The sequence below is a fragment of the Dermacentor andersoni genome, chromosome 10, assembly GCF_023375885.2.
Source record: "Dermacentor andersoni chromosome 10, qqDerAnde1_hic_scaffold, whole genome shotgun sequence".
Lineage (NCBI taxonomy): Eukaryota > Metazoa > Arthropoda > Arachnida > Ixodida > Ixodidae > Dermacentor > Dermacentor andersoni.
In genome coordinates, this window is record NC_092823.1 from 58,369,047 (window position 1) to 58,441,135 (window position 72,089).

A 72,089-nucleotide genomic window follows, 5' to 3' on the forward strand; every position below is an offset into this window, starting at 1 on the left:
TTGCGCGCATCGCCATGCGTACCTGTAGTTTAGCCTAAAAACTCATTTAGGGGCTTGTATTGAAATTTCGCTGGACGATAATTTCGGTGTATGTGCCTCAATTGCAACAATTCTTCTTACTAATTCCGTCATGCGCTTAAAATATATAAAACAAATATGGTTTTCTGAAAACAAAACTGTTGCAGGGCCCCTCCAAACCCAATAATGTCATGATTGATTCGGCTGATAAGAATGCCACAATTATTAGTTGATGCACTCAGATAATACATTACATGCCAATTACGCAGGCCTACAATTTAGAGAGCATGTAGCCTGCAGATTGCCCTTCATTCTTATATTTAACTTAGACAAGAAGTACATGTAAGAGAAATCAATGTGGCATGGTTCTTTTTAGATTTTCTACTGTGCACTGTTAAAAAAAATACAAACACCATTTGGTGCTGCCACTGCGATTGCAATCACTTGCAGCGATCTGCATAACTTCACCGCAATCCGTCAACGCAAGTCAACGGGAAACATTCTATTCAAATATTTTTTTTTTTTCGAATGAACAGCTGAAATAAAATCTCTTAAGGACTAGACACATCAATACGCCCCAAAATATTAACTTTTTGTCTATATATGCAAAACATATCAAGTATAAACATAATCAACGAAAAGAAACAAAATTTTTTACAGAAATTCTTTCAGCAATAAGGGGAAAACCCCAGCCTGAAAACTGGAAGTAGGCTTCAACCCAAGCCACCTAAAGCTATCATTTGAATTTTTGCGCAAGCAGGCAACTCTCATCATATGCGAACCGTAGGTGCAAATCTCACTGACTTTACATCACATCTCCGTCACAACAGCAGCCGGAGATCTTGCGTCGGTGTATCTCCTCTGACAGCGCTTTCAAAAACAAGCGAGTCGCATGCGAAACTTTTTCATTCCGTATCTATGCTCCAAACCAGTAAATAGTGCTTGCTGCCTATGAGTCAGTGTTAGCCGAGCACATTCAGCCAGAAACTTCATACTCAATACTGAATCTTGGGAAGAAATATATATTTTTTTTCTGGTGGGTTGCTTCTAGTGTGTTGCTTGTATTAAACACTTGTCAATGAAGGGGTAAGAAGCTTTAGTAAGGAACGCGGAGAGGGTACTCAATTCTAATGACACAAGCATTTAGGGCACGTCGTCGTAATGACCTGGCTGCATTATACGGGTGTTAATAAACGGAACACTCCTGTAAAGGAGGGAGGAACTTTGCAGTAAATTTTCTAAATGCTTATGCTATCGAGCACCCTTTATACGTTGCGTGCAGTTTCTTTATATTTATCCGATCATCACAAATTTTTAACACCCTTGCAATTCCACCGCATTGGCGCATGTCGTGCAAGTTTCAGAGATTGCCAATTAGCAATACCCAGACAATGCGGACATGCAGAGATGAACGGAGCATGCTGAACATTGCAGAAAGCTTAGCCAATTTTTATATTTTATATATACGTAGACGCTTGCTTGTTCAAGTGATACGGTCCGCAGAGACTTAAAACAGGCGTCATCTTTTCAAATCCTTTGTTTAGTCCTCTTGTTTAGTTTTGTGATCCTACTCTCGCGGCTCAAACATATGCGCTGTTTGAAATGGCGTTTGTGACAGCGCAACCGAGTTACAGGGTGTGTTCGTCGCCGACTGTCCACTTTTGTAGATTTTCAGGACGCCCTTGCTGTCGTGCGAGAGCTTGCGGACATCTGAACGGTTTGATAGACAGCTTTCCTCTTCGAATTCGCGTCTCCTCCTGTTGCTTTGGTGGGCGAGGAGGGATGCTGGCGCCTTCCACAACGATGCTCCCGCCGCTACACTGAGCAAACACCTAACCAACACCTATTTCATTATATCTATTTTCCAGCTCCACATGTCATCGTTAACACATTTTTCTGTCTACTTAATTAAGCAATAGAACAACACACTACCTAAATGTCATTGCTAGCAATATATAACTGCCTTATAGCCGGTCTTTCCCATATTGATGAGAACAAATTTAAAGGGTACGGCAGTTCGCTTACATAAATATAACTGCCAATGATTTTTAAACAAGTTTGTTTCTCAAGAAAGGCACCAAATATATGATTTCTGACGAACTCTCTCCTGTTGCAGGCGTGGGTGTCGCGTCAAATGAACATGGTGCTGCACCAGAACCGCTGCCTACTTTTTCCGACGCCGTCGAGTCTCCTATCAGCCCAGCTTCTCAAGTAACGCAGCGGTCGTATGAGGACAGCACCGGTCTTCCAGCAGCTAACGCGGCTGCTATGGCGGCTGTCCACCCGTCAAGCCTATTGGCGGCTCTAGAACAACTTTGGTACGTAGATCCTAGCGCAATATAATTTATCTTTAGATAACTTTTCAGGGCATAGGAATAGCTGACGTTAAAGCAAGCTTAAATTCCGACAACGTCTTACAAAACCTTTAGATGTGGAAAAATTCCTATTGTGTCATTCAGAAGCATTTCTAAGATACTAAAGATGGCTTTGGTGGTAAAACTGTAGAGTTGTGAATGACTAACAATAAATCGATGGTGATCTTGCATGTGTTGTTTTGTGCGGGACTGGTTGCACACTCTGATCCGGAAATCTTCACGACGTCCTATTGGCAAGAGTGCTTGCTCTTTGACACGGGATAGCTCTTGCTTGTCTTTTTTATTTATTACATGCGGAATGAGCAATACCTTTTAGTCATGCAAAAACCTATTGATAATGTTAGTCAATAATAGCACCTAGACATGAAAAGACCAGAGGTAGTGTTTGTTATTCCGTTGTACCGGAATAACACTGTCAATGGAAATTCATTAATCACAGAGAAACCAATACGACAAAAAAGATAAGTGTACAAAAAAACATATATTAATACTCCACTGGCCCACTGAACAGGCCTATTGCATTTTCCCAACGTTGCGTTGATGCTCTTAATCATCAGAACAGCTGTGTTTCTAGCAAAGGTCTGCGCATGGTAAATGGTAATTGTAGCATAATTTAAAACCACCCTGTTATCTTTGCTTCACTTGCTAAGTTGTTCACTTCAATCCAACGTTCAGTTTATTTCCATAAGAATAGAGGAAGTCTAGAACGAAAATTTTTCATTTCACATTAAGGCCGCCTGTGCAAGCCATACGCCAAGTAGACAAAGTACACAGTCATGTAGAATTTTCTGAACTGGAAGTATTCAGAGACAGAGCCCTTATACTGTACAACTTGCACTTTCAGGCGGTTATTCAGCCTCATCACCAACAGACATGGACAGCCGCTGGCTGCGTCGGAAGCACTGGGGCTAGCAGAAGGAGAGCGTCTCTTCACTGCAGGGTCATCGCAGTCGTTCACACCCCTCGGAAGGTTGAATGAAAGTAGTGAAGTACCACTTGGTGCGATGGGAGCACTTACCCTATGTGGTGTACCCTGTCAGCGTTCCGCACTGCGTCAGCCTACGTCAGATCCGCCTGCCAACACAGTTCTGAATGAGACGCATGTAAGTATGCACTATGAAAATTTCAATTCGCAAACAATAGATATAGTGGAGAGGTGCTGTTAACGTAAAGGATCTGTTTCTGTTGCAGCGTATGAAATTGGCATAGGATTTTATCGCGCACAATTTGATGAAAGGCACCGCAATGACGACTGCATAAATCTAATACCTTGAGTGACCTTCTTAAGATCTTCACTCACTTAAGCATAAATAATGTCGTAAAACTAGTGACACTGTCAACATTAAGTGTTAAGCTCAGTGTGCTGTGTGTGCGCGTGTGCTGTGTGTGCGCGTGTTGTGTGTGTGTGTTGTGTGTTGTGTGTGTTGTGTGTTGTGTGTGTTGTGTGTTGTGTGTGTGTGTGTGTTGTGTGTGTTGTGTGTAAACTTTTATTGTAATGAGGTGCGGAGGCTCGACTTCTTAAGCCAAGGCAGGCCGCTCCCACGTTGGCAATGCCAGCCCAAGCCTTTCAGCGACAGCATGGGCCCTCTGGACTGCCCTTAGTTGGTCTTGAAACAATGGGCTTGGAATCCTTTTCTCCCCCTGTGTCCATTCTTCAACGAGGTTGGGTAGAAGCGCGGGACACCCCGCCAGCATATGTCTCATTCCAATGATGCCATTACAATCATTGTAGTTCATCTTAATCTCCCTCTCTAGATATATTTTATTAATGCTATACGGTGTAGGATATGTACTCGCTTGCAATAAGCGCAGTGAGACTGCCTGAGCCCTGTTCAGTTTTGAATGTGACAATGGGAATTGTCTGCGTCCTAAATAGTAATCTCTGGTAACGCCATTGTATGTTATTAAATGATGTCTAGATTCCCTGTCTTGATGGTGAACGGCTCGGTTGTGACTGTCACGGTTAGCAAGTCCTCGTGCCTAGTCGTGAGCAACCTCGTTAACGTTTACCCGAGTCTCGTCCACTTTCCCCATATGCGCAGGAAACCATCGGATATCAGTTCTCATAATCCCAATGTTTTCAAAAAGTTTAGCTGCAACTCTAGCTACGTAGCCTTAATCAAAATACTTTACAGCGAATTTAGAATCACTGTAAATGCAGGCCCACTTATTACTCCTGATGGCTAGAGCAATTGCCGCATCTGCCGCCACCATGGGGTCCTTGGTAATTATAGTGAGAGCGTCTTGTACCTTCCCTTGATAATTTGATACAATGGCCGTATATGCTTCTTTACAGAATGTATACCCTCAATTTTCTCCAGATTTCTTGCAACCTTGGACATTGCTAAATTGAACATCTTGAAGGGGCAGCGCAATAAGACGATGACAGAAGGCAGGAACACACAGGATAGTGCTGAACTCACAACTAACTTTATTCGAAGGTATACACACACTTATGTACACAACCCATAGCCACGTGCTCTCCCATCTATGGCGTCATTATCAGTGCGCAGGCAAAAATCACACAAAACCATTTAGTCTAATGCTACGCTTTGAGGCGGCTTAAAAATTCAAATTCACTGTCATGCAAATTTACCGATGGCATGCTTACACAACGCGACCCTTTTTTCCTGATATAGAACGCCTCAGTAATCTCCCTCGTGGTCTGATTTTTATGCGGGGAAAGTATTGTGGTGTTTTTATATATTGGAGTGCACCCATGCTCAGAGCAATGCCGCGCGACATCCGAGTAGGCATTACCCGTTAGTGAGCGCCTATGCTCAGACAGTATAATATTCAGGCAACGACCTGTTTGACCGATGTATACGTGAACGCAGGAAAATAGAAGCTCGTAAACAACTGCTATTCTACAGTGCACAAACGGGGAAGTATGCTTAACAGTACAGCCTTTCCCGGCATGAGTGGAGGTAGCCTGGGCCAATTTCCTATCGATCTTACCACAAATTTGGTCAACTTGTTAGGGGCAGAAAAAACAAACCTTTATATCAAATCTGCCTGCTACATTCCTGAGATTGTGTGATAGTTTATGCACATATGGAATTACAACCAGTCTTTTTTTCTTGTCGACAGGCTCTTGATTGTTCATTCTTGTGGGTGCTCCTAATTTTGCACGCTTAACAAGGTTCTGTACTGTCATGCGGATAGCATCCTCTCGGAAACCTGCCGCTCTTAAACGCTCTAGTTGTTTTAATAAACTCTCAGACGCCTTGTGAAAACACGATTTCGAAAGTGCGGAAAATAGAACCGAAAACGCAGTGCCATTTTTTACCACCTTGGAATGGGCGGAGGGAAAATTTAAAAGTGGTTTTTCTTACCTTGGGCAATACATTCAGCACACATGCGTATCAGTTATTTTGAACCTCGTATCAAAAATTGTATCTCGTTCTTATCTGGCACTTCATGTGTAAAAACTAACCCTGAGCCACATTTGTGGAATACTTGAAGTACATTATGAACCATTTCTTGGAAATTAGTACTGTTTGGCCTCAATCAGATGCGCCAGCCTGCTGTCCGTAGCTTCAATACTTTCCTCTGTGCTGATTTCTTTAGTGGCCTCTTTCACGTCCTCTCTGAGCTGGATGACCCATGTCTGAAGGGGCTCCTGCTCGGCATCTAGAGGCCCCACTTTTCTTCTGTTCGCCCTGATCTTTCTGAACTGATCCCAATCAGTGAATTTGAAGACTTTGGCTTCCTGTCTCGGTATGCGTATGGTTATGTGTATCGTGTAATGATGGCTGCCGAGATCCAAGTTTGAATTTTCCCAATTGGCTCCTCTTGAATTGTTTACAAAAGCAAGATCTGGTGTGGAGTCCCTGCTTGTGGACGTGCCACAACAGGTGGGATACGCCGGATCAGTAATCAAGCATAACCCCAGATCAATGGCAAGACTCCATAGCTCCTCTCCTTTCTTTGTGTTCCAAGTGTATCCCCATGTGTGATAGGGAGCATTAAAGTCCCCTCCAATAATGAGCGGGGAGTTTTTGGCAACCGAAAGCACCTTGTTGAAGAGCGCTCTAAACCTCCGTCTCATGTCGTTAGGACTGCTATAAATATTCAAGCAGAAAATGCTTTGCGTCTTACCTCTGTTTTTTTAAAGTATTATCTCAACTAGAATGAATTCAAACCAGGAATATCTAAGGTGAATATCATGCTCAATGTATGGCAACTTTTTGTCAATGAGGGTCGCCAACCCCCTCCCCATTTTTTTGTCTGTACATATAACTTTGGACCGAGTAAGCATAATTTCGTCCGCTAAGGTTTCCTGCAGCATAATTACCTTTGGCCTGACCTCAGATGACCTGATCACTTGTCGCAGTGCAGCTTTTTTGTGTTGGAACCCACGACAATTCCACTGCCACACGCTAAATCCATGATTACTGTCCATTCTTATTAGCTGAGGCTGCCTTTGTATTACCCGCTATTTTCCTGTTTGTGATGGCCCCCGACAATCCAGGAATGGACTTTATTTTATCCGCCTCCGATGGCAGATACTCATCGTCGTCATCCCCTTGCGCCTCCATTTTCATAAGTCTTTTTTTCCGCCGTTAGCCTCTATTTCCACAATTTGTCCACATTAAAGTTGGTCGTTTCCACTGTCTCTCTTATCGCTTTAATTGCCTCTTTTATTTCGCTGAGGGCTGAGAAGACTGAATCACCCTCGAAACTCACCGCTCTCTTTTTGGGGCAGGGGAGCTGGATTCTCCTGGATCATTGCTTTTGCTTACAGGTCTATCTATCTCTACTCTAGCAGGGCTCTACTGCTCTTTTTTTACGATGCTCTACTACTTGCCTGGTAAATTCTTCATTAGCTTTTCTTAAAGATGTTACTTTAAATAATTGCTCTATTCTGGCATCTTTGTCATCACGCACAGCCGCCGAGGCGCCCCCAGCAACCCTCACCATACTTTTGACTTAGTCAGCCCAGGTGGTTCCTGGCGTCGTCTTCTCGCCAGGTATTGAGTCCCATTGCACGAAGCGCACCTGCGCGTCCCTTGACTTGGAGCGCCTTCTCTCCCGGGATAGTGAACGATGGCTGGATCTGGTGCGACTCCTCGAGCGTGAGTGCTCCCTATCCTCGGAGCGATGGTTGACGGCCAGCTATTGCGCCTCCGTCTGCGCTCTTGTGGACGACCGAGTCCTGTTGCGCTCTCTTCGACGAAGTCGTACGACGTAAGGGACCTGAAATCTTTGCTTACAAAACTTGTCGCCGGCAGGGTGAATGCCTTCACAAAATTTACACCTAGGTACACACACATGTTCGTCTCCTGGGTTGCGAGTTCCACATCCCCTGCACTGAACAAAGTCAAGTGTTGGACACACATCAGAGCGGTGCCCGACCCTACCGCAGGTGAAGCAGACGTCGAATTGCTTCCTGTAAAGGTAGCGTCTCACTAGTGTGGATCCATACCTGACAAAATTGGGCACTCTGAGTCCACCGAAAAGTACAATGTCCGATCCCGACGTCCTGATGCGCTTACCAGCCAGCGCAAGCGGGTTCAAGTCATGCACGACATTACTTGTTATCATAGCTTTGGAGTCTCTGATGTCCACTCTTCGGATGACGCCTTTGAATGTGGCATGTGGTGCCGCTTCATGTGCATTAACCTCGTATTTCGCTTCCATAATTTTGAAAGGCTTGATTCTAACGTAATTCGCAGGGTGTTCAGGCTTAGGTGTGCTGACTACGATGATATTTTGAGTGAAGTTTGGGCAGACGTCTTCACGGGCCTCCTCTTACGTTAGGCCGGACGCCTCGATGACTGCCGAACCAATCGTGGTGGTGCTCACCTTGTTCAAATTGAGCCCTCCTCGAGGCCGTATAATGATCTTTGTGTGCTCCTCAGGCAGTTGAGGCATCCTCGAAGCTTTGATAACCCGATTCTTAACCATTCCAACCGACGGTGGTTTTCTTGATGTCATGCTCTAGCTGATCATGTGGCAGCCACTACGTGCCAGCCGAAGTCGTCTTGAGCATTGTTTCCTTCCTTTTCAGCGAAATCTTCATCTTCCATGTTTGTATCCGCCATACCTGCGGGCAGGTGGGCTTACTAGGCCCAATAGAGGCCCTACTCCTTACTAAGCTTAGCTCCGCTAAGCTCAAGTTGGCGTCTAGGAGCAGAAAAGGTTCCGTATAATTGTGAAAAAACAAGCCCCACCTGGAATGTTGCTGTCAGTCGAGTCGCCGTCGCTTCGCAGATCAGTCGTCTAGATGTTTTACTTTAACGTCCCACCAAGACTTGTACACCAAGTTTGTGATTTTATTACCCTGTCTATTGTTCTCCTTATCTCGTTCAACTTTCCGCGAGACATCTGCAGAATAAAAGAAAGTGAAACAACAGATTTATAGCGGCATCGTGCAGGAGTTGCAGCATTGTGTATGTGGACATAATTTACCTCGTCCAATGGTTGTAGCTGCTGGAATCTTGCCACAAGGTGGAGAGAAGTAATTAAGGAAGGGAAAATCAGACATCCACCCGTTCGTAGCAATTGCTAAAAAAGGAAACTCATACGGGTTCCTCGAAAGAAAAGCCTCACAGTTGAAGAAAATTCGTCCTGGTCCGGGACTCGAACCCGGGACCACCGCCTTTCCGGGGCAGCCGCTCTACCATCTGAGCTAACCAGGCGGCGAGCAGATGGCAGGGCGAAGTCGAATTTGTCGACAACACGAAGCAAAGGCAAGAGTTTGAGGTAATAGTTCTGCGGAAACCCGCTAGGTGGAGAGAAGTAATTAAGGAAGGAAAAATCACACATCCACCCGTTCGGAGCAATTGCTACAAAGGAAACCCATACGGGTTCCTCGAAAGAAAAAACCTCACAGTTGAAGAAAAAATTGTCCTGATCCGGGACTCGAACCCCGGACCACCACCTTTGCGGGGCAGCCGCTCTACCATCTGAGCTAACCAGAGGGCTAGCAGATGGCAAAGCGAAGTCGAATTCGTCAACAACACGAAGCAAAAGCAAGAGTCTGACGTAATAGTTCTGCGGAAACGCGCAAGGTGGAGAGAAGTAATTAAGGAACTGAAAATCAGACACCCACCCGTTCGTAGCAATTGCTACAAAGAAAAGCCATACGGGTTCCTCGAAAGAAAAGCCTCAGTGTTGAAGAAAAATTCGTCCTGGTCCCAGACTCTAAACTGCTTGAGTCTTGCGGTGCTGCTCGCCTGACTTAGCTCACTTAAATCGCAATAGGTGCAACAAGGCATGTCGATGACAAGAGGGCTAAGAGCACTGCAGGGCCTATTACTGTTTGTTGATGGCAGTAGTCCCAACCTCCGAAGCTTGTTTCCCCCTAACTATGTAAAAGGTAACCTGATTTCCTTACCTTTTTGCGAGATATGGTAGTTCAGTTTTGCAACATGCTTTATGTTAAATAATTTTGTCATGCAAGCAGACGGCAAATACCTTGGTAAAATTCATTTCAATATTAGATATCAAATATTGAAATAAAATGTTACTTCACTATAGCTGAAATGATGTTGCATTGCAGGTTGTCAGTCCCCATGCTCACAGTAGAGTACGTCCGCATGCTTGTACTTTGCTCTACATACAAAAGAACGATTGCGCGGAACGTTTTCCTGTGCACGGTCGAGCATACCCACCATTACGTGCTTACGGTCGTTTACAGTAAATGTCATCTAGCGTAAGAAAATTGCGTGACCATTTTCTTTACCTTGCCTGCATGCTAAAGTTCGCCCTAGCGCGTCACAACTGCTATTTCTGTCGAGGTTGCTGTGTCCTTAGCCACTTGGTGTTAAAGTTTAGTATACGCATGTCTAAATTCCCAGCGCAGCGACCGGCTGTTCGTGCTTGGTGCTGCGTTTTTGTTTGCTGACGCCGCAATATTCCTTTGTTTTTTGGGGGGTTGGGGGTTGAAGCGTAAGTTTCATTTTTTGCTGTTACACGTCAATATTTGCTTCACAGTTCACAGAAATCAACAGCACAACGGCAACAGCAATAGTTCATTAACGATCAAAAGGCACCCTTATTATCAAACGATCAAAATGCCCTCATTACACTGCACCTCGACCATTAGTCATACTTAGCATGTTCACGTGAGGATTACTTGTTCTCACAGGAATGCAAACACGCCTTCGTGGTAGCAGTTACACGTATTGGTCGTCGCGGCATCGAGGCATCGGTTTCTCTTTACGGCAAAATTTCCTTTTATTTACGAGAAATTGCCCCTTTACCTTAAGAGTGCTACATATCTCTATATTTAAGGAAATCTCCCTGTGTTGGTAGCCCTGGTTGCTGGACAATATAGCTCCCACATAAAGTGAGAATGACGCCGCTGGATAGGAATTAGCGCAGCGACTACTTCTTTCAGAGAACTGCCACCGTCCCTGCACGGTGACATTTTTTGCGTTGGTAATAAAATCCTCACAGAATTCATCAGAAGCAAAATTTTCGAGAGATCACTTACGTTGCGAGTGTATAACCTGTTCCACCGAAGCTGTTTAGGGCTACTTCAACCAGGATCGTAACCGTGTGCTGAAACGAAGGTGTCATCATCGCGTGATCTTCCACAGCTGGCCCTTTGGTGCCCTTCGGCGCTACACGCAAACGCTCACGTGCCACTGCTGCCGCGTTCGTCATAGTCATTATTCATATACTAATTATTTGCGAAAGACGAAGATATAAGAAATGTTACTGCAGAATATAGCGAATCTGTTAATGGATAGGTTCCCAAGGGTCGTGTTGGTTTGGAGACACAAAGTTTCCCATACGTGGGCCGATACCGAAGATACTGAAATGCCGGGGTGACCCGTGGCGAAGGTGAAGCAGACGTGGGCCGATCCCGAAGATAGTGCGATGTGGGGCTGACCCGCGGCGCAGATGAAGTTCGCCATTTAGGGACCCACAAAAACAACTTCGCTGGCCATGTCTTCACAGAGTGGAAGGCCACTCAGTTTTTTACTTTGAACTCATTTCTTCACATGATGTCGCATTCATTATTCGTACCGGATATGTTTTATTTTAGCTCCAGTGTCCGCTAGGTACTGTTGCAGACAGATGCTGCGATACGTAGGGCTCCTCGTGAAATAAAGATGCTGCTGTCTGTAAATAGCGATATAATAATTTTTATATAGTGGTGAGGTGCTTAAATGAAGCCTCTGATGATCGTCGGGCAGTCAATATTGCTAGATGCAAGAAAAGGAGTGGTTATACCATGCAAGCTTAAAAAATGTACGTTTCCCAAAGCCTGTGTAAATACGCCAAGCTATGCTCGAGCCTCATTTACACTAGGCGAACACGCGACAAATTTCGGTCTCCCAACTGTCGGCAACAGCGTTTCTTCCTTCGTGTCGGCACCTGTGCCACACTTTACCCACACCAACAATCTGCCGATGGTCGGCTGAGAGCTCAGCGTCGATACATTGTGGTAGAAACGCCGACAGCACGGAAACAACGGTGTCGCCGACCGTCGGCAATATGAGATCGTTGTTACGTTGGCCTACTGTGAATGAGCCTTTCGCGGCTGGCTTCAGGCGTGGAAAGTATGCAAGTGTGCTTTTACCATTTACGTGTTCTTTAAAGAACCTGCATAGGTCCGCATTGTTTTGACTCAATACATCGTCTCTCAGCCAAACTTTGACTGCAGGGTGATGAAGAATTCACCAGTAGGTGGCTTCTAACCTAAAGCTCTATATCTGTTTCTGCAGAATAACGCAAACTAATATCGTAGGCTGTGCTTTTTCCTATTGTAAATGCTTGAAGCAACGTCGTGCCTGACACACTTTGTTCACGAATTTCCTTTTGTTGCTCCAGAATAGCGTATACGTTTCCTCTCCAGGGCGCACACAGTTCACGGGAGGGAAACAGAAGCGGCGCCTCCGAAGCACAGAAAGACGGTGCGCTTTCTCCGCAGCAGGCGACAGAGGACAACGCTCGGGACGCCACTGCGAACGCACGAAGGCGCGTCGCAGGCCCGAGTTTGGAACGCTTGGTTGGCGCACATACACGAAGGATGACGCTCGGCCAGCAAAACCAAGCAAGCATACGAGTGCGCGTGCTTCCAGACCTCGAAGTCTTGGAACAAGGGCCCTGCCGCCTTACGCTAATGCTTGCCAATGACGAAGCCGGAGCGGCGGAAGGAACACGTAAGCAGCTGAAAGAACGACCAATATCATTAACAATGCGCCAGAAATCTAGCAATATTCGACAACTTTACAAAGTTCCATTGCCATAAATGAGGCTATGTGCGTGCCTCTATCTTTCGCATATGCTTCACGCACCTCCTGGAGCCAGTAGACTAAGCTACATTGCGCAGGATTTTTGTCCAAATCTACGTTCCTAGTTCTATAATAGTGGCAGGTCATAGATATCTATGCCAACATATTTTGAGGACTTTTCCTACACGTTATCGTTCGCTATCTGCATAACGCCTATGTCACCATATTAAAAAACAGGCAAACATTTAAAAATGATCAGTGTATATAACACATCAGTAAATTTGGAGTGTTCGCGTATTGTCATCAAACGAACCAAACGAATGACAGAATTCTATAAAATACCTCTACCTACAGCACAGTGTCATATTTTGGTAACCCCCCCCCCCCCCCTCCCCTGAGCCTGCAGGGTAAACGAAGTACTGCGCGAGAGGTATGCCGGTTTCGTTTGGGTTCAGTTAATTCTCGGAAAACAGTAGGGACGGCCACGCGCTGTGTATTCCCTCCAGTGACTGGCAGCCTTCGGCGAGCGGCGGCGAGAACTCTGCCGTGAAATCGCTCGCCATGGGCTCGCCTCTCCAGCCGTTAGTCGCCCGAGCCCAGTAAATCTGACAGCATCAAAAAGAAAGTGACTGTGAGCCTGGTCTGCTCTTCCCGCCAAGAATTAACCTATTTTGGCTTGAGAACGCAACGGTAATATTACTACGTTCTGCAAATACATTTTGATGAGCTTGACGTATGTATGCGTTAATTGCCCATCCTTTCTACTCGTTATGCGGGCACCCTGACGTGTCTCATTTTCGGTGAATCCACTTTAGCACTCATTCCCCTACCTATTCAGTGATATGGTTTCGACAACCAGCGTAGCAGACGTGTCACATGTTGCCTGAATTGTATGTTGACTACATGTTTGCACGATTTTGCACGATTGTCAGTCTTGCGAAGTTTATGCTAAAAAAATGATATATGTTGCTTGTGAGCGGAAGGTATCTAAAACCAAGAAGTTTGATGGCAAATTAAAGCAAACTTCAAATATAAACCCGCATGGCACCGCCACTTCGCCCTTCAAATGTGATTTACAGCCGACTCGGACTCTTATTGTATGACATATAACACAGACATAGGATATCATCGAAAGCTCAATATTGCCGCATAGATCGCAGTAGCAGTTGAAGTTAATAGGAAGGGCTTTACTCAGGCAGCATGACTGCTAGTTTTTTCCTATTATTGAAACCAAGAGCATAAAGTTAACACATTTTGGAACTGTCCGATACTCTGCGCACAAAAATTTTAGCATCTACCTCCTTTTCGCATAATTGCTCTTCGTTTCTTAGATAGCAGTACATGACTACAAAAAACCGGACAAATCTTAATTAGGGAGGCAATACACATGTTGATTTCCAAATCCATGTGCCATGTGCCATCCATGTGCCATGTACCATTTCCATGTGCATGTACTGCGTACGACTTGTTTTTTATGACTGATTTGGGTGATGTTTATATGGTGGAAACCGCAAAGAAATGCCACTTGCCAATCCGAGGCGTGTCCTATTTATATACTAATTTTATACATCTTCATTACGTTCTTGCTCTGGCATAAACGGTAAGCAATTCGTATGAGCATATAAGTTAAGTGCGTTTTGCCTTGGTAACCATGTAACTTGCTGTGCTATCGGAGAACAATGTAATCGAGCGAATCACCTCCTTCTGACCCACAGACTCTTTAAATAATTCCGTCATTCTCCAGTGATTGCTTCATCTTCAAATTGTTTTTTCGAGAATCCTCATAACATAGATATGATGTGTGGCATAAAAAGCGCGGATCGCTTGAAAGCCAGAGCATTGATAGGTAAAACAAAGTAATAAACTACGCAGAAAGAAACGTTCATTTTTATTGGCAGTGTATATAAGGGTAAACATTCGCTAAGTAAATTTAGAAGTGTGATGTCTTGCGCGCACTGATAATCATGAATATGACTTACTCGATTACCAATGACACTCGCTCTCACATTGCTGGCAGGATCAAGTGCGAAAGAAGACAAGATTGAACGTTTCTGCCGGTTTCACGCTTCAACGTCTCTCCTGAACTTGAAAATACGCAATCTCTAGCAGTAAGCGTGCACGGCGAGCGTGCACATCACGCCACGAGCCACATTCGCTCAACCATTATTTGCACCTCGTGGCGATTACTTCCAAAATAGGGCCCGTCAAGAAAGCAGGCTCTCAACCACAAGGAAAGCCACGAGCAGCCTCGGCGCTTGCACTTCCTCCTTTCACCAATCGCGAGCTTGAAATCTATACCGCGCGCTCACCTCCCCGTTACCCCCTCCCACCCGGTATACGCTTGATCACGTGACCTCCTACATTACGCGCGCGGGAATATGACGTCCATCAAGACGTCAGCCTTCCTAGCTCATCCTCGCAGGCTTTCCCTCCCACCCAGAGTATACGGTATGCGGGGCTGGATAGAGCCCTTTCACTGATACACTTTGCAAGTAACATCAGGGCAACGCCGAAAACTCACCTACAGCTTCCCTGTAATTGCGACCGTACGAACCCAACAGCTACTGCAGTCAAAGAAAGCATATTGATAGCATGTTTTAGTTATAATTAAATATGCAAACGATAAGACCAAAGTAAATGGAAAAGGATAAGAATACAATTTACCCGCCGATGGCGGTGAAACTCACTCTGCCCAACGCATATGTTCCTCTACTAATCGAGCTAGGGTGACAGCTCTTAACAGGTTCACATTCCTGGGCATCCGTTTATAGGCACGAGATCTAGTCAGAGGAGCGTTAGCCAGTCGCAGTCATGAGCATGGCGCTGACTGGAATATCAGTCTGACGAACGGCGCCACGTAGTACATAAACTTTAGGAATAGGCAGATGAACAATTAATGTTTGTGAAAATAAGCCGATACAACAAAGAAATAAAAACGCAGGATTTATTTATTTACGCAGTTATTTTATTTTTTGGCCTATTTTAATGAGTATTCAATACCAATATTTTAAGTTTACACATATTTTGACCAATAAGCCCTCGCGCGCCACATTGATAGGGATTTGGCTCGCCTGATTTCTCTGCCTGATTCTTACTTGCCTACATCATCGTGATGATGGTCGAGCTTGTGACGAAGACAAGAGACGAGAAGTTGCCTACAAGCGACAAACAAATAGGGCCCATGACAGTATCTCGAACAGCAAGGTCGGAAATTCAAGACCCTGGCAAGGGGTCAGGTCATTAATTTGCTTTCTCCTTCTGTCATTAAATGATAATGCTGGTGAGTTATTTAGGTCCACTCATGTGCACGAACCATCCATTGGGTATTCTGGTCACCATCATCACTGTGTGCGCTAAACAGCGAGATTCAGCATTTCGAAGATTTTTATTGCTGTTTCACCCTCACAATCATTATCGGTCTCTCTACCAAATTATTTCTAGGGGCCACCTGGTGTTGGCTGCTTGCGGTAAAACTACGCATCCATAGCATTGTAATTGATGTTTCACGAAAGTGCATTTAAATGTTATTGGATCTTAAGAAGAGATAAGTATTTAGACAAACGTTTACAGAAACTTCGCAAGTAACATAATATAACATGCTAAAGGTCTCTAACCACGAGTAGTTCTGTAAGGGTTCTTTTTGTAAAGAAACGTAAAGAATGCTAGACAATCAAATATTGTCGCACTTCATAAGCTAACAATGAAAGAAGCGTTCGCAAGTGGCAGTACCACCTTTTGAACGCATAAAAAGTAGCTTTACTTAAGCGAGTTGGCTCAGTCGACTGGAAAACTGAGAGCAACCTGCTGTAAAACATTGAGTGCATATAATTTATTCAAGGACCGCCTAAATGTGTCTTCACAAATAAGGATGTAATCCATACGTTTCGACTTGGATTTTTCTTTGTTTGCCTATATTGAGTTCTTGCGCAAGTCACCTAGGTCCTCAATTCATGTTAAATATGGCGCTCACACGCTGGTCTGCTTAATATTGAACATGAACTGCGCGAAATGACGTGTTCGCGGATATCGTGCTCTTTCAAGATACTTCACTCGTCAAGAATAGGCGTACATTCTCACTCTACACAAAAAAAGGTGAGGCCACCACTGCAACATTTGTGTCAGATGATCAAATTTAAATTTGTTTTTTTTTTTAATTTGGAGCTGAGGTGTACGTCAAATCTACCTAAGCCTGCACATAAGTTGTGCGGCCATGATGCCTCAAATTTAGAAGGCCGCCGAACACCTGAATAATTAAAATGAAACATTTATTATTTTAGGTATTGCAGCAACAGGGAATGTTTTTATTGCAAACTAAGGGGCAGTTTTATTTACCCACAAACATATTTATTGTAGTTCTTCTAGTATGCCGGTGTTCCGAGACATCCGAGAACACATTTTATTTTCTGTATGCATTACTCAGGCAAGACGGCTACGATCACGCTAATAACTTGACCGCATAGCTTATGTTTGAACTTCGATCATCATTTTAATTTTAGGAAATATGTAAAGGTTAGTTTTTATCACTCTGTGTGGCCGGTTGGCCCCGAGTGTTATGTACAGCATGATAACAGCACACTATCCACGATACACTAGGAACAAGGAACCTAATTGGGCGATTTTTAGTGCAGTGTTATTCGGTTTACATTTCTTGCGTAGCTATACCCGTGTATTTCATGCCTAAAATGCTATCTGCAGATTTCAGTGCTCATTCGTGTTTTCAATTTGTTGAACAGCTTATTTATTTATTTTATTTTATTTTTACATACGTCAGCCTCAATGTGACTATTGCAGGAATGGGATGAACAACAAACATACAACATTTATAAGCAAGCTTGCGTGAATTGTTTCAGTGGTAGTGAACGAATGTTGCCCGGTAATGAAATCTAGACTTCAATAGTTGACTGAAGAAAACTGTCTTTAAAGGAATCAGTGCGGGCATAAAAGGTTGAGATATTTAGAGACTGATGACTCACGCATGACGATTTGGAAAAAGTAAGGTAGTTATCTACAGAGGAAAGGCGAGGAGGATTGATTAATGCGTGAAGAACTTTCAGACATTGAAGTTTGCGACGCTCTGTAGGAGGAGTGAGACCAAATAGGGGAACAGAGTTAGACAGCGAAAATTCCTTGTCATGTCTCCTACAAGCAAAACACACTGCCTTTTTCTGCACTGATTCCATTTTTTGACGTCACAGTGTTTGTATGGGTTCCATACAACGCAGCCATATTCGCGGATGGGGCATATGAAGCATTTATATATAAGAAGTTTAGTTTCTTTAGGTGCGAGACGGCAGCTTACGATGTAAGTAACACAATCTTTTAAGGGCCTTGTTACAGGGGACATCAATGTGTTTCGACCATGAGGAATCGTGTGTCAGTAGGATACCTTAATATTTCAATTCGAAGACGCTATTTAAAGTAATATTCCTAAAGGCATAGGCAATGAAGAAAGAGGATTAGCGTCGTGTAAGGGATATGGAAACAGCTTTGGAAAACTTGATATTCATTTGCCATTCTTAGGATCTGTTGCAGAAGTCAGCAAAATAATCGTTAAGGACAACATGATGAAATTTTGCATATCAAACGCAATCACCAGTAAGAAGGCGTATATTAACTGATGTTTTTAGGGGCAGACCTTAACTATAAAGGAGTAATAACTGAGGACCCAGTACTCGACCTTGGAGGACACCTGATGAAACAGGCATCAAGGGTGAGTTAGTAGAGTTGAAACATACATATTGCGAACGCTGGGAAAGAAAGTACGGTATCCAGCCAGCCAGAGATCCATTTAGTATAGCGAACAGCTTGTGCGTAAGTTTAATGTTTAAAATCGCAGAAATATTTTTTTCCTGAACGATGACCATTATAACAGGAGCAGACGCACTGTAGGCTGCGGCTGTCTGATTAAATGTCATGATTCGGGCAGAGAATTCGAAGAGAACATTTTTATTGCCAGCTAGCATTCATAAACATTTGTTTTAAGTGAGTTTTCTATTATACGCGTATATTCGAAACAACCACACTTTCGAGAAATGAAATAGTTTCATACCATTGTTATTCGCAGGTCATCTTGCCGAATGGGAAACGTTCACAAGGGCGCTGCTGGCTCTTCACATTTGTATTCACCGCTTGACCCTGAGAGTCTCGGCAGTCTCCCATTCTCCCAGACACTTCTACCGGGGCTTCAGTTTGCGAGACGGAACCGCAGTGATTGACGTTGAAGTCTCTGCATTTCGTGACCCGTGGATAGACTTTGTGTTACCGTATTTGCGTAATCTATGTCGACCAAGGATTGTTGAACAGGGCCGTATATGCTTTCAAGACATCGCTCTGCTAAATCTTGACGTCCGAGGACAGGAGATGTTACGTGAATTGCTCCGGGTGGATGTTCGTCTCGAATTGGACATTGAGAATAGGTAGGTTTTTTATTTCTTCCTTTCTGTTCAGGAAAGTAGCGCCCCAAATATCCACGCCTTCTACAAGAGATTGTATGCGGAATTTAACGGAGAAACGTTTACTGCGAATTGTTCGAAGTTTCGCATGAATCTGCTAACTCCACCACTACACTACCTACTGTGAAATTATTGTGGCTTTTTTTTCTATCGCTGAGAGTAAGACACGCACACTCAAAGGCTTAGAGGGCAAGCAAAAAAAGTTGGGTTCAATGCCTTGTATGAAGAAAAGGGGAAATATTTATAAACTTAGGAACTAAGACAGATATCCCTAATTGTAAAAGCGCTAGAAGAGGTGCGTATAAGCATGTGACGAGGAGCGACAAAAAACGAGCACAGAATCTACATTTGGCGCCGAAAATTGTAGTGGGACATTTTACTATGAAAGCATACCTCGCAGGACTGCAGACATCCGGAAGCAAACTAGCGCTGTCGTCTCCATTGCGCACATTCACTGTGGCCACTGTCCAAGTATTTATCTCTGATAGTGGCCCTCAGTGCAGTATCCTTAACATGCTACACTTAACTCGCTTCTCTTTACCGTAAGATAGACAGATAAGCAGATGTGCTGTGGTACCTTCACAGTTCCAAGTCTTCCACAGGTATTGCTATCAGTTCATGCTAAAATGAAAGAGTGACTTGTTAAATGCCTTATCAATCAACAGTCGGTACAAATTTCTTTACACATTGATAGCTGAGGTTGCAAGCTGATTGTCAAGTCAGGAGCTGGGAAATTAATGTATGCGACTGTTCTTGGAAATGATCGACTTACATGAAACAATGAAGTCTAGCTGCTGCTCCAGCTCTTGCAAGTGGAATTCAACCAGATATTCCGCTGCCTTAGGGAAACTTGGCTGATTAGTTAGCGCAAGGATATTCAAAGTCACCATAGTGTACCAGATGCAAAGGATAAAAATTAGGCGATGTCCTTGAACGGCTCCTTGATGGTGTCATTGTAGTATATCACACTTCTTTGAGAACATGTCCTATTTAGATTTGGTAAAACTAAAAGGCTGCCTTTAAATCCCAAGAAATAGTGTAGGGCTGAGGGGGTTTCTACAGAAAAACCTAGCAATTTCGTCCAGAAGGACAAGGTTCATTTCATTTAGCAAATTACTACAGGACTATACACGGTAACTATAGTCGTTTTATCGGCTGTGTAAACTCTTAAACACTTGCTTACTAACTGGCAAGCATGGTGTGACGCGCGCACAGGCAAACAAACAGGTGTCCCTAGATGAGCGCGGACAATCGCTGTCGAAAGGGTGGCGTGCGGAAGAGTGGCAGCAGCCGCGAGCGAATCAACCTTCTTGCTGCCTCTCGCTACACCACGAAAAAAGTGGCGATAATACAGCGCACACAAAGCTACCAGCCCTCCGTGCAGCTAGACTCTGTACTCATCAGATTGTTTTCAAAATCGGGACCACGTGTCCGCGCTCAGCTGCGCGATACGCACAGGCCACCGGAGCAGAATGCACCCCCTTCCTCCATTGCCTTGCTCGAGGTGCAAGCCACCATTCACGGATCAACCTCGCATTGTTCCACTCGCAACTAAAGCGTACGGCCCGCAGCCACGGTGTTATCCCACTTGGCCTTCATACTGTACATCACGGCGACGGCGAAGGTGGAAGTGCGCTTAGAATGTCCGTATGATTGCTCTTTCAATAATGAACTCGGATGCCAACCGAAGCGTCGGACGCTGTGCTTCCGTAGCATTCGCCAGACAGCTATTCTTAATCTGGATTTACATAAGGTTTTCTGGCATGTGGACTGCTCGTGTCGAACACGTACATTTGAGAGAACCGTTAGTATGAACGCGGAATGGGGCGTAGTGCTCCTCGTGTAGAAATTGTTGGGTAACTTCTCCCGACTCTTCACGCCACCACAGCTTTGCCTTTGGAATGGATTATGTAACCGTGCAAACGACAACGGGTGAAGAAGGAAACACACAGGACAGGCGCCGATGTCCGCGCCTGTCCTGTGTGTTTTCTTCTTCGTCCGTTGTCGTTTGCGTGGTTACATGATGCACTCCATTATTGACCACCAACTACCCCGCCTCTCCCTGTTAAACAGTTTTGCTTTTCAATTCAGGAATAGTGAGGTGTACCTTGGGTTGGTGTATACATCGAAAAAAAAAACGGTTGTTTTCTTGCATGTGCACAAGCTAATGACAGAGAGTCAGGGTACAGTGTAAAGATCTCTGCGTGCGTTGTAGACGTCCACATTGTAGGTAGGCAAGCCAGATGGTGCGATGGAAGATGAGTTGCGTATGTTACGTGTTTCATGAGCACACCAAATATGTGTCGTGATCAGGTGAACACGCATGATGGCTTTGGTGGCAGCTATAGATGTCTGCATCGAAAGTTCAAGATACATCCGGAATGCTTGAGGTGGGAGGCGTCAAAATGTTGCGAATGTTGCTTGCACAAGAGTTTTCCTCCTCAAGTGTGCAATACCATAGGAAGCTCCAAAAATGTGTGATACAGTAGCAGAATAGATTGCAATGAAGTATCCCACGACTTCACCCGATGAAGTGCGGTTAGGTGAACAAGTCCTGTGAGCCTCTTTTTAACATGATTCGTAGAGGCCAAATAAGCTCCCTATCAATGACGATCCCCCAAAATTTATTGTTCTTTTATTTTGGATTGCTTGCCTATTCATACGTACGGCTTATTATACCATTGGTCTAGCGCGTGAAGGCAACCACAGAGCACTGTTCTGGTCAAAGCAGTATGCATTGTTCTTGTAGAGACAGATACCTTCGCCACAGCCTTTTGCAGTCTCCCCCAAATATATTGGTGTTAGATCGGAAGGGCATCTGCAGTGTGTCCTCAGTATAGTAGGTAACCATATTTTTCTTAATATTGCCTCCCAAAGATCTGTTGGGAAGCATTTGAATGTATAGCGTTTAGAACCCCACCTGGCGGAACAGCAAAACTGTCATAGAAAAAAAAAATGTAGGAATTTTTCGCTAATGCTGCAAGGCTGAGTCACAGTGGAGCTAGTTCAGGCTTCCGCTAAGTATTGCTACGTTTTCATACGTTTTGGGAGGTTATACATGGCTAGCGACGGTTCATACTAAGTGTTGCCAGGTTTTCGTATGTTTTTAGAGGTAATGGATGGCTTGGCTAGGTTCACACTAAGTGTTACTAGGTTTCGCTACGTTTTGCGTTGTTATGCATGGCATGGCTAGGCTCATTCCAAGCGTTGCTAGGCTTTGCTAAGTCTTACGATGTGAGGCATGGCTTAATTACGCTCATAATAAGTGTCGCCGCCATTTGCTAAGTTTCGCGAAGTTTTTGCGATATCGTACACGGCCAGGCCGGCAAGCCACACAAAACCCAGTCCCCCGCCCCCTCCGATAACCGCATACAAACCACAGGACGTGCATGTCAATTTATTATGTGCAGCGCTTCAGTAGCAGTCGTTATCATTTTCTATCCTCTCCTCGTCGTCAACGTCCGGCCGTTGTCAGTTGCGTCGCGCAAGGCTTCGCCGAGCTCACCGTGGATCGATTCACACCGAACCAGAGCCGGTAACATACACGGCAGCTGTGCCCAAGCTCTATGCTGAGGAATTCACGCTGGAAGCGGCCGTTCACACCTCCCATGGATTTGCAAGCTTGGCGTTTTAAATTCTCGGTGACACGTGAGTGCTGAACCGATTCCCGGTGCCGCCCAGCATTCAGTCGGCAGCGTTCGTAGTTTCTGGCCGGAAACTCGGGTTTGTCGGCTCAGTGACTCTATGCCCACAAATTTGCGGAGGCCGTTCGCGCCCCCCGTTTTTCGGTGGGCTGGACCGTGGAAGTTTTCGAGTAGTCGCAGGCGGCGATCCCTTTCTCGACGACATCGACTGTTCAGGCGGCGACTCTTGTGATCCCCGGACTGAAACTCTAAATCCTCTACTCGGCGGCGCTTCTTCTCAGCCACAGCTTCCGCGGGGTGTTCCAGCTCAGGTTGGCGGCGAAGCATCGCTATTCGCTTGGCAGTATGGTGCCCTTCCTTGTAAGCCGCTTCTTCGGACGTGCTGAGTTTCTTCAGTCTTCCCATAGCCGCAGCACGTACGCAAGGAGAAGATGAGCCGAGATTATCGCAGGTGGTTGCTAGGCAACGCGAGGCACCGCAGTTCTGAGCTGAGCTGACTTTTCTAATAACGCTCCACGGCAGAATGAAAGCTTAAGCGGCTGCGCTGTTAAAATATTCCGCCATTTCGGATACGACAAAGAACTTTCCAACGTATATGTGCACATTGAATTGTAAATGTGACCACCAATCCCTACAGTTTTTAAGGCGTCCGGTGTGTCTTCATGAGTCACGTTATCGTATCGTATGCTCCCAGAGGTATCGAAATAGCACCGCGGTTAGTCGTTTAAGGATTATCTGGCGTTGCAACTACGTCACGAGATACATCACAATCTGTCTTGATCGACGACGTTGAAACACAGGCATAGCTCATAGAGACCCTGTTGCTCTCACGACGCCGTTGAACGCGCTTCATTGCCCTCCTCTTCATAACTTTCCCAACGTAGCTGGCAAGTGCACCTGTTCGGTACAATGTGGAACCTAATGGAGACTTGCCAGGCATTAAATGTAGAACAAGGTGGCTTACTTTCATTTTGAGTGACTCACCCTTCCTGCCATGTTTTCCTTTAAAATTTGACAATGTTATCTCGAGAATTCGAGCCCAGATTACCAAGACTCAAATATGTGATTCCATCAAATTCTATACATGACAAGCGCGGGTACGCCGCTAGTGAAACCCCCAAGTCTATTATACACAGCAGAATATTTATTTGTACATGTCGTGAACAAAGTGTAGCGACTGGAGAAATTGTAGCATAGCAGAATTCTGTGCCTTGTAGCCTTGCCGAGAAATCTTCACCAGTGTCATTTAGCGACATCGCTGATGAATAGCAAGGGCCCTGAAAGAGCCACACTGGACTGCTGAGGAGGCGTCCGATATCTTGTACACAGATCGAGACTTGTGAAAGCTGCTTACGTGGATCCGGGAATTCCTATTATATTTTCCGGTGGCGGGCCTGGTATATTTCAACAAGTCGCTCAATCGTGCTCCGAGTGCTTTTAGCCTCCCTAAGATGTAGGATTGATTTGGTACGCCGGTATCTGCATTCTGCTTTTCGTCGGCCGGCTCGAAGTCGCTGTAATTGCTCATCGTACTGTTCATGTTAAGTTAATAACTGGAATTTGCTCGACAATTCTTGAATAGTCCGCCTGATCTTAATATCCATGTTCCAAGCTAGACGATTTTTACGCGCTTCCTCCATACGTATTAGAAATGCAGATCAGGCAATTCAGCGAAGATGTTTCTGAAGTAGACTTCGTCACACCATTGATCTTCGGATAAGTAGTGATGTAGTCATGGTCATTACCATGCGTCCAGAAACCTTAATAAGGGTTGTAGGATAGACAGATACTTTGGTATCAGGAATGCGTTTTCATGAATTGGTTGAGTTTTATTTATTACAGTTTTTTCGTGGCAAATTATTTATGGTGTCTTTATTATTGTACCATAGTTTCATTATCGCTTCAGATTTCAACGTGTATTTTGCTGAGAATAATCTAACAATTGCCTGTGAAATTGGCCAATGATTCGCTCTTTCACTGACTGCAGATGGAAAGCAAGAGCAAGCAGCATGCAGGAAAATATATATATTGCTTGCATATTATGCCCACTGTTTCTCTAACAAATTGTTTGAAAACATGCACAATTCAACGTTGTGTTGAAAATGGGCATGTTTTATGTGCTGAACAATACCGCTTATGTTACGCTGCAGGTGCGGCGAAATGTCCACATTGTCCACATTCCTAAATTCAGTTTTATTTGTGGCAAGGCTAACTGGACTTCGAAATATTAGTTCACACGAAATGCCGATAACAGACAACAAATTCTGCAGCTTCGTGGCACGACCTTTGTAGCGTCAACTTGTATAAAAAACACCGTGTAAACTTTTTTTTCTTAAAGATGCCGTAAAGAATTCGTTTTTGCATTTTTTTGGCAATAAGGGATTCTCGTTAACTATCGGCTAAACGTATTTGATGTGCCAACTCTATATACTATACATTTGGCAGCTGGGTGCCACGCTTTTTCAAAACGTTTGTTTACTTGCGTAGCATTTCGATCGCGGGTATTATGGCTTCATAGGGTGGCCTGCTGGCGTGACCGTCATTTTTATTCTAAACATCACTTAATTTGGCGATGAATTTCGCAGCGACATTAGCGGACGGCGGAATCTAAGCTTTGACAGGCGCCCACCAACATGAAACAGGCCCAGAGCAGGCGTGAGAGACGAGCGCGTCGCACAATCGCCGGCGTGCCACCGATTTGAGCTGGGCGACCGCGCCAACAAATTTTTGAGGACTTCGCGGCGGCGCTGCTTGGTAGCAAGGTATTTCGCCATGGAAGCGTAAGAGTGGTGTGCTGCTGGCAGCGCATGACGTACATGGGTTTCCATAGTGGCAATACGGAGCATCGGTACATTGATTCACTAGTAATCACACCATTGTTGACACTATTCGCGTCATGGATTCTGCGGCCTTTTGAATTAGGAAGACTGCCAAAGCAACATACACACGCAAATCGGGTCGCTATCTATAGAAAAGAGTTGCACTGGGCGTCATATTAGAATGGTGTTGAGCGCTCGTTTGCACTGGCCGTTGCACTTGTTCACTCTTCAGGCGGTGCACAATATTATGGCTTTTAGTGCCTATAAAATTTTTCGTCCGTTTATTTTACCTTGTTTAACCAACGATGTGTACAAGGAAATACATTCGCCGCCTAACAATAGCACGGGTAAGTTGCAGTGGTAGAATACGGAAGTTTTTTTCTTGGACTTTAGTTCTTGAAAGAAAACAAAGCTTAATGTGATTGTTTTATGGTGATGTGGCTGTTGTTGCGAACAATGTTCCATTTATATTCACTGCTGAGTCGCTGGCAATCATTCTCCTAGACTCATTTCAATCATAGCATCAGGTGCAGAGAAAAACTGCTTGTCCTAACTCAATTTTAGGAACCTCGCAAGAACATTGGATGCTATCAGGGACATGCCCTTTCTGCACAACCTAGAAATACACCTCAACAACGCTGGCACTGGACCATGGGAGCCTCGAGAAATCTTGCTGAACTTGACGCAACGCTGTTGCACTGACCTTCGGAGATGGAGGTACGAGGTCGACGCAGGCTACGCCCCCTTCCTGCGCTGCCACTGCAACCATCGTGGCATATGCACAACGTCCGGTGTTGAGACAAGCATATTACCGACACTCTGCGCCCGTCGCGAGCTGACATGTTCCACAGGTGGCTTGGTGCCGTACATAATTTGTGTTACGCACCATGCAAGGCTTGGTAGCAATATTGTGCATGTGCTTTCCAGAGTTTGCATGCCTGACGAAGATGATCAGCGTCAGTAGATTTGAGGAGAGGGTTTAGATGAACTGCAAAAGATTTTGGAATGTTAACGGCAATTTCTTGTAGACGTAAAGGATGCCGTTCTCGCCATTGTAGGACGCTGACAGCTGATCTAAGAATGTGCCTGAGAGCAGATACGTCAGCAAGTTATGTTTGTTCCAAGAGAGCATTTTTTATACATTGACAAACTGGCGTTTATTTTGCATTAGAGGCATGCGAAAATGCAGGGACTCTATCCACCTTTCGAAATACATTTTTGCTTGTGACAGGGCTAACATTCGAAATTAGTCACGCCGCTTGCGTGAAGCAATGGTGAGCCTAACACAACAGAGAGTAATCATTGGATGCCAGATGAAAGCACTTGTAAATGTATGTCGTCGGGTTATGTGTAATTGTTTCAGCAGATGCGTTTGTGCAGTCACGGCTTGTTTAAATCGAAACGGCGTCTAGGAATGTCAGAATCTTTTGAAATGCTTTAACAGCCGATATACAAACTGCCAAATCTAAACACAGAAGCGTCTTTGGAGTAGTAATTGAGGTCCTTTCATGATAAGAGTACGGAACGCCTCATTATAGACAATGAAAGAGTAGACGTATTTTAATACTCGTATGGCTGCGATTTCCACCTCATTGAGGCCACACTTGAATCATATAGTGGAGAGACTACGCTGTAACGAAGGGTCGATGGTGTTGCTGTACGACAGAGAAAATGGGCGACATACGCGCAGGACAATGGGCACTATGAAAAACCCAAATCGCAATGGTATTAGTCTAAAATAACTCCAATAAGCTATATTGATGTCGCAATGATGTCCCTCAGGATTGATGCTTAGCCAAAGCAGCTACACGGACAAGGTAATTAAATCATTGCGCGCTCCATGGAGTTCGTATATATGCATTCATACGTACATAAGTGTACATATATGTGTATATATATATATATATATATATATATATATATATATATATAGCTAATAATTTTTATGCATCCCCATCCCGCAATTTCAATACATAGAGTCCAATAAATACGAACCCGATTGCATTTGTTCAGATGGTTTCATTTGCTCCAGGTGCTGTTTTTCATTGCAAGGAAAGCTTTAGTCGCATTCGATGTCATTTTTGTGCGCCTAGTCTTAAAATTAGAATTCTTTACGACATCTGTCTGCTTTTATTACATTGACGATTGTTGAAAATACTTTTTGTTTCATTGCGTTTGCCTTGCTGTTTATATCGGTGCACTTCATTTCTCCTCGATTTCTTTTTATCTGGTAAAACAATAAAATGTACGTGTCCTGCAGCTTTTTAAGACTTATGGGATTTTCTTTCCTGAAGTCCGTCATGCTTCAGGTTAAGTGACTGTGGGATGAAGACACAACTGGATTACCCCTTTTGTTCTGAATTCTATCAGAAGGTTGAAATAATTACTCTGGGACAAGTAAAGCTGATTGAGAAGCCTGAGTAATGAGTGCTGATGCATGCAGGTCAAGATGCAACAACTCAAGAAATTTATGTTAAGCGTAGAAAGAAGTGGTTCTCACAGATGGGTGATCCGTGTCAATGTATTTCACAGCAAATATAGATATACTATGTGAATTATATGCTGTTTGTGTGTTTGAAGAAGGGCGTGGGAAGTATTATATATGTTTGCAGGACGGTTTATCCAGCCGTTTCTGGAACAAATATCAATGCAGTTAGAGAAATAAAGTGCACATATTGAGCAATTTTATAAAAAAAAATGTTATTCGATTATTATATTGTGTCTTGTTCATGAAAAACGTCTCTGTCGCGAACGAAGCTGGCAATCCAGTTTTTATTGTATCTAAAATATCAAAAGTCGAGACATTAAACGAGGATGTCATTTTTCAAGGTACACATAAACATGCGGCTTCAGACACAAGAGCTTGTGTCAAGTTACCGTTGCTAATGTACACTGATTTCCCAAAACCCCTTCTTTCTTTACTGCAGACCATTATTCTCACCTAGAAAGCAAGACGTTCTTAATAATTGGTTTGTACGCAGCACTTTCGCTTGGGCACGCAACACTCATAAGGTTAAAGTAGGTCTACCCACTGTGGTTGCTTAATGGATGTTGTGTTGGGTGCTAAGCACCACCTCGTGGGCTGGAATCCCGGCCGCGGTGGCCGCATTTCGATGGGGGCGAAATGCGAAAACACCCGTCTACTTAGATTTAGGTGTACATTAAAGAACCCCAGGTGGTCAAAAGTTCCCCTTGCCTCCACTACAGTGTGTCTCACAATGAGATTGTAGCTTTGGAACGTATAACTCCAAGGGCCTTGAAATACACAAGTACACTTGTCGAAATGTTGGCTCCTGCTTTTACCCTGTTCTAGTTTTCCTCATCAACTATGGAAACCAGAATTTTTGTGCTGTTCTAACATTTCATTGCAGATGGCATTTAATTTTGAAGTGCGTATGTGGGCTATGTGTGGAGTGTAAAATTGTGATTTAAGCAAGGCGAACGGATCCTGTGCATCTTGTGATGATGTTGCATGTGTGTTCTGCAACACCATGCCAAAATGTCTACTTCGTTTTCACAAATAAAAGCCTTGCCTCGCTAAACTCATTCAGCAATATTTATTGAGACCTTCACAGTCCCGGCTGAAAGCTTTATTCTCGAAGTATGAAGTTTCTCAGCGCACAAGAATCGCCAGATACAGTTTTCACTCCCTCATCTCTGCTAATATTCGGGCTTACTGTCCACCGCAAGCACACGCTCCAATGAGCCGAAAATTATAAAGAAGGAAGTCACTCATAAACCCTTGGCTCAGTTCTCCTCGGAGGCCTCACCTCAACACCCCCCCCCCCCCCCCTATAGCCACTCTTACCGTCAGGCACGTACCCAGGTGTGGGCCCGGGGGGGCCCGGGCCTCCCCGAAATCAAGTGGCATACCCCCCCCCCTTCCCACCCACGCCACCACTCCTCACACATTCCTAAAGTGCCGCCAGATCAATGCTGAGACTTGGCAGCTAATCATCAGTCAGCATTATGCTGCCTTTTTCACTCCTTTTAGATGGCGGTAGTTATCGGCATCTCTTGTAATGTGAAGGACAGTTTTCTCATAGATTCCGCACCCGCGCGATTAACTCGAGATGCGTTCACTTGTCATCATCTATTCAACCATCACGCGCATAGCTGTTGCTTTTGTTAGTTCAACCTTCTTTGTTTAGGCTGATCCTTGGACCAGGAGAGGGATGCGGCTGTTACTCAGCTGGTCTGTACTCTCATGGAACGACGAGTTGCGGCCGGAGAAAACGCCAATTGCGTTTAACTTGTTTCTTTGCTTCATTATTTCCTTGAGTTACGGCTCGCCGCGACGCTGGCAGATGCCCGGAACCATATACACGTGATATGGGTTAGATAAGGTCGGAAATAAGATAATGCGAATGAGCGTCCATCATGAAACCCTGCAATAACCCTTAAACCCATAAGCAAGATGACTGTCGCCCGTTACCTCGTCTGTTTTTCCCTAAATGTATAGCACTTTTCGTACAAAATTGGCAACTGGAAACAAAAATCGCAAGGAGTTGAGAAATTAAGCAATCTACTAAGGGAGAGAGCCAAGGCAACAACCAAATTGCAAGGAAAAGCGAACAATAAAAAAGATAACCGTTGTTTATGAGAATATTATGGATCAACATCTTTTTATTTAAAAAGGAAGTAGAGAAAACGCCGCCGCAAGTGGAGAACAATTACTTGTTTTGAATGACGCTTCTTCAGTTATCGGTCGAACCGCCTCACGTAGCCACTTCTCTGCTGTGCTTATGTGGGTGTTTTTCTAACCTTTTGCGGTGGGCGCAGTACGTCTAGAATCGCAGTGTCCTGCGCTCTACGCGGTTGTATGGTACTGGCGGCCGCACAGCGTTACGCAATTCGCGGAACTGTCAAAACTGATCAACAAGGCGAAAATAACTGATATTCGAAGCTATAATATGAGAAAGACTGAAGAAGCCGTAAAAAATGAACGCAGCCTGAAATCAGTAAAAAAGAAACCTGGCATAGGACAGACCTTGATGCATGCACTAAAAGATAAGAAGGATAATATCATCAGCAATCTAGAAGATATAGTAAAAGCAGCGGAAAAATTCTAAGCTGACCTGTATACAGTACCCAGAGGAGTGACGATACCTCACTTAGAAACAGTAATGAACAGGATACAGAAACTCTCCTATAACTAGCGATGAGGTCAGAAGGGCCCTGCAAGACATGAAACGATGACGAGCGGGAGGAGAAGGTGGAATAAAAGTCGATTTAATCAAAGATGGAGGAGACATAATGCTTGCAAAACTGGCGGCTCTTTATACGAAGTGTCTATCGACTGCAAGGGTCCCAGAAAACTGGAACAATCCAGACATTATACTAATCCACAAAAAAGGAGACGTTAAAGAATTGAAAAATTATAGGACCATTAGCTTGCTCCCAGTACTATATAAAATATTTACCAAAATAATCTCCAATAGAATAAGGGCAACACTGGATTTTGTCAACCAAGTGAACAGGCTGACTTCAGGAAGAGATACATTACAATGGATCACATCCATGTCATCAATCAGGTTATCGCGAAATCCGCAGAGTACAATAAGCCTCTCTATGTGGCTTAGATAGATTACGAAAAGGCATTTGATTCAGTAGAGATACCAGCAGTCATAGAGGCACTACGTAATCCAGGAGTACAGAACGCTTACGTAAAAAGCTTGGAAACTATTGCTACATGCGTGTGGTATTTGTTTGAACGAGGCGCGTGGGCGCCATCACTCCAGAAAAGAGGAGGAAGAACGAACTGTGCTCGCGCTGTGAATCTAACCGGTCAGCGCTGCAACCGTTGTTGTAAATATAATCTGTAAATAGTTTCTCGTCTTACTGACTCGTCCTTCGCGTAAGAATATCTACAGAGGTTCTACAGCTACCTTAATTCTACACAAGAAAAGCAGGGAGATACCTACAGAGAAAGGGGTCAGACAGGGAGACACAATTTCTCCAAAGCCATTCACTCAGTGGCTAGAATAATTCAAGCTATTAAACTGGGAAGGCTTAGGAGTAAAGATCGACGGCAAATAGCTCAGCAACCTTCGGTTTGTCGATGACATTGTTCTATTCAACAATATTGCAGACGAGTTACAACAAATGATTGGATACCTTAAAAGAGAGAGTGTAAGAGTGGGGATGAATATTAATATGCAGAAGATGAAGATAATGACAAATAGTCGGGCAAAGGAACAAGAGATCAGGATCGCCAGTCGGCCACTAGAGACTGTGAAGGAGTACGTTTACCTAGGCCAATTAATCACAGGGATCCCTGATCATGAGAAGGAAATTCACAGAAGAATAAAAATAGGTTGGATCGCATACGGCAGACATTGCCAGCTCCTGACTGGAAGCTAACCATTATTATTGAAAAGTAAGGTGTGCAATCAGCGCATTTTGCCAGTGCTGACATATGGGGCAGAGACTTGAGAGCAAGTTAAGGACCGCGCAAATAGCGATCGAACGAAGATTGCTAGGCATAACGTTAAGAGAGAGAAAGAAAGCGGTTTGGATCAGAGAGCGAACAGGTAGCTGTTCGCTCTCTGAAAAATGTAGCTGGGCCGGTCATGTAATGAGCCGGTTAGATAACCGTTGGACCATTAGGGTTACAGAATGGGTACCAAGAGAAGGAAAACGCAATCGGGGACGACAAAACACTAGGTAGCGCGATGAAATTAGGAAACTCGCGGGCGCTAGTTGGAATTGGTTGGCGCAGGACAGGGGTAATTACAGATCGCAGGGAGAGGCCGTCGTCCTGCAGTGGGCATAAAACAGGATGATGAATGATGATGATGATGATGATGATGATGATGATGATGATGATGATGATGGTGGAGGTGGTGGGCCCCCCCCCCGAAAAAAAATCCTGGGTACGTGCCTGCTTACCGTCATACAGTTGACCAGCGCAGTGTCCTCAGCCTATTTTCCAATTTATTTCTGGGCCCTTCCTCACTCGCAGTCTTCCACCAGCTTCACTAAAGATGAATATGTGGCACTGATTTCTGTGTAAATAAGATTTTCATGTTTACCAGTCTTAGCCACGTTGATCCACAGAAAATGCTTGTTTGGTACGTATTCATTCGAAAGGAAACTGTTACAAATGTATTTTGTACTGTTCTGCGTTATTACTTGCCACTGTTTACGGCTTTTGCTCTTCAGACACGTATATGTCAAGTTTTCTTAGATACTTACTGATGGAGATAGTGTAGGGAAAATACTATGAAAATGCTACTGAGAAATGTTTCGCAGAAATAATTACTGCGTGCTCTAGAGCCAGCGAATATACCGTATTCGTCATACAGAGGCCATCGGCCGCAGCTAGTGTCGATAATCGCAATTATATGGCCCCGCAATGGGCATTTTGCATAGGACAAGTTGGCCCCGACGCTGGCCTGAAATTCATACGACCTTGACTAACTTTGGGCCGGGATTGTATTGGGCTGCACTTTGCCAAATGCAGCGCTCGACCAGGGCTGGTACCAGAGTCTGGTGGAACCTGGTAATGTGTAGTGGAATGTTCGTATGCATTCTAAGTGGCCTTGAAATTTTCATTTTTTTTCACACCGTGTCAAACTCGCTTTGATTTTGTTGATGAAAGCAGCAAGAGAAAGCGCACATCTAGCCATTCTGCGTCTTTGTCGATTCATTACGCCTTGTGTGTTTGCTGTGCTCGCACTGTTGACAACCTTTGGCGTTGCTCAAGGAGGTTCCCGTATCAATTAAAAGTCATCTGTTTCCTCTATGACTAAATCGAGTCTTTGACAATAAAAGCGGTTACTGGTAATTCGAGCACATAAATTTGGCACAAATGTTGCCTTGAAGTTACACACCCGATAAGGTTATATTTGTAACAAGTGAACAGATCTGATGTCATATGAGCGATTCAGAATAGAAGGTCTCCGCCTAAATAAAGAGGATGGCTATCGTCAAAAATAGTTCAACGTAACTACGTTCGAGCTTAGAATTGCGGCAGGTGTGAGCAAGTGGTTTAGTAAACGAAATATGAAGGAGCTGTTCAGCTCGTCAGCTCAGAAGGTACAAGTAAAGGGCCCCTGAAACGGTTCGGACAAATTTTGTAGACGCGTAGGGTTTAGCAACCATTAACCATTCGAACCATCATTTGTGTGAAATGCCTCATATTAGGAGAGCTACGAACCATTAGAAGTTACCCTCCTCCATAGTCGTGCACTTTCTCCTCAACTCATTCGCCGAGTGATCGGGGCTAAGCTCCGCCTTGACTGGCTCTGCGTCATGATGGGACGTCGTGTCGTCAACTTCCGGCTCTCTAGGAGCGAACGCGGGAAGCCACCCCGAACTCTTCGCTAGCTGCTCGGCAGTCGACCCCAAGCGAGACCTACCGAAGCAGCGTGCTTTGCCGGCATCCGGTCAAAGCGCCGAACGTGTCGGGTATTCCGGTAACCACAGGCAAACTGAGCATTTCGACGGATGGCTGAAGGCATAAACTCAAGCTGATGAAGGAACTATAGCATAGACGTACGTGAGTGGCCTGATTGGTCTGCACGGTCCAACCGCCTGTTGTCGCAGAGATTAATCAGCCAAACAAAGCGCTAATATTGCTCCAACCAAGTGTAAATTATTTCAAGCATTTACATAAACAACGTGTTAACCATTACACTCCTGCGAAACATTTACACCAGCAGCAAAGAAGAATACATTTCGTTACTGCTACTGTGTGTGGTTAAGCTCTGTACCACCAGGTGGCTTCACCGTGCAGACCATTCACATTTGCGCTTCTGCTCATCCCGTGAAATGACATGGTCAAACGGCCTGGCCCTGTCTCCTTGCGCTTGCATTTAGCCTTGTACCGGACTCGTGAAACGCTTTTGCGTTAGCAATCTCGGTGTAAAGTGACGGCTGCATAGGCGCAAATGCTTACACCAAACGGATAGTGGCAGTACGATTCGCTGCAGCCAGTCCGCTCGTCTGCTGCCTTGCAGAGGGACACGAAGTCGCAGCCAGACACATTGCCAGTCGCTACGTTTGCAGTCCACAGCGCAACAAATTTGAATCGTAGTGCTCACGAAAAGGCTGAGACTGACTCTGACCGCGGAGGCTCTCGTCAATATGGAGCAGGTTGTAACACAAGCAGACGGCGCTTCTGTGTGCCGGAAGTGCTTAATGTAGTGTTAAATTGTTCTTCTGCATTCTTTCTGTTACTTTCTTTTTATAGAAACAAATTAGCTAACATCCCAACTATTACCTGCATCATTTGTTCATCATAAAGGTGGAAAAATTATTGACGACGCGCCCTGGGCAGCGAATCAGATAGCTCGCACTACTGACGTCAATTGGATAATTGACATCATATGGGTAGGGGCGGCTGAAAATTCCGCCGAGCACTTTGCTGCGATGGGCAGCGATGTACATTTTAAAACCTTATTATATATGACACGTTTTACGCGGAGCATTTACATGCGCCAATTAAAGATAAGGAGCACCTGCTCTAACGACTCAGTACGTTTTTACAATATCGTGAAAATTGTATTAAGGTCCCTTTCACCTCAGCAACAGTGATCGGGCAAGGTACTCTCGAAAATTATGCGAGCGTGAAAGAGCACTTATGATTAAAAAGCAGCGCTGCAAAGTTTTAACACAGAGACGAGATCAGCACGTTAGAAGCTTTGTACGTGCTGTTCTTGACTCGGTGTTCCACTTTGCAGCACGGCCTTTTAACGACAAGTATAATATTTCAACCAGGCTTATTAAGTGACAACAAGCCTTAATGAGTGAATCAACAAATGCAAGAAGCCTAAATATAGAAAAAGTACTTTAAATATCTTATTTTCCCGAAGCCTTGATGTAAAAATCGTAAGATTTACATGGACAACATTTGCAAGCGACCATCCTTAGCTCTTTGTCAAACAGCAAGAGCGCTATGAACATTTGCAGACACTGGCAGATGTTGTCTGAAGCGCAATGCAAGTGAAAATATACCGCTGGCTATTTCCTTTTTTTGGGTCGCGAACAGCTCTAGCGTGAATTCTGTTATGAGTATTCTTGCAATCGCAAATATGAAAGTTTAAATACAGCAAAGCGCCAGAACTTCTATTCTTTCTCTTTTTCTTGGGGCGCGACGGGGTAGAGAGAACCCTATTGCTTTGGATCATATCACGAACACTTGCCGGACATACAATTTTATGCCCGCGTTCAGCTTTGTACTAGTTAAACAATATCATGTGTTTTCCAACGCCTATTCAGTGGAACTTTGTAGTTGACAGAAAAAAAAAAGCCTTCATGGCTCCTCGTATTTGTTTGGTATGCGACTCACGCAGGAACACTGGTCAACAGTATTGGAAAGGAGAAGTAATAGAACAGATACAAAGATAACAAGGAAAGGGAGTGCTCTGAACAAGACGATCAATTAATTTTTGGTGATTCTATGAAAACTGTAAACAAAGCAGACTTCAACTTTTTCTCCGAAATTTAACTTATTCCCTGTGAGCACAACATTCTTCCCCAGTGAATTCTAGCATCTTATTTCTCTTTCCGTTTTGGTAGCCTTCTTCGTCAGACAGAAGCGTTCACAAGCAAAGGGAAGCTAGGCAAGATCCCAGTGGGCTTAGATCTATTTTTTGGCTTGCGGATGCAATTATGTAAAAACTAATTTAAAAATAGAGAAATGAAAAAGCAAATATTATAGCAGTGCACCGGTAATTATATATGCGTGATAGTACAAAAGATATAGTTTAGGTTTCTCGGTACTCTTTAGTGATGTAGGCAAGTTCGTTTGCGCATGATGTTGTATTGCGTGTTGTGGAAATCGAAATTGCCACGTTTACTAATGTTAGCACTCTAACACCCTCCCAGTTTAAGAAAGGATATCTATTTAGTTAACAGCCTAACTTTATATAACTTTTATTCACATTTGTTCGGCCAGAAGGTTGGCATAATACTTCATTTTAATTGTGGTGTTGCGCCCTTTTACTATTTACCTATATTTAATTTGCACACTATAGATATATTATTCTTACCTTCGTTTTCTACTAAATACAGATTTATTTGTTTACATCGTTCTCTTAGAAAATGTCTATGCAACAACTTTCCCAACGGGACAGCTGCAGGGCTTCTTAGATAATTTTCAAAGCTTACGTATATTTAAACGACTTTTTCAATTTCACTTCTCATGTAAATCAAACTTTCGAGCACATGCATGGAGGCCGTTGCCGTCTTAATTTAAGGCTTGATGGGCATAAGGCTCCATGAGACGTTTCAAATATCCAAACTGGGTCCTTCAAGTTGGCGGTGAGGCGAAACCTTCGGCTACAATTTATGCCACGAGGGAAATGACGTTGTTTTGGCCGGTTTGTTTTCTTTGTAATATATTGCGCAATTTTAGTATATTTTGTAGTACTATTGTTTATAAAACTTTGCGCCCGTAAATAGTCTGAGATTGTGTGTAAACTACGTCACGGTATCACTGCAATGTATTTTTGTATACTGTCGTTGTAGATGCTTTCAACGTCACTTTCCGCCAAATATATTGCTGCCGGACAATTCGCTATTGTGGGTATGAGCAATGGTTATGCGCCTATATAGGTATGTGCCATGTTTCAGGCTTACAAGCAACATAACCTGTACGACTACTTTGTGTGCACATCGCAGTTGCCACAGCAAATAATTTCACGCAAACACACTTCTATCTTGTGCAAAAGAATTTGTGAGCTGTTTTATTAATGTCAGTCTCGTCCACTATAGTATTGCTCCTTCTAGGCTTTGATATACATGCACGAGCGCCACTGTTCTTGAAGTCTGGAAGGAGCGCAAAACTTGGCATTATTTGCCCAGCACTGTTAGTGCCTGATACCTGATGCACTTCTTACTTTCACCGAACTGGATATACGTGTAGCACACGTATGTGGTGTGTGTGGTAGCGGTGCACACTGTCAAACATTTTTCAGCTTTGTTTTCCATGTATTAACAACAATAGTTGCGGTGTAGCTTAGTATCTTACGTCCTCGACTCCCCAATGATAATCGCTTGACACCTTTTAGATCGCTTTACTTTGAAGCACTAACAAACGTTCCTACGTTTAAAATTAATCTCAGTTCTTGCATTGGCTAATGCGGCTAAGGCAAACATTTTTCGACTCTTATGCTCTGAGTGTTTGTGTCTGATAATCAGGAAAAGAAAGCTATAGTGATTCAACGTTGTGAATGATTCAGAATATAATCGTTAATTATGACCAGTCAGAGCGTTACATTAGAACACGAGTCCTAAACCTTCAGAAATTAGTGGTGACCGCAAGTGAATATGGACGTGATTTTGTGCGCTCAAAAACTGCTGAAGCTGAGGAGTACCATTGGTACATTTCTGTTGCAGAATTGGCTCTCAGTGGCGAGCGCTACGATTTGTGTTATCAGCATCAGAACGTTGTCGTTTTCGTTACGAGTGCTGGTGACATCGCCCAGTTTGAAATTGCTGCCCTGCAATACTTAGGTGCAGCAGGCAGGGCTTAGTTCTTGTTTTATATAATTTTATTTTTCATAGTTTTTATTGCCCAACACAATCTTCATGTCAGAGTGGTGTGGTGAACCATTTGTTTCACTTCGCCCACTGCCGAACAGAGAATGTAATATTGGCAGCGCTATAAGCAAGCATAAAGTGAAACCGTGTTCATGAGGCAAAAGAAAGAAGAGCGAGTAAATTTGGTTGCATTTTTCTCGTATTCATTCAATCCGACCGTCTTTGCCAGCGAAGTTGACTTACTGTTATACGATGTCCCCATGTGTAAAATTAATATATGTTACGGGGCTGCTGCGATTCCAGCATTGGCATGCTTTCACTCGTTAAAAGTGTCCTGGTAAGTTTAACAATGGCATCTTAGATGTCCTTACTCTCGTTTTTGGTTTAGGCGTATCCCGATGTGCATAGATATAATATAAGTTAATTGAGCAATTCGCAAAAAAATATACAGAGGGTTGCGAGGATTGCAACTCGAAATCCAAGATTGCCAATCGAAGATTCCACCTCGCATTCATTCCTCCGATGCAGCATGAAATAATGCTACGTATGGCCCAACACTATGCCCTCATCTCGAGCGCTCTGTGAAAAATTTGGCTGAAGCCACGTTTTGGAGCTTGCCAATCAATCAGGCGTCCGTATTGATGCGAGTGGATAGAAGTGAAATGTATGATAGGAAAGAAGCGGTATAAATGGTTCGTGTCTCTGAATTCGTGTGTCAGTGTAGAGGCATTACTGCCTAAAAATTTCCTCTTGTCACTCCAAATGTGCACAGCTGCAATCCCACGCAACGAGCAGATTCCCTCTGCTACTGCCTACGATCCTGGACCCTTGTTAAAAAGCAAGTTATATTTTCACTTTAACAGCCATGATGATAACAAAGTGTCTATGATGTCGTGTTCAATAGTACGCCTATATTCTTTGCAGCCCATTGGAGCAAGGTAGTGCGCATGGCTGTTGTGCTGCTTCATTGCTTCCCCCTTATAACACGTTGCGTAATCAATATAGGGATTGGCCAAGACGCCAGTAGCTAAAGCATGCGGGATTACTATATGAAATCAAATATGCCGCATTTCGTTTCTATTTGTACCATATAGATAGAGATGGCTGAAAGAAAACACGCGACGAGCACCTTAAGTAGTTCAGAAGCGCCTATTTTGGCACTAGCAGAGCTGAAGAAAACATGAAAATGGTACATTTCTGCAAAATCATGCAACCTCTGTACAACAGGTAGGCGCAAAATTTACTAAAACAAATGTGCGGAACATAAGCACAACCAGAACCGTAATACATAAGCTAGGTTCAGTGCTGTCAAATATCACTGCGGAAAAAAAAAGAAAGAAAAAAGGGAAAGATATAAATAGTTTTAAACAAAAATATATGACCGATAATAAGAACAAAAGAAATGCGTTGCCTACGTGCACCCGCAATATTGTGGAAAATTCGAAATCCATAGGACGAAAATAACATGAAACGAATAGTCTGCAGCATGCAGAGTAAAGCGCTATACTACATAACAAGATGACTGATGTCAAGTATTTCTAGCTGTAAAATTTGTAGACCCGGCATGCCACATTTGTTTTAGAAATGATATCAGTCGCAATAGGGTAAATCAAGGTGGAAGGCTGCTTTGTAGAATGTTCTACACGTAAACTTCCATAAATATGACTGTTCACGCGCATCAGTGAATGTCTCTAGATTTCTCTCTCACCTTGTTTTGTAAAAAAGAAGCTACATTTGCAATGCTGGCATCAAACATTTCACGGCGAGAAGAGCAACCAGATGCTCTAACCGTTGGACTAGGAATTCTTGTTCTCTTTATTTTCTTCCACGAAACGCTGCCTGTACCTTGATGCTAAAAAAAGGCACTCACCAGTTGTTTAGGTTGTGCTGCTTTAAAAGCCTTGCGAGAGGCCAAGCTATCAACTTCCTGCAAAGCCTGTGGCTGTCCACTCATTTAGTTTCGCTCGTCGCGCACGTACCTATTACTTTCAATCATATGTTGCCTCGCAGACATTGCACCTTAGAGGGCATGCCAACGTGGACGCGAGTTTTACACACGCGTTTGACACGCAATCACATTATCATGTATCCGCGGGCACCCCTGTTGTGTCGGCGCATTACAAGAGACGAGTATCGAGAGGGCTTGTTGGAGAGCTGAAGGAAGCGCGCCGTCTTCCGTCGCGCTCGAGGCACCAATCGTTGCGAGGCACCAAGGGGGGGGGGGGGGGGGGGGATGATAGTGGGGTGGTGTTCTACTCAGGCTGCGACTGCGTATGTGGCGGGTGCGCGCGGTCGCGCGGCTGTATGTTGAGAGCGATCTGCGTTGGGGGCAGGGTTTAGCTGCGTCAACAGCTCGTACCTTTGTGCGTGGTGTGGGTTCTCAGCGCTCAGTTTGCCTTGAGGAGGTAAACAGTAGGACCATCACTTCGTTCGCTGCTGCTGCCTAGGAGGGAGAGGAAAGCTCACCGAAGCATTCCTCTCCCTCCTATCGATCTGTCTCATCTTTCTGTTCCCTCTCCCCCATCACCCAGAGTAGGATGGCCATCCACAGCATTTCCGTTTAACATCCCTGCCTTCTGTCTTCATTTCTTCCTCCACGTCCAAACAATTCACGGTAACGGTGAGGGCGGGCCCAATTTATGCTTCGTATTTGAGTGCATGCCCAAACCTATACAGGGTGTCCCAACTATTATGAATGGATATTAAAAATATACAAATGCCACGTAGCTGCACAGGACCAAGGTCATTTTGCTTGGCGTCTTTTGGAGATAGATACCCTGCATCAGTACGATGGACAAAACACATGGAGTGAAGACCCATGTTGGCGAGCTCATGGCTCACGACTGCCTGAATCAGTTAAAGCGTAACTTCCGGTGCGTTAAAGGAGGTCGATTTGAAGGCAACCGGATAGATGGGCTCAATCTCTCGTCGGACGATCGCGGCAACACCGCCAGTGATGTTGCAACTTGGAGCATTGGCACAGGAAGATGTCGCCGTGGTGTCGGCTTTTTGCAAGTTTCAGCTGGCGGCACTCTTTGACGAATTCGTCCACCATCTCCGCATTGTTTATTGGTCCACCGTCTCCGCATTCGTCCACCGTCTCCGCATACGATTTCGAGCGTGGGCCAGCCCATGTAACGCGGAGCTTGTTGCGAGGATGCAGTTTGTGGAGCGTTCATATTGATTTGCTTCGGAGAGTACACCCTCGTGGCATCCTGTATGCGACGGGCAAAAACGCCAACGCGAAGACGAGAAAGCCAGCTAGCAATATAGTGTTATTTAAAAGTCACGCTGCTGCTTTTGAACATGCGTGAAAGGAAAACTAGCAATTCAAAGGCAGCGCCGGTATAACCAGCAGCCGGCAGACTAGCCCTTGCGCAAAGTGAGCGGCATTTCCTTTCCTTCAGAAACTTCAGCCAAGGGCCAGGTACGTAAATTCTTTATCCATTCGATGCACTGACGAGGCACTAATACAAAGGTTAGCACCAGCGTGAATCTGACGAGCCTCGAGGATTTCCCTTTCGAGTGTGCCATTACATTTGCTTATATTCTCGGTTTTGTCGGAAAGGGGATCTTAGAAAACTCTCTGCAGAGCATAGGTAGACGCGGGGAGTTACTCAGGGTCTTTAAAGCTGAAGAATGTTCTCTTAGCCTGTCATTTAGACAGGGCTCCGTCTGCCCCATATAAACTTTCCCACAGTCGCATCTACCACTTTCCATATACTTTCCGAAAGTCGTATATACTACTTCCCATATTATACAGGGTGCCTACCAAGTTGACATATTCAAGTTCCCTGAGATTTCTAGGTTTTTCTTGAGCGACAGAGAACATTATTTCAAGGCAAGACACGCTGACACCACGTCGCCCGATGCTGTCACTCTAAAGTAAACATTTCAAAAAATAAAAAAACAACTGAATCCAGTTTCTATAGTAAGGAGTACTGTTTGTTTTATTCAACGTAGAAAACTGAAGGCAGGCGACAGTAAAATTCACAGCAAATAAAATATACTCGGAAAAGATAAATGGTAAAGGCCATTTTAGTCGCGTCGAACATTTTCAAATACGAATAAAAAGAGATGCATACAGAAGCAAGTATTTTGGAAAATAAGCTATTTCTATCCAGGGATCGCAAGATCATTGGTATTAGGCCCGAACTTTGTCACAAGTGACATGTTCTCAACAGTTGGAATATCTGCCTCAACTATCCTCACATACTCTCAGCCCACGCACAATGCCTCCGTTTTGTGTTTCATGGCTTTGAAGAGTTTATTTTGGTTTGAATGCGGCTCAGCTGCACCTTTGCGTCAGCCAACACTGCATTATGAGCTCAAGCTCTTTCAAAGAAAAGGCGGTACAGTTCTTTTCCAGATCATTCCTCAATGGGACGGTCATTTCTGTTCTTGTCCACGTTCCGCCTCGCGTTCGTTCCACGGCCCATTTCAAGCATCGTCTTGGTCAGTTGTACAGTCCTATTTTTCGTGCTCCCTAGGAGCCATGAATACGTCCGAAAAATCAAATCGGGCAGTCCGAAAAAATAATGCATGTCTTTTACTGCCCTTAAAAGGTCAAATTCTCGAAAGCAGTTTCCGAATAATCTCTCGAGGCCTGAAAGTATATTTACTAAGCATATCGGTGCTCGTACTGTAACAGGAGATGGGGGGTGCGCACGTGTATAATTATGGAATTCTTACTGTCATCTTCATCACCAGCCTGACTACGCCCACTGCAGGGCAAAGACCTCTCCCATACTTCTACAACTACCCCGCTATTCTGCTAATTCTGGCCATGTTGTCCCTGCAAACTTCTTAATCTCCTCCACCCACGTAACTTTCTGCCGCCCCCTGCTACACATCCCTTCTTTTGGAATCCAGTACGTAACCCTCAATGACCTTCGCTTAACTTCCCTCGTAATTACATACCCTGCCCATGCTCAATTTTTTTATTCATTTCATCTAAGATGTCATTAACTCGCGTTTGTTCCCTCACCCAATCTGCTCTTTTCTTATCCCTTAACATTACACCTCATCATTCTTCTTTCCATAGCTCGTTGTGTCGTCCTCAATTTAAGTAGAACCCTTTTCGTAAACCTCCACGTTTCTGCCCCGTAGGTGAGTACTGGTAAGACACAGCTGTTATACACTTTTCTTTTGAGAGATAATGACAACCTGCTGTTCATGATCTGAGAATGCTTGCCAAAGGCCCCCCAGCCCATTCTTATTCTTCTGAATATTTCAGTCACATGATCTGGATACGCAGTCGCTTCCTTGCCCTAAGTAGATGTATTCCCTTACCACCTCCAGTGCCTCGCTACCTATCGTTACTTGCTGTTCTCTTTCGAGACTGTTAAACATTACTTTAGTTTTCTGCAGATTAATTTTTAGACCCACCCTTCAGCTTTGCTCTCTAGGTCAGTGAGCATGCATTGCAATTGGTCCCTTGAGTTACTAAGCAAGGAATATCATCATCGAATCACAAGTTACAAAGATATTCTCCATCAACTCTTATCCCCAATTTTCCCCAATCCTAGTCTCTGAATACCTCCTGTAAACACGCTGTGAATAGCATTGAAGAGATCGAATCTCCCTGCCTGACGCCTTTCTTTATTGGGATTTTGTTGCTTTCTTTATGGAGAACTACGGTGGCTGTTGAGCCGCTATAGATATATTTCAGTATTTTTACATACTGATCGTCTACACCCTGATTCCGTAATGCCGGCATGACTGCTGAGTTTTCGACTGAACCAAACCCTTTCTCGTAATCAATGAAAGCGATATATAAGGGTTGGTTATATCCTGCACATTTCTCTATCACCTGAGTGATAGTGTTAATATGGTCTATTGTTGAGTAGCATTTGGGAAATCCTGCCTGGTCCTCGGGTTGGCAGAAGTCTAAGGGGCTCCTGATTCTATTTACGAATACCTTAGTAAATACTTTGCAGGCAACGGACAGTAAGCTGATCGGTCTATATTTTTTCAAGCCTTTGGCGTCCCCTTTCTTATGGATTAAGATTATGTTGGCGTTCTTCCAAGATTCCGGTATGCTCGAGGTCATGAGTCATTGCGTATACAGGGTGGCCAGTTTTTCTAGAACAATCTGCCCAACGTGCTTCAACAAATCTGCTGTTACCTGATCCTCCCCAGCTGCCCTGCCCCTTTGCATAGATCCCACGCCTTTCTTTACTTCATCTGGCGTTACCTTTAGGATGTCAAATTCCTCTACAATATTTCCTTTTCGATTATCGTCGTGCGTGCCACTGGTACTGTACAAATCTCCATAGAATTCCTCGGCCACTTGAACTATCTGATACATAATATTAATGATATTGGCGGCTTTGTCTCTTAACGCATACATCTGATTCTCGCCAATTCCTAGTTCCTTCTTCACTGCTTTTAGGCTTCCTCTGTTCCGGAGAGCACGTTCAATTCTATCCATATCATACTTCCTTATGACAGCTGTATTACGCTTGTTAACTTCGAAAGTTGTGCCAGTTCTATTCTACCTGTAGGATTAGAGGCTTTCATACATTGGCGTTTCTTAATCAGATCTTTGCTCTACTGCGATAGCTTACTCGTATCCTGTCTAACAACGTTACCACCGACTTCTGTTGCACACTCCTTCAAGATGGCCATAAGATTGTATTTCGTTGTTTCAACACTAAAGTCTTCTTCCTGAGTAAAAGTAGAATACCTGTTCTGTAGCTTGGTCTGGAATTCCTCGATTTTCCCTCCTACCACTGACTCATTGATCGGTTTCTTATGTACTAGTTTCTTCCATTCCATCCTCAAGTCTAGACTAATTTGATTTCTTACCCTCGTATGGTCACTCCAATGCACGTTGCCGATCACGTCCACATCTTGTATGACGCCAGGGCTAGCGCAGAGTATGAAGTCTAATTCATTTCTAGTCTCACCGTTCGGGCTCCTCCACGCCCACTTTCGCCTATCCCGCTTGCGGAAGAAGGTATTTATTATCCGCATATTATTCTTTTGTGCAAACTCTCCTAATAACTCTCCCCTGCTATTCATAGAACCAATGCCATTTTCTCCCACTGACTTCTGTCCAACCTGCGTCTAGCCTACCCTGGCATTGAAGTCGCGTGCCCCTACGTGAAGGCGGCCCCGCAAATACCCAACCCCACACCCGAACAGTGGGAGGCCGTGCTGACTAGTTCGGACCCTCGTAACCAGCAGCAACTGGTGCGGCGGGCCCGGGAGACAGCAAGAGCCGCAGGAGCCCTGGACTAAAGGTGCCTCCCGTGCAAGCAGAAAGACACCTGCTTGTCCTTTCTTTTTTATAAATGTTTCTCCTCCTCCTCCTCGCCCATCAGTATAGTATATTTTGTTTCTACTTTACCTATCCCCGATTCTACATCTTCATAGAAGCTTTCGACTTCCTGGTAATCATGACTGGATCTATGTGCGTAAACCTGTACGACCTTCAATTTGTACCTCTTATCAAGTTTCACGACAAGACCTGTCACCCTCACATTAATGCTATAGAATTCCTGTATGTTACTAGCTATGTCCTTATTAATCAGGAATCCGACTCCTATTTCTCATCTCTTTGCTAAGCCGCAGCAGCAAAGGAAGTGCCCACTTTTTAGCACTCTATATGCTTCTTTTGTCCTCCTAACGTAGTGTGTCCCGTGACAATTGCCCGTCCCCACGCAATATTTTACATACGCTTGACCTCGTGACACCAGTGTGCTAATGCGAAGCTGGATTTCGGGAACCGGCATTATGCAACGCGCATGCTTTGTAAGGTTCCAAGGCAATCGCGAGGACTACAGAGGCTGAGACAGTGCCATTACTGACAGCGGCGATTCGTTTTAATGAAAAACATGGCACCGGACGGCAAGAACCTTAATAGCGATCCTCTAAGCAACTAAGCCTAGCGTTGCTGCGGTGGTGGCTACGGCTACCAGCGGATAAGCGTGCGAACGCGCTTGTTCGAGGCGGCGACATAATATAAACGGTGGTGTTGGCTTTGATTAATGCCGTTTCGAAGATGCAATCGCTACCAAAGTCCGAAAAATCGGACAACGAAGAGTTCTTGCGTATGAAATTACAAACACTCTTATGCACTTACTCTATGGGACACGTGGTGGTACCATTAAGCAGCCCGCATTATCGCATATTTCACAAATATCGGGCGTCCGGAAAATCGGTCATTGACTGTAAACCAGCAACTCTTCCAGACGACGACACGGCGTCAAAGACAATTCTTTACGATTCCTCTCTTTAACTCGAGCCAGAATAGGGCGACTTTCGTTCCCTTCCAATAAACTGATAGCTAATTTTCCCAGAATAAAGCACAAAGTCCCTGCGTTCAACCTTAGTTTTTCCAGACTATTCAGAATCCCTGAGAATTTTCTGTTCTTCTCCTTGCTAGGCAGCCTGCATATCGCACATCGGCGGCACAGGAGATGCGTGGATTCATCTGTTTCTTTTCCACAGGTGTTGTTTTTGTTATGCCTTATTCTTATCTTCTTCTTATGTTTTTTGGGATTATTTCTGTCAGGCAAATTGCACGTGCCTTTGTGGCTATCACCTACACTAGCAGTCATTATTAATGTAGTGATACATGCTCTCTTGCTTGGCGATTTTTTATAGAAAACAATTGTCAGCCTTTTTCACAATTCTCCATGGCGGCGCATGCGCAAAAGCGCTCCTGGTGGTTTGTCTTGAAAATATACTTCGCTGCAAGTGAGCGTATTTCCAGTCCGCGTCTCCTTTTTACGCTATACTTCTGCGCTCCACTTTGCAAAAATGATGTGAAACCAAGAAGCCCAGCAGCTTACTATTCTAAAGCTTATTCTTGTATATATTATTGAGAGACAGCGAATCTTTCAGACATATTTAATTAAACCTAGTTGCGAGGGAATATATGAAGCAAACAAATGTAATGCAATACGAAGCCGACCGCTACAATACCGCTGCGTGTCTTCACGAATATATGGGAAACGACTGATACCATCTTTCCACTATCCGAACTGAAGGCGCATGAAAAGCAAAATAATATTACCTCTGCCTCTCACGAGCAACGTATGCATGACCTGCTTATGTGTCGTAACAACGTTTGAGACACGTGACTTTTCATACATGCGCTTCGAAATAGTCGTTCTAGAGCCATATCTAGAATCGACCACGCAACGAAGGGTAAGGCTGCAACAAGGATCCACTCGAACGTACGCAGCCACAAATCTACCGTGGGAACGACGGAGCAATATGCAAGGCGATGGTGGTCAAGTAGACGCAGTAATCGAAGATGATGCACCCATACAAGCGAATTCATTGCCAGGGACGCAGGCAAGTGTTGGTACTTGGTTATATGCAGCTTTCTAGGCGACATTCATTAGTTTTTTTTGTAAGGACAACATTGTGGGGTCGGTAGCATAGCAATGTTGCGTCGCCTTACCTGACACACGTAATTTCAAATGTGCAAGGACCCTTGAACATTGCTTATCGTTTAGACTACTATTAACGACCAAAGCTCTCCTGTAACGGTAGCGCCTGAGATCTGAAGTATCCAATATATCGTAGCGTTTCCATGAGAGTTACAGCTTGTTTGTAAATATTCTGGACGATGTCTTCGCAATCTTGGATCTTTTCCGAGTGTCAAAAAAGGCACTTTTGCCCTTCAGGGCAAAAGTGCCTAAGCACTAGGATCTATTAGTAAGTAGCGATTGAAATCCTCAATAATTTTGAATTATATCAATAATGGGGTTTTGCGTGCCAAAACCACAATCAGATATTCACGCATGCCATAGTGGGGTAGTACAGCACTTTGAACAACCTGCGCCTCTTTAACGTGCACCTATATCTAAGCACAATGGTATTTTTGCATTTGACCCCCATCGAAATGCGGCTGCGAAGGTCTGTTTGGCTCAGCTATAAACAGTGCGCTTTTTCAGAGGTGCCTGCAGAAGGACGGTGCTCTTGTGTACTAAAGGCGGACTTGGCCTTGCTGGAATTGCCCTCAATTACTTGCTTCTTCGCACCTTTCCCGATGCGCTTTGAAAAATTAGGTGTCATTCCTCTGAGTGAAGGTTAACGAGCAGCGAAGCTGTGCATGTGGGTCCCTTAATGGTGACCTGTCCATTGCCGTGTGTTAAACGCCGTATGCACATAAATGAAAGGAGAGGCACGACTAGTTTCTCCTCCACTATGTTCAGCCTCGCAAGATTCTGAAGCACCCTCGGGGTAAGCATACCTGTCTATTGTTGCAAAACCTGAAACGACACCTTTCACTGGCACGTAGAACAGACACGCACTTCCGTGCACTCCGCGGTCACGCACAACAGAGGCCACACAAATGGCCGTTGATCCGGTGTAACGTTCCAATTTGGCGGGATCGGGGCCGCATGGACGGTTCGCATTTCTTTCCGCTTCGCTGTGTTGGTGGGCAGCACGCTCACGGGACTGATACCACGGGACACCGGACGGAAAGGAAAGGATACGGAAGCGCTCGGAACACGGAAAAAGAGAAAGGGGTACGAACGCAGGCATGGCCGACGCGAGTCAAAGTGTATTATCTGTTCTTATGAGCTTCACCTCCGCCGCACGCCGGCCCGGTACTGCCCTATCTTGGGTATTGGCCCATGTAAGGGGACGAATTCTTGATCTACACGGCTCCAACTTTTTCGAGAACCTAGAAATACACATCTTTACTGTAAAATGACGTACAGTCGAGCAGTATCGCGCAAGGGTCGACTGACCGGCCTATCAGCGGCTTCCTATGATGCGAATGGATGAGATCAGCAACAACTTGTCGATCTCGTCACTTTGCGCCGTTAGAAGGCGCCGCCCGGCCGGCCAGTCGACCCTAGCGCGTTAATGTTGTACCGTTGAAGGATCGGCCACCTGTCCGGATCGATGTGCATTGCTTGGTGCATGAAACACCGTAACCGGACCGCATGGCGGGCGGTGACATATTGACACGTCTACTTGTTTGTCTTTATTGAGTGACACGTTTCACCACCTAATAAATGTTATCGCACAGCGCAGGACACGCCTGCATGTATTGGAAGTTTCTGGAAAGTTATCGATGCTTCCATCCAGTGTCTGTGACGGAACCTTGTGTAATCTGATCCCATGTGTGTGCGACGCGAAAAATGTAGAGCTTTGTGGAAGACACGCGGGTTCCAGCGATTACTCTAGAACATTCGACGATTGATGTTTAAAAACCGACGCGCTTGACCCGCTGATCAGATTTTCTACGATTGACGACTGTGTTCGCCTTTTTCGTTGACCATTGAGTCTAGCCTGTTTTTCTGAGCACAGGTTCACCCAATAATGTTACTTTCATCATCCAGTTATCTTGCTGAGTCCTCAATCGCCACTGCTACGTGACAATATCGCCGCCAGAGCGCAAAGGCCACATGAAATCACGAACTATAGCCCATTTTGTCTCCTGTATGCAAGGTTACCGCGAAGCCCTCTGGACACTTCCTTACCCTTCGTTCTGCACAGTGATGATTCTGTATCGAAAACTTCGTGTCTCGCCGAAGAAGCCCGTAGAAGCTCGTCCTCGTACTCTGGCCTCGCAAAGTCGTTCGAAAGAGCGATACGACGACCGTCACGTACAAGTATCGTTGGAAAAAGGTGACTTGGTCCTTCTTTGGACACCGCAACGCAAGCGTAGAATGTGCCAGAAGTTGTCACAATATACAGGTCCATTTGTAGATGTGGACCGCCTGAGCGGACTCACTTACGTCATAGCTCGCCTACTGTGCAATGGTCGGCGATCAAGCAGAACTCAGCTGACTCATATTGCTCGCCTGAAGCTTTTCTACCCTGCTTGTCCATCCTGACTCGCCCCACGGGCTTCGTCTGCTTGCGGGGAAATGTGACAGATACGAAAGGCACGGACAAGAAGACAGAAGACGAAGAGAGCGAGGAGTTTGAGAGGCCGAGCTGCGCTGCTATCACGCTACGATCATCGCCCATCTCCTGTAAATAAAGCCATTTCTTCGCAACTCTTCGTAACACGTCAAAGAACACAGTAGCAATACGGTGAAAGGCAAAACTAGATTTTATTGGGCGAACCTATGCCCACAAAACAAGCTACACCGAAAGCACAACGATAGCGGCGAACACAGTCTGCGATCGTCGAAAATCTGATCAGCGGGTCAAGCGCGTCGGCTTTTAAAGAACAGTCGTCGAATGTTCCAGACTAATCGTTCGGACCCGCGTGCCTTCCCCAAAGTTCTACACCATTCGCGTCAAGTGATGAAATCAGATAACATAAGGTTCGGCGATAACAGACAGCGGATAGAAGCATCGATAACTTTCCAGAAACTTCGGATACATGCAGGCGCGTCCCACGCTGTGCGATTACATTCGTTAGGCGGCGAAACGTGGTTGCCCGATAAAGATAAGTACACGTGTCAATATGTTGGGTACCTGGCTATGGGGGCATCGGGGGTAACGTTCTGGTAGACGAGATGGCCACATCAATTGCATCACACGCTGTTAATCCTATGCTGCTGTCCCTGCGACAGATCTGAAGCCTTCCTTATGAATGAAACTGCGAAACCCGTGCCAATGCATGTCGGAAGCAGAAATAAATAATACGCGGCGCGTGATAGAGCCACTATTACGTTGTTGACCCTCCGCAACAAAATCACGAACTGCTGTCCTCTTCTGTCGTCTCAGAATAGTACACACATTTGGCACACAATATTTTCTACTTACTGGAAATGAAACTCCAACCTCTTCCTGGTGCCGGTAGGCCAAAGTTGAAAGAAACGTTTTCCTCTTGAATACTGCTATTGTATCCCGTTCACCCGGCTATGTTTCTTGGTCAAGAACAGCTCTTTAACTCCAAAACACTCTTTAACTCCTCGTTTTTTTAATGATGTTCTCCCCCCATGTTATAGGTCCATTAAATTAATAGTGCATCATCTTTCCGGACGTCCGCTGTGATAATATTGTATAGCACATGTCTGCGCGCCCTTGTGTTCGAAAGGCTCTAAAGAAGCAGCAGTCCCACAGTGAATTTTTGCATCTGACATATTTTGTATATCGTATCATTCTTTCGCAAAGCATCTTAATACTCATAGTACACGTCATTTCTCCATCGCTATAATCTTACTACAAACAAATTCTACGCACTTTAGAGCAACTATATTTAAGGCCGCTTTATAGCCACGTATCATCAACACATAACTATACAGCGAACTCATCACTACGGGCATGGCTCTCTATGGCCATCCTGGCTCTAGCGCCATTAAGCTGCATTAATTAATTAATAATTAATAATTAATTAATTCATTCATTCTTTCATTTGGCTTCTCGCAGGTTGGTGAACCAAGCGAGGTTTTGCAGGATCTTGATTCGCCAACGCAACCCGACAGCGAGCGGTTGCTACGGAATCCCTATGAAGGAGGTCCTCTGAGGAGTCCGTTTATCAATTCCTCATCGGGAAATCAAGCGCACACTAACAATGTTGTCGGGGCACGCAATCAGAACGTGCATGAACAAAATAAGTAGTATTTACACGGTCACTCCTCTCAGTGATGACACTACAGTAAAAAAAAACACCAAATACTGAAGCAAGTGGCTATGGCATTGCACTGCCTAGCTCGAGGCCGCGGATTTCATTCCGGCGGCGAGGGAAGCATATCCATAAAACAAAGTGAAGGATAAAGAGCCCCAGGTAGCCCGAATTATTGCCGCCTCCCCAATTTTGGCTTACCTCCAATTTATATTGTCGGTGTCACGCGTAAAGCCCATAAATAAGTTATCAAGGCACCAAATGTAAATGTTTGCCTTCATGGGTTGAGAGCTGTGAAACTGAAGGTGTCAGATGGCTTGAAGACCAGGCGTAGTTGGAAAAATCACCCATAATGATGGCATTCTTTGATATTCGTACAAAAAAGAACAATGAGCAATATGTGTATTTCTTTGTACAGATAAGCTACTAGAAACCTTCGATATTTGAGTAAGGGTTATTTCACAAGTGAAAAAAACACCGCGTTGATTAGGACAGGTGAGAACGTTATTCATCCTTGAAGTCGAAGGTGTCACAAAAGCCCGTCTTGTCGGGATGAAGCAAGAAGCAATAAAACAACGGACACTGAACAAAAGAGGTACTAAAAAGGACGAAATCTAAAAGACGTTTCTGCTGCCCTACCGAAGCCTTGTTCACAATGGGATGAAGGAAAGTTCACCGAAGCATATGTAAACTTCAGAAAGTTACGTAAGCAGCGCGTGTATGACGGGGGGAGGGTTCCCTTATTTAGATTAAGCGTGTGACGTGTTTGTTGCATCTCCAGCGATTCCACATACAGTCGTGGTTTCGGGTTTCTTTCTTGGCCGATAATTCTCGAGCGATTCCAGTCAATCTAGTGGCCCGTTGCATCCGTGTGCTCGACAAGGGCATTCAGAACTTCGTTTCTTTTCGACATCTTCATGATGCTACCTCAGTCTCTGTTTGAAGTTGCCCGATTCACCGATGTATGCGCAGTCGCAATCTGCGCGGGGTATCTTATAGACTACGCCGGGAAACGATTCTCTCGGAGGCCTGTCCTCGCTGCCAACGAGTGTTGGTCTCAGTTTACACATGGGCACGTGCACCACCTCAACGTCATAACTGCACAGAATGCGAGACAAGGTTTCGCTTCTCCCTGGAACGTAGGGTAGGGCAGCCCGCCTTCTTGGTCGGGGATTAGCCGGACGGACTGAATTGGACTGGCGGTGTTCCACAGCACTAAAAGAAGACGTGGGATAGCCGCTTACGAGAGATCTCGCACGTGGTTCAAGTCTGTGGAACGACTTTCTGATGTGGTGCAAATGCGGTTTGCGTGGTTGAGCAGGGAGGCAGTAACGGACCTTTTGTGGGCATCAGGATGAACGGATTGAAAGTTCAGGTAACGGCCAGTGTGAGTGTCCTTACGGTATACGCTTAACGTGAGCCCTCCATCGCGTCTGGTGACGAGTACTTCTGAAAAAGGGAGTCTGCTGTCGGCCTCTGTCTCAGCTGTAAATTGGGTGCCCTTTTCCTGACTGTTTAGTACGCAGGGAACGAATCCAAAGCGTTGCGCCGAATTACCAAACGCAGTCGTCCACATAGCGCAGAAAAACGTTTGGCCTAGGACTGAAGGAAACGAGCGCACGACTTTCCAAACACAACATCCTAAGATTGGCAGTAGTAACAGAGACGGATGCACCTATTGCCGTACCATGGACTTGCCTGCAGAAGACTTTGTCGAAGCAGATGTACGAGTTTCCAAGGCAGAAACAGAAGCACCTCTTGAGATCGGGAACGTCAATGGGTGGCCTGTCTGGCAAAGCCCTTTCAGATTCTAAAGCAGAAGTGCAGTCCTTCCACAGTCATGTCAGTCGGAATTGACGTAAACAGCGACACCACGTCGAATGAAACCATCACCTCGTCGTCGTCTAGAGACACATCACGAACTTTCTCAATAAAGTCGCAGGAGTTGCTCACAAGCGCGGAGCTCTTCCCTATGAGTGGAGCCAGAAGTTGGTGCAGGTATGTGGGCAATTTGTAGAGAGGGGAGTGGGTGTAGTCAACAATTGGACGCACAGGGGCGTGAGGCTTGGGAACCTTCGGCAAGCCATAAAGTGGAGGTGCAGCGCCATGATGACAGAGGAGCTTAAAAATACAAAGACTTGTGCTCGGCAGCTACGAAGCGGAACCCATCAAGTAGGAGAGCCTGGAAGTCTCTCCGAAGCTTCAAGGTCACTAAGTAGAGCCAAGATCTTGTTTCTGTAGACCGCCGTGGCAATTAGCACTGTTGCATTCCCCTTGCCAGCGGGAAGAATCGCGATTCCAGTGTTCGCGTGAAGCCGCTTGACAGCTTTTCGTTCCTCAGAAGAAAGAGGGGAAGCGAACTGCCGCCGGTGCAGACCAGAAAGGATACCAATAGCGCAGGTGCGAGCCTCGTCACTGCGGGACGTGTCAGCTTGGTTAACCACGCACTCCACCGCACACAATCTTTATGACGTCTGGGGCCGGTCGAACATTGAAATTCAGACCTAGCTCCAGGACCGAGGCCTCGGCTGGGTCGACACTGTGCGACTGAAATCGCGGCTCTATCCGTAATCGCTGGAGACACAAAAAACACATCACACGCTCAATCGAAATGAGCGAACCCGCCGCCCGTCATATACGTGCTGCTTACGTCATGTTCTCAAATATACATAAGCTTCCGTGAACTTTCGCGCTTCCCATTGTAAACAATTCTTCTGTAGGGAAGCCAAGACGCCTTTTAGATTTATTCCTTTATTAGTACTTCCTTTGATCGGTGTCCGTGGTTTTATTGCTTCATTATTCCCCATTGCAGAACATTAGAATGTCATGTTTCAAATGAGCTTACTATTTGAAATATCTTTTACGCTGCGACGAGTGCGCTGTGGACTCGCCACTGAACGTCGTAGAGGGCGAGTGAGAAACGTGTTGCGCCTTTTTAGGAACAAAAAACCAAAGTTTGACATAATGGAGCTTTCTTCTTTCTGTCCCTGCAAGTGTTTGGAGGCAACGGCCAGAGAGAAGGGCAATATAGATCGGATGAGGAAGTGGTCGAACACTAACACATAACGGTAGGTCGCAACGAAGTGCAGAAAATACCAATATGACCATCAATATAAACCATAGTGGACATCTCCAGAAAACCATTCCTTTTAATAAAGGAACGATGCTCTTATAGACCCATAAATGTTCCAGTAAAGATATTTACTATTTACTCTATAGCCACTTACAGTGTTGTACACAGCTGGGAACTGGTGCATCGCTTTGGGTCTTATAGGTGGCTATACATACAAATTGTGTGTTGTATGTAGCTGAGGGAGAGGTGCCAGCGCTGAAGGTGATTGCTAACAATTTCTGACGCCAACCGCCCAGAAGAGAGATGGCACGAAAACAAATGAGCTGTCCTTTCGTACCAAACCTTCGTACACCCAAGGGCTCTCGAGCGAAGGCGCATGCCGCATGTGTCTCAAAGGGCTATATTGGCGTTCTGCTGGGAAGCCGCCTCTCACAACCCAAAACACGCTACCGTTACATCGGCGAAATTGTATGAGCGGTGAAATTTCGTCCTCTACCAGCCACCGTTCCCGAAGACGGGAGAAAAAGTCATTGAAAGGTATTCGCTTAAAAGCATAGGGTACTACTTGCACTGCTTTATGATTGGAGTTATGATGATGCTGCAGAATTGTTTCTTCGGACAGAGACCTCGGGCCTAAGTGGTACGCCATAGTCAACAGTAAAATTCATTGCACACAGCACTGAAGCAACTGATACAAAATGAATTTACACGGATGGTATCTTTGCTGCGACGGTGGTCATGGTCGTCTCGGTAGGCAATCTTTCTATGCCTAAATTGTCGGTGCTCGTGGACACCACGCCAAAGCGTACCAGGCATAATATGGCCTTGTCCCTTCGAGGCATTCATAATGTTACGCACATTTTGTCTAGCGCAATGATCCTGTAGAGTCCCAATGACACAACACTGTGCAAATCACCGTGCAAGTATAGAGCCACAAGATTACATGACAAATTCACGTCATTACACGATTACAGGTCATTTGTTACAACGTTCTGAAAAAAATATCAGTTCAATGACAGGTTGAAAGGACGAATCCTTCATGACAGAATGTTGAAGAACCTGCTTGTGTGAGTCAACGTCAATAACCTTCTGCTGCTGAGAACAAGGCCGCCGGCCTATTGGGTGGACCGTGTTCTCATTAGCTAAAATTAGAACAAAAGATTATCTGGCAGCAGATTTCCAAGGATGAGTGTCTAAGTTTAAGCAACAGGCATTACAACTAAGTAGTGACACAACATGCTGCAACGAAAAAAAACGCGTCATGCACGGTGCTTCTACAGCAGCCAGACTCATTTATAAGAACGGCATCAAACTCGCTGCGCCAACTAACCACGGCGCCCCGAAATCGGCGCGTCGCGCATGTCTGAATACGTATCCGGACAAGACTGTCTATAAGTGTATATGACGCAGGATCAATTCCAGCCATCGCCGGAATAAAGATTTATCAGAATCTCTGCGTAATTCAAGGGCAGCACACACCCAGTGGCATGTAACCAGTTATTCAAAGTGACTGAGAAGCGATTCATTCAATAGCGTCACATTCACAGAGGCCCAAGCTTGCGTAGAAAAGCTAGGCACAGAAATATATGGATATTGTAAGCAGGATGGGCAGTTCCCGCAGAATGTGAATCGCACTAAACTCTCGTGTGCCTATATTTAACAGCACATTCAAAAATACAAGATGGCCCACACCATGTGTCACACTACGCGTGTTGCTGAGAGAAAAGAGAGCCCTGCAACATGCCAGGCACAGCTTTAAATTAGGGAGTTTTACGTGCCAAAACCACTTTCTGATTATGAGGCACGCCGTAGTGGGGGACTCCGGAAATTTCGACCACCTGGGGTTCTTTAAGGTGCACCTAAATCTAAGTACACAGGTGTTTTCGCATTTCGCCCCCATCAAATTGCGGCCGCCGTGGCTGGGATTCGATCCCGCGACCTCGTGCTCAGCAGCCTAACACCATAGCCACTGAGCAACCACGGCGGGTCAGGCACAGCTTTAGTGGCACCGATGGTAACGCCCTGATATGGTCTTATTCTGTACATCGAATACTGGACCTAAGAAGGACGAATGACGGAATGATCATTTCTAAAATTGTAATCTGCAATTTATGTTCGCACGATATTGCGAGTCTTTAGGGATAAAAAAACTACGGCATTAGGTTTTACAAGAAGTTTAGCATTTCACATCCGCGCCACCGTGTTACAACCATCAGAACGGCACATCAATTTTACGAGCCTTTGGGCGCGCCGACGAGCGCCACGCGCAAGTTGTTGTAACCATAAGTGTGACACCCCGGACTCCGAGAACTGAACGCGCCTGGACAAATCGCGGACGCCGTGGAAACGCCATCAACATGTTGGGCAAGCATGTGGGCAACCATGACACTCAGGCGTCCTCTAATTCCCTTCTGCAATCGACGTCACATTAAGTTGTCAAGTGAGAGTAAAATGTGCGATCGCGAGCTACGACACCTAGATATTGCAAGCTTTCTACACTCTATTTCATGACGTCATGATAATAGGGCAAAAATTTCCATCGCCGCGCCGGCCGCGATGAAAGCGGTGAGGTGACAATGACTGCGGCTTACACGATAGCATTCCCACTTTATTCTACGAGAGTGGGCCCTAATAGCATGGCGTCATCCAGCAGAGTGCGCAGGCCTTGTGCTATGTGGGTGGCCTTGTCCAGATGTGTGAGGCCATTTTACACGTACGCTTGCCTGTGCGCAACAGCTCGTGCCCGCACGTACGCATGCGCAGTTGGTGCGGAAGAAATCATACGCGTCAAATTACTGCATGAGCACAGATGTTATCTTCACACAAATAGCGATGCTCTGGCTGCCTAGCACAAATACAAAACGATGTCTAACAAGGCAAAACTAGTGAGGTAAGTGGGCGGACGCTGGCACGAGTCTTGCAGGTTGAAACCTGAATTCCACGTGAGGCACGGCAACCGTAACGCACAAGGGCGCGAGCTTTCGCGTGGCGCCAAGCGTACGTGTAATTTGGCCTGAACTCTCCTTTAGGGGTGCGCACTGCAATTTCTGAGACCGATAACTTCGGTTTGCGTGCCTCAAGTACCATAATTCGTTTTGCTACTTATTCTTTCAACCGCTTAAAATAGAGAAAACAGATATGGTAGTCTGAAAAATGAAACAGTTGCAGGCACCCTCCAAACCCCCCCAAAATATGATTGATTTGGATGATAAGTATGCTACCCGTATAAGTTGATGCGCTGATATAATTTACACGGTAATTACGCAGGCCTAGGATTTCCACACCTAGTTTGCAAAGTGCCCTGCATTCTTACATTAAAAGTTAGTCGAGAAGAGAATGACAGAGAAATATATGGGGTACTTTGGCTTTTACATTTTTTAATATGCACTGTTGAAAAAATACCAGCATCATTAGATACCTTACTGGCGATTTCAATCATTTCTTTTTTTTGTCGCACGCATATTCAAACCCACAGATGTTGAACATTGTCATTGGAGACAGCCGTGAACTTCACCGGAATCCACCAACGTAACCGAGCGGGAAACATTTTGTTCAAATATATTTTCGAGTGAACAGCCTAAATATGACCTCTTAAGGACGAGACATATCAATGCCCCTCCAAAAATATTTGCTTTATTTCTATATGTGCAAAACACTTCAAGAATGAGCATAATAAAAATATGAAAGAACAAAGAATGTTTTGCGGAAATCCTTTCCGCAGTAAGGGGACAACCCCAGGCAGGAAACTGGAAGTGGGCTTCACCCCAAGGCACATAAAGTTCTCATTTGGATTTGGCACAAGAAGGCAACTCTCATCGTTGGGGAACTGCAGGTGGAAATTTCATTTGCTTTACATCCCATGTGCGTAACAACTGCAGCCGGAGATCTAGAATCGGTCTACCTCCTCTGAAAGTCCACCCGCCGTGGTTGCTCAGTGGCTATGGTGTTGGGCTGCTGATCACGAGGTCGCGAGATCGAATCCCGGCCACGGCGGCCGCATTTCGATGGGGGCGAAATGCGAAAACACCCGTGTACTTAGATTTAGGTGCACGTTAAAGATCCCCAGGAGGTCGAAATTTCCGGAGTCCTCCACTACGGCGTGCCTCATAATCAAAGTGGTTTTGGCACGTTAAACTCCATAACTTAATTTTTAATTTTTCCTCTGAAAGTGCTTTCAAAAGTAAGCGAGTCATATATAAAATTTGTTCATACCATGTTTCTGCTCCAAACCAACAAATTACGCTTGCTGCCTGTCATTCAGTCTTAGCCGAGCACATTCAGCCACAACTTCGTGCACTATACTGAAAGTTGGCAAGACATTTTTTTGGGGTTGTGTTGCTTGTATACAACACTTGTCAATGAAGGGTCAACAAGCTTTAGTATGGAACAAGGAGTGGGTACTCAATTCTAATCGCATACGCATTTGAAGCACTTCATCTTAATTACCTGGCTGCATTATACGGCTGTTATGTTAATGAACGGAGCACTCCTTGAAAGCAGGGAGGAAGTTTGCAGTAAAATGTATAAATGCTTATGTTAAACCGCACCCTTTCTACGTTGCGTGCTGTTTGTTCTTTAAATTTGTCCGATGATCACAAAAACAATATTTGGACATGCTTGCAGTTCCGGCACAGTGGCGCATGTCATGGAAGTTTCGGAGATTGTCAATTGGCAATAATCAGACAATCTAATCTAGACATCCAGAGATGAACGGAGCATGCTGAACATTACAGAAAGCTTAACCAGATTTTATAATTCACAAATATGTAGACGCTTGGTTTTAGATTTTAACTAGCGTCATCTTTTCAAACAGTTTTTAGTCCTTTTGTTCGCTTTTGTGCTTGTCGTACTCTCGCGACTGAAAGATATTCGCTGTTTGAAATGCCGTATGTGATAGCGCAACCGAGTTTCATGGCGTGTTCGTCGCCGACTGTCGACTATCGTAAGTTTTTAGGACGCACTTGCGGTCGTGCGAGAGCTTGCGGACACCTCAGCGGTTTGATGGACAGCTTTCCTCTTCAATGCCGCGTCTACTCCTCTTGCTTTGGCGGCCGATGAGGATGCTGGCGCCTTTCCCGAAGATGCTCGTGCCGCTACAGTGAACAAGCACCTAACAAAAACATAATTGCTTGTACCTATATTACAGCTGTGCATGTGATCGTTAGCATCTTTTGCTGTCTACTCGATTAGGCAATAGACAAGCAGACTACCAACATATCAGCACTAGCAATGAATATTTTGCCTTAAGGGCCGTCTTTCCTATAATAATGAGAAGAAATAAAATGTGTTCGGCAATTCGCTTACATAAATATGACTGCCAGTGATTTTCAAACAAATTTGTTTCTCAAGAAAGGCACCAAATATGTGATTTCTGATCCACTCCCTCCTGTTGCAGGCGTGGGTGCAACGTCAAATGAACATGCTGCTGCACCAGAACCGCTGCCTACTTTGTCCGACGCCTTCGAGTCTCTTTCCAACCCAGCTTCTCAAGTGACGCAGCCGTCGTATGAGGACAGCACCGATCTTCCAGCTGCAAACGCGGCTGCAATGCCGGCTGTCCACCCGTCAGTCATATTGACGACCCTACAACGAGCATGGTACGTCGCTTTCTTTTTTCAAGCAGCGCATTGAGAAAAAACGGCACAAGTAGCCAGACAGGATATATTTACTCGCTTGCAAGGTATCTCTGGTACACATCGAAAAAATAAAAGTGGTAAGGTTGAGAAAACCTGTCTCAAAATACAAACAATGAAATCAGAACCACTGCCGCATATTTTATTGGCAAAGCAAGGCTCGCACAATACTAAAGTTGGGCATTCAGTCTTCACCTAGAGCAATTACCTTTTGTCCGCTTTCATTTCTACTCAACGTATTATTCGTACGTATCATATAAAGGGAATAATTTTAACGTATGCCATCTCTGCCCTTGTTGGCTGGTTTCTGTAGTCTTGTAACCAATAAGGAAAGAGTGCAGCACATGTTGTTTCTCTTCTACGCATGCTACAAAGCATTTAGCAATTAAGGCGCTTGTTTCCTTGTGTACACATTAAATAATGTACAAAAATCTTGAGAACAGCGAAAACAAACATGATTTTTTTTATTTTAACTGCTTGTGGCGACACGTCTTTAAACAGGTCAATAAAAGCTAAAGACAATGCACAAGCGCTGCAATCAGCAGGCACGTACCTAGGGAGGGAGAGGGGGGGGGCCGCCTCTCCCATTCCTGAAATTAGGCAGCATACCCTCCTCCCCTACCCTTCCACGCCACCACTACTCACACACATTGCTAAAGCACCGTCCAATCAATCATTAGACTTGTAAGCTATTCGGCCGGAGAACGTTTTGCTGCCTTTTTCACTCCTTTTCGATGGCAGTAGTTATCGGCATCTCCTGGGGTGTAAAGACCAGCTTTCTCATCGATTCGGTGCCCGCGCGATTAAGTCAAGCTGCGTTCAGTTGTCCCCATCTATTAGCAGGCAGGACCTAAACCTTTCTTTCCTTTACGTATTTTATTTGGCGATCAACATTTTCTGTCCCCGTCAATTCAATGGTCACGCGCATTTCTGTTGCTTTGTTAGTTCAACCATCTTTGTTTAGACTGATCCAGGGAACAGGCGAAGGATTCGGTTCGTAGTCAGCTGGTCTATACGCTCGTGGAATGAGTTGTGGTCGGAGAAAACGCCAGTCGCGTTTACCTTTTCCTTGTGCTCCATTATTTCGTCGAGCGACGGCTCACAGCGAGGCTGACAGATTCTTGGAAGCATCTAACCGGGATATGCTTAGACAATGTGGAAATTGAATCATGAGAAACAGCGTCCATCATCAAACCCTGTAATAACCCGTAAAGCCATAAACAATATGACTGTCATTCATTACCTCATGTGGTTTTTCCCTTAGTTTAAAGCAGTTCTCGTGCAAAATTGGCAACTGGAAGCAAGACTCGTAAGGAGTTGGGTAATTAGGCGGTCCACTATGGGAGATAGCCAAGGCAACATCCATACAGGAAGTAAAAGCAAAATGAACAAATTTAACCATTGTTTGAGAATAGTTATGGACCAAAATTCTTATTTAAAATGGATGTAGAGAAAACACCACCGGAAGTGGAGAATGATGGCATGTTTTCAATGACGCTTCTAACTGTTATCAGTCGAGCCGCCCAAAACTTCTCTGCTGTGCTAATATAGGTGGTTTTTAAACCTTCAGAAGTGGGCGCAGTACGTCTAAAACCGTAGAGTCCGGCGCTTTACATGGGTGTGCAGGACTGAGGGCTGCGCCTCTTTACGGAACTTCCCAAATAACAGTACGAGTCAGTTTCGATAGATAACTTCATAAAGCAGTAAACAAGGGCCCCGAATGAACACTGATTGTTCCGCAAATATATAGTTGTCTATAATTCTTCCAGAGCTAAGTCAAAAAACGATACTATAAATCTTTATTTTTCAATTTCGTTTGTTTACTGGTTCTTGGCAGTGTTCTTCTTGTATCTCACAGGCGTACTCGTTAGATAAACCCTATTTCATTTTTATTTAGCGGGCTTACGCATTTTCGTGGCGAATGGTGGGCATTATTCTCATTTGAATTAGAAAACATACCCCCCCGCCCTATTTTGCAGAGCAAAATTACCTCGGTATCCCCCCACAGAAAAAAAATCCTGGGTACGCGCTTGGTCCTGAGTATCTGCCATGTATATTTACAACGTGTTCCTATGTCTTACTTTTGTATTTTAATAAAACAACAAAAAAATTTTTAACAGTTGTTGTAAATGCCAGATAATAGTACAAAATAATTGATAGACAAATTTGCAGGGAATAGGAATAGCTGAGGGTAAAAGAAGCCTAAATTCCAACCACGTCTTACGAAAGCTTTAACTGTTGAAACATTCTGATTGCGGCATTCAGAAACATTTCTAAGATGCTGAAAATTACCTTGGTACTGTAATTGTAGAAAGCTGTGAATGACCAACAATATATCCAGAGTGATCTTGGTTGTTTTATTTGTGGGAGAATGATTGCACACATTGGTCCGGAATTCTTCACGAAGTCATGCTGGAAAGAGTGCTTGCTCTTTGACACCGGATAGCTCTTCTTTGTCATTACTGTTTTACATGTAGAATATGCAAAATGTTTTAGACATTGAAGGTCGTATTGATAACGTTAGTCAATAACAGTACCTAGACATGAAGAGACCCGAAGTAGTGTTTATTATTTCGTTGTACCGGAATAACACGGTCAGTGAAAATTCATCCATCATAGAGAAACCAAAAAAAAAGATAATGTACAAAAACACATTTTAAATACTCCACTGGCCCACTGAACACGTCTATTGAATGATCGAATGGTTACGTTGACGCTCTTATTAAGTCATCAGAACAGCTGTTTTCCTGCAAAAGTCTAGGCATAGGAAAGCTTAATTTTTGCATAATTTAACACCAGCGTGTTTAGTTTGCTTGCTAAGTTCAATTCAATTCAATTTTCAGTTTATTTCCATAGGATAACAGGAAGTCTAGAACGAAAATTATCCCCTTCAAAGATTCAGGCCACCTGTGCAAGGCATACACCAAGTAGACAAAGTACCCAGTTATGCAGAACTGACTAAACGGGAAGTATTCAGTGACAGAGCAGCTGAACCTATACAACTTGCACTTTCAGGCCGTTACTCAACCTCCTCATCAACACCCATGAACCGCCGCAGGCCACTCCGTCGGGTACACCCGGGCAAGCAGAAGGAGAGGGTCTTTTCACTGCAGGGTCATCGCAGCCGCTCTCACCTGTGGTCATGTTCAATGAAAGTAGTGAAATACCATATGCTACGTTGAGAGCTCGCATCCTTCATGGTGTGTACGGTCAGCATTCCGCATTTCATCAACCTTCGTCAGTTCCGCCTGCCAACACATTTCAGAATGGAACCCATGTAAGTATGCACGACGGAAATTTCAAGTAGCAAACAATAGATAAGCCGGCCACGTCCTGTTGATGTAGAGGGTCGGTTTCTGTTACAGCGTACGAAATTTTGATAGGATTTTCTCACGCACGGTTTGATGAAAGGCACCGTAATGACGACTAAAGAAATCGATTAGCTTATTCAAGCACTTAAGATGTAGACTGAATGAGTGACCTTGTTCAGATTATCGCTCACTCAAGCATACATCATGTCGAAAAACGAGTGACACCGTCAGCAATACGTGTTAAGCTCAGTCGACTAGATGTTCTTACTTTAACCTCACATCACGAATTGTAAGTCAAGTTGCTGATTTTATTACCCTGTCTAATGTTTCCCTCGTGTCGTTAAACTTTCCGCAAGACGTATGCAGAATAAAAGAAAGTGAAGTAAAAGATTTAAATCTGCATCGTGCAGGAATTGCAGCATTGTGCAGGTGGACATAATTTGCATCGCCCAATGGTTGTAGCTGCTTGAATCTTGGGGTGCTGTTCACGTGACTTAGCTCACTTAAATCGCAATAGGTGCAACGACCCATGTCGATGACAAGAGGCCTAAGAGCACTGCACGGCCTATTACTGTTTGTTGATGGCAGTACTGCCAAACTGCGAAGCTTGTTTCCCCCTAACTCTCTTGAAAGATCACCTGCTTTGCCTACATTTTTTCGAGATGTGGTAGTTCAATTTGTCAACATGCTTTATGTAAAGATTCGTTTTGTGTCATGCAAGCAGACGGCAAATACCTTGGTATAATTTATTTCAATATCGGATAATTTAAATAAAAATTTACTTCACTTAAGTGAAATGATGTTACATTGCAGGTTGTAAGGCTGACCACATACTTTTGCTTGAAGTCCCCATACAGTTGAATACGTCCGCATGCTTATACTTTGCTCTACATACAAAATAATTACGTAGAACAATTATTAAAATTGAACATAAAATAGTGCCCCGAATTCCATAACGGAAAACGCGTGACAACGAAATGTGCGACTTTACGACACCATTGTGAAATTGTGAAACATGTGCAATGAGATTTCTCGTTTGCTGTGTACCGGTGGAGCACACCCACAATTACCTGCTCAAGTTCGTTTACAGTAAATGACGTTTAAAGTACGAAAATACGCAGCCGTTTTCCTTATCTTTACTGCATAGGAAAACTTGCCCTAGCACGTAAAAACTGCTTTTTCTGTCTAGGTTGCTGTCTTTTGCCAGTTCGTGCTAAATTTGAGTATACGCATGTACAGATTCTCAGCTTAGCGACCGGCTTATCGTACATGGTGCTGGTTGTACGTCAATATTTGCTTCACAGTGCCCAGAAATCAACAGCAAAACTGCAACAGCAATTGTTCATAACGATCAAAGGGCATCCTTACCTTGTGCTGTTAAGGGCTAGTCAACCAAGATTGTGTCCAGGTGGAGACACGAAACTCCCAATATGTGGGCCGATCCCGAAGATACTGAAATGCCGAGGCGTCCCGCGTCGCAGATGAAGCAGGCGTTAAGCTCTCCCCATTCCTGGGCCAAACACGAAGGTAGTGCAATACGTGTCGCCCCTTGGCGGATGTGAAGCAGGCGGGTATCACTTCCCATACGCGCACCCATCCCAAAGATAGTGCAATACCGGGTCGACCCGCCGCTGTAAAGCAGGCGTTGAGCGCTCCCTATAAGTGCACCGATGCCTAAGATTGTACAGTGCTGGGCTGACCCACGGCGGAGGTGCACTTCGTCATTGAGAGGCCTACATACACAGCACCGTTGGTAATCATTCTTCAGAGTGAAAGGCCACTGAGATTTTTATTGTGAAGTCATTTCTTCACATGATGTCGCGTTCTTTATTCATAAGGACTGTGATTCTTTTTTGCATCCAGTGTGCGCTTGATACTGTTGCGGACAGATGCTGCAATACGTAGGTCTCTTCGTGAAATAAAGGGGTCGCGGTGCACAAATACAGACCGAGTAAATTTTTCAAAATACTTTTCAGGTGCTCAAATGTAGCCATTGATGATGGTCGGGCAGTCACGACGGCTATATGCCAGATAATGAGTGGCTATACCATGCAAGCCTACACTAGGCCAACCCGACACCAATTTCAGTCTGTTAACTGTCGGCAGCAGCATTTTTACTTCGTGTCGGCGCCTCTGTCACATTGTACCGACACCGACAATCTTCCGACAGCCGGCTGCGAGCTCAGCGTCCGTACATTGTGAAAGAGGGTCCGCCACAAAGGAAAGAACGATGTTGCCGACCGTCGGCAGGCCGAAATCAGTGTCGCGTTGGCCTATTGTGAATCAGCTTTTAGCGGCTGGCTTCAGGCGTGGAGAGTATGCAAGAGCGCTTTTACCATTTACGTGTTGCTTAAAGAACCTGCACGGGTAGGCATTGTTTCAGTCAATACATCGACTCTAAGCAAAACTGATTGCGGGGCGTTGAAGAATTCACCAACAGGTGGCTTCCAACTTTCAGCTTCATAGCCGTTTCTGCAGCATAAAATAAACTAATATCGAAGGCTATGCTTTTTGCTGCTGAAGATGCTTGAAGCACCTTCATGCCTGCCACAGTTTGTTCACCAATTTCCTTTTGTGGCTCCAGAACAGCGTATATGTTCCCTCTTCAGAGCGCAGACAGTTCACGGGAGAGAAACGTAAGCGACGCCTCCGAAGCACCGGATGACGGTGCGCTTTCTCCGCAGCAGGCGACAGAGGACGACACCTCGGACGCCACTGCAAACGCACGAATGCGTATCGCAGGCCCGAGTTTGGAACGCTTGGTTGGCGCACATAGACGAAGGATGAGGCTCGGCCAACAAAACGAAGCAAGCATACGAGTGCGCGTTCTTCCGGACCTCGAAGTTTTGGAACAAGGGCCCTGCCATATTAAGCTAATGCTTGCCAATGAGGAAGCGGGAGTGGCGGAAGGAACACGTGAGTAGCGGAAAAACCAACCAATTGCATTAACAATGCGCCAGAAATCTCGCAATGTTGACCAACTTTACCAAGTTCGATTGCCGTGAACGAGGTTATGTGCGCGCTTCCTTCTTTAATTCGCATATGCTACACGCACATTCGAGATGCAGTAAAGAAAACTAAGCTGCCATTGCGCAGGATTCCTGCCTAAATCTGGGTTTCTAGTTTTAAAATAATGGCAGGCCATGGATATCTATGCGAACACATTTTGGGCAGTTTTCTATGCCTCATCGTTTGGTATCTGCATAATGACTATTTCACCACATTAAACAACAGGCACACATTTATTAATGATCATACTTAATGATCATTTATTAATGATGTATACTACACACCAATATATTTGCAGTGTGTGCGTATTTTCATGCCACGATGCAAAACGTATGACAAAATTCTATAAAACCGTCTAGCTACAGTATTAAGACCAATATTTTACTTCTCCGTGCCACATAAGTTCCACCAACACCCAATAACATTGCAGCAATGTACAACTCTTACGTAATAGAATAAGGGCAATGCCGATGCTTGAAATACCAACTTAAATGAAATAAAAGGCATATTCAAATTTTTTTCATCAGTTTTTTTAAGGTACTTCCTTTTTCAGCACGAACCATTCGTCTAGTGTGATTATTCGACCTGACAAGCGTGCCGTTCAGTCACAAATATCGCGTTACAGAACATGTGCTCATAGAGCTGCTCTCGTGTGGCAGTACCAAAAGAACATGATTGTGACTTCTTACTAAAGTTCTTAGACGTAGCGCATCCGATACTGGATAAATTGCGACACCAAGTACACACGCGCACATGATACAAAATATCAATGAAGTCATAGTGAAATATTTAGCGCGCACAATGGACAAGGACACAGTGAAGGGGGGACACACCTTGTCCTTTGTCCTTGTCAACTGTGCGCGTTAAATATTTCACTATCAATTCGTACCAACTCGCCCAACCATCATTTCTTCTGATATCAATGAAGTCTTGATTTGCTGGATAAAAGCTACAAATAGCTACACTAAATGGACGGGTAATACAACACGTCCCGGAAGCAAACCAACAACAATATCGAAATGTATAGGGGGCCTTGCTCGTGAATAACATCCATTGTCATGCGCGAACATTCCTTCAATATTTCTCAAAAGGAGATGGACGATTTCCTGATACATGTGTTTCCATAGATGGTTGTGCTCTGCTTAAATGATTCGCTTGGCCAATTCGCTCACGCTTTTACCCAGAACCACACTATCTTACAAGAGGGGTTGGCAGTCAAGTTTTGCACTGAAGTGAACGAATACCATGCAAATGCTCCTTTTTCAAGTGAAGCATGTATGCTTGTACTGGCGGAAAAAAAATCGGTGACGTTGTCTTGCTCACGCACAAAAAAAAAAAAAAAAAAATAACCCAGAGCAGAACAGCTGCGGGAAAGGGCGGTTTCATGAGTTCACAGCTGCGCCGGCGCTGGAGCGCGAGTCATTACCAAGCACTCCATATCATAAGAAGCAAATAAAGATACCGTGGAAAATGCAGGGGAAAATACTTGTACTTACTAATTGAAATTAGGTACAAAACTGATCAAATTAATAATGAAATTAAGTACCAGTAACTTCCCTTGAGTTGTTGTTCGTGTCTGTTTGTGGGCTTCTTATATGTTGAATAAAAATCGGGCACTTGGTTAAGCCCCTTTTCTTCTCGTAGCAAGGATTCCTGTTGCGTAGGCGCGCGCTGAAGCTACGCGCGAAACCAAGCGGAGCCATTTCGCTTCCGCCCGGGGGGGGGGAAATGGCAGGAAAGCATTGCGCGAGGGCTACGCCGGCTTCGTTTGGAAAGGAGATGGCACGGTCACGTGCTGTGTGTTGCCTCGAGTAACTGGCAGCCTTCGACGAGTGGCAGCGAAAACTTAGAAACACCCATTAGCGTCTCCCGAGTTCACTAAATCTGACAGCATCAAAAAGAAAATGAGTGTGAGCCTGGTCTGCTCTTCCCGCCAAGACTTGTTAATGTAATTTGGATCGAAAACTCAACAGTAATATTACTATGTTCTGCAATTATATTTTGATGAATTTGATGAATGTATGGGTTGAATGAACTCGGTATTCGGGTACGCTGACGTGTCTCATTTTCGGTGAATTCGCTTTAGCGCTCGTTCCCCTACCTATTCAGAGATATGTTTCGGGCCGCCAGTGTAACAGACGTGTGGTATGTTGACTGAAAACTATGTTGACTAGATGTTTGCACGATTTTTAAAGCCTAACTGAAGCACATCTTTAGAGTGTCAGTATTGCGAAGTTTACGCTCAAATAAATGAAATAAGCTGCTCAAGAGCGCAAGGCTTATACAACCAACAAGTTTGATGCCCAATAAAACAAACTTCAAGTATAAACTCGCATGGTACTGCTACTTGGCACTTGAAAAGTGATTTACCGCCGACTCGTACTTTATTGTATAAGGTATAACACACGCATAGGATATCGTCCAAAGCTCAATACTGTAGCATGGATCGCAATAGCATTTGATGTTGATAGGCAGGTCTTTATTCGGGCAGTATTACTGTTAATTCTTTCCCATTATTGAAAGCAAGAGCATAACGTTAACATATTTTGGCACTGTCCGAAACTCTGCGTACGAAGATTTCAGCATCTACCTCGTTCTCGCATTATTGCTGTTCTTTTCATAGCTAGACGTACATGACTATAAAAAAACGGACAAAGCCAAATTAGGGAGGCGGTACGCATTGATTGCCAAATAATGTACTGTTTGGCACTTATTGTTTTTTTTATTTGACTGATGTTCGTACGGTCGACATAGCATAGAAATGGCACTTGCCAATCAGAGGCATGTCCTATTTATATCGAAAGTTTACATGCCTTCATTACCTTGTTGCTTCGGCGTAAACCGCCATCAGATTGCAGAGCATATAAGTCAGGTGTCTTCTGTCTTGGTAACCAGCGTAACCAGGTAACTTCCTCTGCTATCGGAAAACAATGTAATCGGGCGAATCACCTCATTCTGCCCCACAGTCTAATTAAATAACACCGCCATGCTCCAGTCATTGCTTCGTCTTCAATTTTTTTCATGAGTCCTCATGACATAGATGCAATCTGTGGCATAAAAAGCGTGGTTCGCTTGAAAGCCAAAGCGTTGATAGGTATAGCAAAGTAATATACTATGCACAGAGAAAGCTTCATCTTTTATTGGTAGTGTATATTAGAGTAAACATTTGCTTAGTAAATTTACAAGTGTAATGTCTTACGCGCACAGAGAAACATGAATATATCTCACTCGAATAACAAGGACACTCGCTCTCGCACTGCTGGAAGGATGAAGCGCACAAGAACACAAGATTAAACATTTATTTCTGTTTCTCGCTTCAACGTGTCTCCTGAACTTCAATATATGCAATCTCTAGCTGTGAGCGTGCAGTTGGACCGTGCACATGACGCCAAGAGTCATATCGGCTCAACCATTATTTATGCCTCGCGGAGAACACCTCCCAAACATGGCGCCTCAAAAACTCATGCTCTCTGCCTTAAGAAAAAGCCACGTGCAGCCTCGGCTGGGCTAGAGGAATAAACACGTGGCGTTTACACTTCTCCCTCCCACCCATTCCGAGCTTGAAATTTATACCGCGTGCTCACTTCCTCCTTACACTCTCTCACCCGGTACACGCTTGATCACGTGACCTCCAACATTACGCGCGCGGGATGATGTCCATCAAGACGTCAGCCTTCCTAGCTTAGCCTCTCAGACTTTCCCTCGTACCCGCTGTATACGGTATGCGGGGCTCCACAGAGCCCTTTAACACGTGGACTTTACGAGTAACATCACGGTGACGGCGAGAATTCACCTGCAACTTCCTTCTAATTGCGACCGTACGAAGCCAACAGCTACAGAAGTAAAAGAAAGCATTTTGATAGCATGCTTTTTATAATTGAAATATACAAACGATAAGACCAAAGTAAATGAAAAAGGACAATAATTCAATTCACCCTCTGATGGCGCTGAAACTCACACTCTGCACAACGCATGTGTTGCTCTAATAATAGAGCGAGGGCGACAGCTGTTCACACGTTTACACACCTGGGTATCGGTTTATGGGCACGAGTTCTAGTCAGAAGAGCGTTAGCCAGTAGCAGTCATGAGCGTGGCACTGACTGTGGAACATCCGTCTGACAAACGGCGTCACATAGTACGTTATTTTAGGAACAGGCAGATTAATGTTTGTGAAAACAGCCCGATGGAACAAAGAATGAAAAGGCAGGACTGGACGAAGGCCTCGTTTTCGTTGATAAATATGTTCTTATGGCCTATTTTCATGAGTACTGAATACCGACGCACCCGGTTTACGCATATTTTGAACAATAAGCCCTCGTACGCCCCCTTGATACCTCATGCAAGGATTTGGCTGGCCTGATTCTTGCTTGACTACAACATTGTGATGATGGTCGAGCTTGTGACAACACAACAGACGAGAAGCTGCCTACACGCGACAAACAAACAGGGCCCATGACAATGTCTCGACCATCAAAGTCGGAATTTCAAGCCCCTACCCAGGAGTGAGTCATTAATTTGCTTTTTCCTTCTGTCATTAAACGGTAATGCTGGTTAGTTATTTAGGTCCACTCATTTGCACGAAGCTTCCACTAGGAATTCTGGTCACCATCATCATGGTGTGCGCTAGACGCGAGATTAAGCATTTCAAAAATGTTTCTTGCGGTATAACCCTCTGTCATTATCGCTTTCTCGAACAAATTAGTTCCAGTGGCGGCCTGGTGTTGGCTGCTTGCGGATAAACTATGCATCCGTAGCGCAGTTGCTGATGTTTAACGAAAGTGCATTTAAATGTTAGCGGATCTTAAGAAGATATTAGTATTTAGGCAAATGTTTCCAAGAAGTTTGCGAGTAACATAATTTAGCCATGCTGAATAGCACTAAAGGTATCTACTACTAGCAGTTCCATAAGGGTATTCTTTGTAAAGAAAATTAAAGAATACTACGCAATAAATTATTGTCGCATTCCGTAAGCTCACAATGAAAGAAGCGTTCGCAAGTGGTAGTTGCACGATTTGAACACATAAAAAGAAAGTTGACTTAAGCCAGTTGGCTCAGTCGACCCGAGAACTGACAGCGAAGCCTAGCAGTAAAATCCTGACTCTATATAATTTATTGAAGGACAGCTTAAATGAATAGTTAAAAATAAGGATGTAATGAATACGTTTCGTCAAGATAGCTGAATGTACCAAAGAAAATATAGAACATTGGGAAAGCACAACCTGCCATTGAACAAAATTTCGTAGCGTAAGAGTAAAGTCAAGCATAGTAAAGTCTAGAGTCTAGCGTAAAGTGCAGTAAAGTCTAGAGGACGACGCCACGAGCTATGGAAAGAAGAATGATGAGCGTAACGTTAAGGGATAAGAAAAGAGCAGATTGGGTGAGGGAACAAACGCGACTTTATGACATCTTAGTTGAAATCAAGAAAAAGAGAAATGGGCATGGGTAGGACATGTAATCAGAAGGTAAGATAACCGATGGTCATTAAGGGTTACGGACTGGATTCCAACAGAACAGCTACAGCTACAGCTACAGAACAGCTACAGAACAGGTATTCGGCTTTAAGTCACGAAGAGGA

The 72,089-nt window shown here is 44.6% G+C and overlaps 1 protein-coding gene, 2 long non-coding RNA genes and 1 other non-coding gene across 4 annotated transcripts in view; 3 read left to right on the forward strand and 1 right to left on the reverse strand.

The window, feature by feature from the left end:
• The first annotated feature begins 2,140 nt into the window (after positions 1-2,140).
• On the forward strand, positions 2,141-27,760 carry LOC129388291 (uncharacterized). The gene is made up of 5 exons (XM_055078441.2): positions 2,141-2,336; positions 3,238-3,496; positions 12,208-12,514; positions 18,651-19,002; positions 26,066-27,760. Exons 1-5 carry the CDS (start codon positions 2,287-2,289, stop codon positions 26,463-26,465), a joined length of 1,368 nt encoding a protein of 455 aa, XP_054934416.2. The 5' UTR covers positions 2,141-2,286; the 3' UTR covers positions 26,466-27,760.
• On the reverse strand, positions 8,963-9,037 carry TRNAS-GGA (transfer RNA serine (anticodon GGA)). The gene has a single exon. It is a non-coding gene; the product is annotated as a tRNA-Ser (tRNA).
• Positions 27,761-59,962: 32,202 nt separating the features above from the next.
• On the forward strand, positions 59,963-63,365 carry LOC129388019 (uncharacterized). The gene is made up of 2 exons (XR_011890332.1): positions 59,963-60,158; positions 63,210-63,365. It is a non-coding gene; the product is annotated as an uncharacterized lncRNA (long non-coding RNA).
• A 2,775-nt stretch (positions 63,366-66,140) lies between these two features.
• LOC129388293 (uncharacterized) overlaps positions 66,141-72,089 on the forward strand; it is a 19,078-nt gene continuing 13,129 nt past the window's right edge. Inside the window, exon 1 of the long non-coding RNA XR_011890333.1 lies at positions 66,141-66,421. This is a non-coding gene — a long non-coding RNA (uncharacterized lncRNA). The remainder of the gene's footprint in view (positions 66,422-72,089) is intronic.

Coding starts and splice junctions, on each gene's coding strand:
- LOC129388291 (XM_055078441.2), top strand. CDS start 2,287: ATGGCGGCTGTCCACCCGTCAAGCCTATTGGCGGCTCTAGAACAACTT. Junction 2,337..3,237: donor GCGGCTCTAGAACAACTTTG/GTACGTAGATCC, acceptor TTGCACTTTCAG/GCGGTTATTCAGCCTCATCA. Junction 19,003..26,065: donor GAATTGGACATTGAGAATAG/GTAGGTTTTTTA, acceptor ACTCAATTTTAG/GAACCTCGCAAGAACATTGG.